General features: G+C 45.5%; 2 protein-coding genes and 1 long non-coding RNA gene across 3 annotated transcripts; all 3 read right to left on the bottom strand.

Moving 5' to 3' along the window:
- Positions 1 to 12,200: 12,200 nt before the first annotated feature.
- Positions 12,201 to 27,878, bottom strand: LOC142923068 (exosome complex exonuclease RRP44-like). Its single transcript, XM_076064005.1, has 4 exons — positions 27,704 to 27,878; positions 25,786 to 26,003; positions 24,640 to 24,808; positions 12,201 to 12,251 (listed from the first exon to the last, which is right to left on the bottom strand). The coding sequence occupies exons 1-4, from the start codon at positions 27,845 to 27,847 to the stop codon at positions 12,201 to 12,203; spliced, it is 582 nt and encodes a 193-aa protein (XP_075920120.1). The 5' UTR covers positions 27,848 to 27,878.
- Positions 27,879 to 30,381: 2,503 nt separating this feature from the next.
- Positions 30,382 to 31,959, bottom strand: LOC142923077 (uncharacterized). The gene is made up of 3 exons (XR_012940500.1): positions 31,851 to 31,959; positions 31,119 to 31,183; positions 30,382 to 30,467 (listed from the first exon to the last, which is right to left on the bottom strand). It is a non-coding gene; the product is annotated as an uncharacterized LOC142923077 (long non-coding RNA).
- A 3,146-nt stretch (positions 31,960 to 35,105) lies between these two features.
- Positions 35,106 to 40,985, bottom strand: LOC142923067 (exosome complex exonuclease RRP44-like). The gene is made up of 4 exons (XM_076064004.1): positions 40,826 to 40,985; positions 36,660 to 36,770; positions 36,141 to 36,308; positions 35,106 to 35,117 (listed from the first exon to the last, which is right to left on the bottom strand). Exons 1-4 carry the CDS (start codon positions 40,946 to 40,948, stop codon positions 35,106 to 35,108), a joined length of 414 nt encoding a protein of 137 aa, XP_075920119.1. The 5' UTR covers positions 40,949 to 40,985.
- Between the last annotated feature and the right edge of the window lie 15,269 nt (positions 40,986 to 56,254).

The following is a 56,254-nucleotide window of genomic DNA, read 5'->3' as shown; positions in this document are numbered from 1 at the left end:
CTGAGTGGTTACTCAGCGTTTCAGCCATTCTCGTGCAAGGAATGACTTCTGTTGAGAGCAACCTCACATGCACGGGAGCACATGCTATCCAGCCAACATAAACATGAGGGTTGCCCCTGGCTCTCTGGCCCCTCTGGGCACTCTCTGGGCTCCGGGCACCCCGGCCCTCCTCTTCTCCTCTCCTCCCTTTATCTTCTCTAACGTAGCCCACTAATATACTAATTGTATGAATGGACCAGTGTATAAGAATTAATAGTGTATTTCTTATCCAATTCATGTTCTCTCTTGTGAAACAATGGACATCTTATAAATTTAGCCAGACCTCCACAGCTTGCCCATCAATCCATCTTACTTTTTCTGAGATAACGGAAGTTTATCTATGTTTGCCGTGGAGTTTCCAGACCTCGTAAACTTAATATGGCCTCCCCAACCAGCCCATAATCCTAATGAAGTTATTTGGAGGAGGAGGTGTCTCCGGCACATGAGTCAACCTCCAGACCTCCCTACAGTGTTATCATTGTTACATCGGTCTCAAGTTAAGTTAGATTCCTGTCAATGGTGCCAAGTTTCTTTACCAAAATAACATACAGGAAATACGCCTTTTGGCGTCCTCTGGTCTAACACCGTTTGAGACGAGGCTCAAAAGAAAGCTGTCCCTGGTGTGGACCAATCAGTTTCAAGGACAATGCATATATTATCAGAGTATGTTTTTTGTTTGCATTCTGACCAAAGCATCATGGTTAATGCAGACATGATTCCTTGTAAAAGGTTTCAGTTTGGTGTTTTAACATCTTAACACCTGTTTTGTTGCCAGTAAAAACGGGAAAAACCTATTATCATACAGGAAATACTCAAATACCCATTAACGAATCAATTGTGGTGCTGCTCTCTCCTCCCCATGTGACTCCCCAGACCGTCGCTCGAAGGGGCAGCGAAAGAGGTTCCTCGTTGACACAAGACTAGAAGCTAAGCGCCAGATTCTGGAGCTTGAGATGATCCTGCTGGATCATTGTGCACAGCAGCAGGCCAAATATCAGCGGGAGCTGCTGCAATTCCAGAACAGCACCGAGCTGAAGAGCTTCATCATCCACCACCAGCAGCAGCATCAGCAGCAGCAAAAGGCAGAAGAGCAGCAGCAGGCAGGAGTCAGCACCAATAATGAGGATGTGAAGCAGACATGTCAGAATAGCAACAAGGTTGAGAACGAGATTGAAGAGATGGAGAAAGTGGGGGAGCGAAATGGTATGAAGAGAAAACGTGGGAATAGGAAGAAACATAAGAACAAGAAGAAAGTTCTGGAGGAGACAGTGAAAGAAGAGGTGGCTAAGAGAGAGGGGAGTGAGGGAAAGCCCATGCAGGAAGTGGTGGAGGTTGGGACGATTGAGGTAGAGATGATTGAGGCAGTGGCTTTGGAGGATGTGATGAATGAGGTAGAGTTGAATAAGGTAGAGGTGTTAGAAGGAGATGGCAAGCGGGAATTAGCGAATGAGGCAGAAGTAGCGGTGATTGAGGTAGAAGCAGTGGCCAAGCAGGAAGTGGTGAAAGATATAGTGGCCAATGTCATAGAGGGGATTGAGAGAGATGCAAAACAGGTATTAGCAGAAGAGGTAGAGCCAAATGAGGTCGATGGGAATGAGGGAATGGTCAAACAGGAAGTGGCGGAGAAAGTTGAGAATGTTGTGGAGACAAAGAAAGAGGGACAGGATTGTGTTAAGAGGAAACATAGGAATGGGAAGCTACGAAGGACTGAGATGAAAGTTCGGGACGTAGAAGAGATGAAGGTAAACGAGATTGAGGGAGAGGGGAATGATGGAGAGCCCAAGAAGGAAGTGGCGAGTGAGGTAGAGGTAGCGGTGATTGAGGTAGATGCAGTGGCCACACAGGAATTTGTGAAAGAGGTAGTGGCCAATGTCGTAGAAGGGATTGAGAGAGATGCCAAGGAGAACTTAGGGAAAGAGGTAGAGGCAAGTGAGGTAAATGGGAATGAGGGAATAGCCAAACAGGAAGTGGCTAAGAAAGTTGATAATGTTGTGGAGACAAAGAAAGAGGGAGAGGATGGTGTTCAGAGGAAACGTAGGAATAGGAAGAAACACAAGAACAAGAAGAAAGTTCTGGAGACAGTGAAAGAAGAGGTGGCTGAGAGAGAGGGGAGTGAGGGAGAGCCCATGCAGGAAGTGGTGGAGGTTGAGACGATTGAGGTAGAGATGATTGAGGCAGTGGCTTTGGAGGATGTGATGAATGAGGTAGAGTTGAATAAGGTAGAGGTATTAGAAGGAGATGGCAAGCGGGAATTAGCGAATGAGGCAGAGGTAGCGGTGATTGAGGTAGAAGCAGTGGCCAAGCAGGAAGTGGTAAAAGATATAGCAGACAATGTCATAGAGGGGATTGAGAGAGATGCAAAACAGGTATTAGCAGAAGAGGTAGAGCCAAATGAGGTCGATCGGAATGAGGGAATGGCCAAACAGGAAGTGGCGGAGAAAGTTGAGAATATTGTGGAGACAAAGAAAGAGGGAGAGGATTGTGTTCAGAGGAAACGTAGGAATAGGAAGCTACGAAGGATTGAGATGAAAGTTCGGGAAGTAGAAGAGATGAAGGAAAACGAGATTGAGAGAGAGGGGAATGATGGAGAACCCAAGAAGGAAGTGGCGAGTGAGGTAGAGGCAAATGAGGTAGAGGTAGCGGTGATTGAGGTAGATGCAGTGGCCACACAGGAATTTGTGAAAGAGGTAGTGGCCAATGTCATAGAAGGGATTGAGAGAGATGCCAAGGAGGACTTAGGGAAAGAGGTAGAGGCAAGTGAGGTAGATGGGAATGAGGGAATAGCCAAACAGGAAGTGGCTAAGAAAGTTGATAATGTTGTGGAGACAAAGAAAGAGGGAGAGGATGGTGTTCAGAGGAAACGTAGGAATAGGAAGCTACGAAGGACTGAGATGAAATTTCGGGAAGTAGAAGAGATGAAGGAAAACGAGATTGAGGGAGAGGGGAATGATGGAGAGCCCAAGAAGGAAGTGGCGAGTGAGGTAGAGGTAGAGGTGATTGAGGTAGATGCAGTGGCCACACAGGAATTTGTGAAAGAGGTAGTGTCCAATGTCGTAGAAGTGATTGAGAGATATGCCAAGGAGAACTTAGGGAAAGAGGTAGAGGCAAGTGAGGTAAATGGGAATGAGGGAATAGCCAAACAGGAAGTGGCTAAGAAAGTTGATAATGTTGTGGAGACAAAGAAAGAGGGAGAGGATGGTGTTCAGAGGAAACGTAGGAATAGGAATAAACACAAGAACAAGAAGAAAGTTCTGGAGACAGTGAAAGAAGAGGTGGCTGAGAGAGAGGGGAGTGAGGGAGAGCCCATGCAGGAAGTGGTGGAGGTTGGGACGATTGAGGTAGAGATGATTGAGGCAGTGGCTTTGGAGGATGTGATGAATGAGGTAGAGTTGAATAAGGTAGAGGTATTAGAAGGAGATGACAAGCGGGAATTAGCGAATGAGGCAGAGGTAGTGATGATTGAGGTAGAAGCAGTGGCCAAGCAGGAAGTGGTGAAAGATATAGCAGCCAATGTCATAGAGGGGATTGAGAGAGATGCAAAACAGGTATTAGCAGAAGAGGGAGAGCCAAATGAGGTCGATCAGAATGAGGGAATGGCCAAACAGGAAGTGGCGGAGAAAGTTGAGAATATTGTGGAGACAAAGAAAGAGGGAGAGGATTGTGTTCAGAGGAAACGTAGGAATAGGAAGCTACGAAGGATTGAGATGAAAGTTCGGGAAGTAGAAGAGATGAAGGAAAACGAGATTGAGAGAGAGGGGAATGATGGAGAACCCAAGAAGGAAGTGGCGAGTGAGGTAGAGGCAATTGAGGTAGAGGTAGCGGTGATTGAGGTAGATGCAGTGGCCACACAGGAATTTGTGAAAGAGGTAGTGGCCAATGTCATAGAAGGGATTGACAGAGATGCCAAGGAGGACTTAGGGAAAGAGGTAGAGGCAAGTGAGGTAGATGGGAATGAGGGAATAGCCAAACAGGAAGTGGCTAAGAAAGTTGATAATGTTGTGGAGACAAAGAAAGAGGGAGAGGATGGTGTTCAGAGGAAACGTAGGAATAGGAAGAAACACAAGAACAAGAAGAAAGTCCTGGAGACAGTGAAAGAAGAGGTGGCTGAGAGAGAGGGGAGTGACGGAGAGCCCATGCAGGAAGTGGTGGAGGTTGGGACGATTGAGGTAGAGATGATTGAGGCAGTGGCTTTGGAGGATGTGATGAATGAGGTAGAGTTGAATAAGGTAGAGGTATTAGAAGGAGATGACAAGCGGGAATTAGCGAATGAGGCAGAGGTAGCGGTGATTGAGGTAGAAGCAGTGGCCAAGCTGGAAGTGGTGAAAGATATAGCAGCCAATGTCATAGAGGGGATTGAGAGAGATGCAAAACAGGTATTAGCAGAAGAGGGAGAGCCAAATGAGGTCGATCAGAATGAGGGAATGGCCAAACAGGAAGTGGCGGAGAAAGTTGAGAATATTGTGGAGACAAAGAAAGAGGGAGAGGATTGTGTTCAGAGTAAACGTAGGAATAGGAAGCTACGAAGGATTGAGATGAAAGTTCGGGAAGTAGAAGAGATGAAGGAAAACGAGATTGAGAGAGAGGGGAATGATGGAGAACCCAAGAAGGAAGTGGCGAGTGAGGTAGAGGCAAATGAGGTAGAGGTAGAGGTGATTGAGGTAGATGCAGTGACCACACAGGAATTTGTGAAAGAGGTAGTGGCCAATGTCATAGAAGGGATTGAGAGAGATGCCAAGGAGGACTTAGGGAAAGAGGTAGAGGCAAGTGAGGTAGATGGGAATGAGGGAATAGCCAAACAGGAAGTGGCTAAGAAAGTTGATAATGTTGTGGAGACAAAGAAAGAGGGAGAGGATGGTGTTCAGAGGAAACGTAGGAATAGGAATAAACACAAGAACAAGGAGAAAGTTCTGGAGACAGTGAAAGAAGAGGTGGCTGAGAGAGAGGGGAGTGAGGGAGAGCCCATGCAGGAAGTGGTGGAGGTTGGGACGATTGAGGTAGAGATGATTGAGGCAGTGGCTTTGGAGGATGTGATGAATGAGGTAGAGTTGAATAAGGTAGAGGTATTAGAAGGAGATGACAAGCGGGAATTAGCGAATGAGGCAGAGGTAGCGGTGATTGAGGTAGAAGCAGTGGCCAAGCAGGAAGTGGTGAAAGATATAGCAGCCAATGTCATAGAGGGGATTGAGAGAGATGCAAAACAGGTATTAGCAGAAGAGGTAGAGCCAAATGAGGTCGATCGGAATGAGAGAATGGCCAAACAGGAAGTGGCGGAAAAAGTTGAGAATATTGTGGAGACAAAGAAAGAGGGAGAGGATTGTGTTCAGAGGAAACGTAGGAATAGGAAGCTACGAAGGATTGAGATGAAAGTTCGGGAAGTAGAAGAGATGAAGGAAAACGAGATTGAGAGAGAGGGGAATGATGGAGAACCCAAGAAGGAAGTGGCGAGTGAGGTAGAGGCAAATGAGGTAGAGGTAGCGGTGATTGAGGTAGATGCAGTGGCCACACAGGAATTTGTGAAAGAGGTAGTGGCCATTGTCGTAGAAGGGATTGAGAGAGATGCCAAGGAGGACTTAGGGAAAGAGGTAGAGGCAAGTGAGGTAGATGGGAATGAGGGAATAGCCAAACAGGAAGTGGCTAAGAAAGTTGATAATGTTGTGGAGACAAAGAAAGAAGGAGAGGATGGTGTTCAGAGGAAACGTAGGAATAGGAAGCTACGAAGGACTGAGATGAAATTTCGGGAAGTAGAAGAGATGAAGGAAAACGAGATTGAGGGAGAGGGGAATGATGTAGAGCCCAAGAAGGAAGTGGCGAGTGAGGTAGAGGTAGCGGTGATTGAGGTAGATGCAGTGGCCAAGCAGGAAGTGGTGAAAGAGGTTGTTGCCAATGTCGTAGAAGGGATTGAGAGAGATACAAAGCGGGAATTGGTGAAACAGGTCGAGGCAATTCAGGTCGACACGATCGAAGAAAAGGCCATGCAGGTCTTGATCAATGAGGTAGACACGAATGAGCTAAAGGCCAAACAGGAAATGGCAAAAAAAGTTGAGAACATGGTGGAGGAAATAAAGCAGGAAGGGGCAAATGAGGTCGAGGCATATGAAGTAGATGCCATCCTGGAAGTGGCAAAAGAGGTAGAGGAGATTGAGGGAGAGGCCAAGCAGGAGGTGGTTATGGAGGTAGAGCCGAATGAGTTAGAGGCGAATGACATAGAGGTGATTGAGGTAGAAGTGGAGGTAGGGGATTTTGAGGTGGAGGAGAGTGAGGCGATTTTGGTAGAGGCGAATGATGTAGAGGCAATAGAGGTAGACGCAAAAGAAGTAGGAGCTATTGAGTTAGAGGCAAATGAGGTAGAGCTGAAGGAGGTCGACACGATTGAAGACGATACAAAGCAGGAAGTGGTGAATGAGGAAGGAAGATGTGAGCAATCTTGGAGGGCAGAGAGTGTTCAGGAAGAGAAGAAAGAGATTAAGCACATCCCATCTACTAAGGGAGAGAGAAAGAACAGTTTATGGCGTTGGGCAATTTGGAGCTTCATGTGCTGCACACGGCAGCTGGAGAAAGATGAAGAGGAGAATGAACGAGGAGAAGACAGAGGGAAGGAGCACCAAGACGAGGAGCTGGGAAACAAGAAGAAAGAGAAGTGGTGGAGACTCCACAGAGGGAGAAACTAGCATGTTCTCCCAGACATAGACATTGAGACGTGGTTGTATGGACATGTATATTTATATATGTATATATACATTTCAGTTGAAATAAAAACGTACTTATGTTTCTTGAACTCGACTTCTGGTATAAAATATGTATTACCTAAGCTATCAACAGAAGGTTTGTACAGGATTAACTGCACTTGTGGCAAATGTTATGTTGGGCAAACAGGACGAATGATCAGCACGAGACTAAAAGAACATCAGAGAAATATTAAATTCACACGTTTCAACAAGAACACTCAATCCACTGCTGGATGAAGCCCTCTCCATGCTGCGATTCCTCACATCCCTGTGATGTGGCAATCCATTCAACTCCTGTAAGCAACCTATTTTTATTTGACCAGGTAAGGCCCACTGAGATATATAGCTCTTTTCCAGAAGCAGCCTGGCCACATATGATTGCTCAACGAGGTGGCTTATGTGAAAATTCATAGTCATTATCTCAACGTGACCATGGGGAGAACATGCAAATTCCAAATACGGGAGACCCTTGAATATCACGAGTTCATAGTTCGTGGTTTAGACCTATCGCTGGCAAGCTCTATGTATATCAATTTACCTATCATGGGGATTAGATTTGGTCTTTATTGGGTATACTGTACAAGGAAGTACTATATCATTGTGTGATATCGTGGTGGGGAGCGGGCGAGGGGATTATTTGTTTACTAGCCTTTTGCCCGTCCAAGCATGGGTGTATTGCAGTAAATCTGAAACTTGCAAGCGCAAAGCAGACCGCAAAGTGATATTCATTGCATCCATTTGTGTGCAATTTGTAAGGCCGCGGTGACAGACCTATTTCCTTTAAAGGTTATAATCCCTTGTTCATCATGACGTTCTTTTTACTTAGATGTCTCAATAGCGTTATGGAGATCGCGTTACGTGAGGGTTCTGCCTTTGTAGTGAGTTGATAAGTTGATGCTTAGGAGGGGAGAGGAGGCACCTCGCCCCCCCCCCCCCCCCCATGTGGAGTGATGTCACCCGCTAATTATTATCAATGGAGGGGGGTGTCCATTTGGAGGACGTCACCTGCTCATGATTAATAATGAGGGGGGGGGGGTCCATGTAGAGGACGTAACCTGTTTATGATTATATTCTATGGGTCCTTTGGTAAAGCCACGTAGATAAAAAATAATAAAAATATCACGACGTTTCGATCGCAACACAAGCAATCGTCTTCAGGTCAGGTGAGAGAGAAAGTTGCTGAGACAAGGTCTTATATAGGCCTGAGATAGGTGCATCAAGGTAGGTGGGTGGAGCTAGAGATGGTCCAACCACAGAGGCTGGGACAGTGGCCTTTGTATTGTGAGTTTAGCAAACTCCTCCGCCATCTCAGTTGAGTACTCTCTATTAACTTATTAAATATTTAAACTTGTTATATACAATAGAACCCCTCTTAACGACCACCCCATGTTCACGGGTAATCCCTTAACGATAGGCCTCCATAGAGCCCAATGTTTACTGTATAGTAGTGGTGTATAATAGTGGAGTGCCTCTGTAGAGACCAATGTGTTCCCTTACCGATCATTCCCATTGCTAACGACGGGCTGCTGGTTTATTCTCCTTGACACGAGATCAGCAAGGTATCATGGTTCATGTGTGGCAGTTTCACCACCTGTACGCGATCACGACAGTCGACGCGGCTGACCGGGCCCCACGTTTGTGGTGAGGCACCACGGGGGCCAACGTTTTCATGGAGAAATTTGAAACTGATGCCATCCAGACTGCCACTCTACGCCCGACGTTATGGAAGAGGTACGTGGATGACACTTTTATCATCTGGCCACATGGCCGGCCTGCTCTAGACCAATTCCTCGACCACATCAATTCCATACACCCAGCCATCAGATTTACCATGGAAGTCGAAAAAATGGCAAGCTACCCTTTGTGTATGTCCTTATTAAAAGGAGACCTGATGGTTCAATGAGCCACTCTGTCTACAGGAAAGCTACCCATACGGATGCTTACTTAAAACCGGATTCCCACCACCATCCATCCCAGAAGAACTCCCTCATCAAGACTCTATACCATTGTGCCCAATGCATTTCCGACCAGGAACACATTGCCAGTGAACTCAAGCACGTACACCAAGCTCTCAAGGCTAATGGTTACTCCGACTACACAATCCGCAAAGCCATCACTCCAGCCATGAAGAAGAATCCTCTTGAGGAGCCATTCAAAACCATCACCTTACCCTACATTGCGGGGGTCACAAAAAAGATCTCCAAAATCCTGAATAAACACTAGATCCAGGTCCGATTCAACACAGTACATAAAATCCGTGATCTGGTTCCGTCTGTAAAAGATGTGGTTCCAGCCATACAGTACCCGGGCGTCTACAAACTAAGTTGCCTCTGTGGTAGCAGTTACATTGGAGAAAACAAACGACATATCTCGGACCGCATCCGTGAACATAAAGCAGACTTGAAACATGGTAGGACGAACACCTCAGCCGTGGCAGATCACTGTTATAATTCAGTGGGCTCACATGACATTGACTTCTCTAAGACGGACGTTCTCTGCAAGCCATCCGGCTACCATGAGAGATTCGTTCATGAGGCCATCCACATATACAAACACAGAGACAATTTCAACCGAGAAGATGGATTCTGGCTTAGTAATCATTGGAAAGATGTTATAAACCATTTCGGTTCTTAATTGATTGTATTTTATGGTGACTTTCAGACCGCAGTCCATTCACTGGCACTGCCTCTTAATACCTTTCACACGACGGTCAATGGTATGGTTTATAGCATGTTATATAATAATAAATAGTATAACATTGTAATGTTTAACATAATTCATAAGGCAATATATAGTATCGTAATTGTATAGTGAATATACAGCAGTGTGGTATACAGTAGGGTTGGTAGAATAATACATAGTGTAATATTACAAGTCTAACATTTTACAGTCTAAAGTATAGGGTAGTGTAAAGTAACGCATTTTATAATTCAAGGGTGGGTTTGTCTATGGTAGTGTATATTATGGTGAATAGTCGTGTAATGTTGGAAAATTTTAGTTGGAGGCATATCAATATACTGCATAATGTTAGAGCTTACATTGGGCTGTGTATACGATATAATACAATGTAGTTTAGATTGGAAGGTATAACATTACAATGTATAGTAGTCTAGTTTATGGCATGGTTGTAACGCAACACAGGACAGAGCAGCGCATCGTGGCTGTTTCTCCCCCCTCCTCCATTCCGAGCATGGATGGACTCGTCCGTCTGAACGAGGCTCGTCGCTCTCCGTGGTGCTAACGTTGGAAAGAAGGAAAAAACCGCCACCCATTTTTTTCGCCATAGGGCATTGTAATGTATAATGACTTATGGTTAGTAGCTCAGCTGATTGGAGAGTATATGGAGTTTATTGATAACATTGATGTAGTTTATATTTTAGTTTTGTTAATTCGTTTACTATATGGTATTCATTATATAGTGTAGTGTATACCCAGTTACTTTATGTTTATAGCTCAACTTATTGAAAAATATATTGAGTACATTTATTATATTGATGTAGTTTATACTTTGTTTTTTTTTACATCGGTTTCATTGTATAATAGTTGGGTTGTTGCAGTCCTTTAGCGTCCATATACTAAATGCCTCTGTTGATATGTAAACTTTGACTTTAACATAGCTATTTCCGTGACCAGTCGCATGCTAATCCCTCACATTAACATCATGCTAATCTCCCAGTTACATGCTAATTTCTGACTTTAACATCCTGCTGATCCAACACTTTAACACAGCTATTTCAATGCTAAATTATCCTGTTTGATATGTAAACTCCTTTGTCAAGGCGCTTTACCTCTCCCACCTAACTTAAAAGACCCTGCGAATTTTAGCAGCAGTTATTGAAGCGCTGTCGTCCCGACAGTTCTGTTCCTTCACTTGAAGAAGGCTACTTGTGTTGTGGCCGAAACGTCGTGAGAATTTTATTTTTTATTATGTTTTATTTTTATTATTTTATTTCCATTCTACGTGACTTTACCGAAAGAACCAAGAAGTTGCATAAAGTTGTTGCATGCTTGGGCTCCAGATGCCGAAATTACCTTTTAAAAAACGGCTACCAGTCTCATCAGATCTCAGAAGCTAAGCTTGCAGCGCCCAGCCCTGATGGTAACCCGGGGATACAAATTAATGTGGAGAAACAAATGTTCGCTTGTGACGACCAAGACTACGCCTGTCCTCCGAAGGACAGGCCTCACTGATTCCGAAGACTTTTATTTTCAGGAAGGTCCTGCCGAGTTTTTTGCAGTAGGCAGGCGATGTTGTGCTGTGCAGTGCCAAAGAGTAAGCTCATGCAGCCGGTCCACCCTGTCCCCTCTCCTCCCTTCGGGACGGGTCGGTAACAATCGCGTTCAGAAACACCCTCCAAGTCATAACACAGTTCAATTTCTCAATCTGGAGGTCAGCTCAAATCTGTACTGTGGGCGTTCCCTTGTACTCTACTGTGTACGTGGGGCTCTGGGTCCAATCCCCTGATCACCATTGCATTCACTTGAATAATAATAAATTCTCCTGGCCACCCATAGAAAATAAGAGTGCACAATTATACGTGTGATTCATCACAGGCGAGCTCACACCGGCTACACTTACAGCTTAGGGCCTCGCATTAAGAGAAGGGGGGGGGGGGCTCTAAATACGAAACAAGAAATGGACTCAAGGTTTCGAGTTTTAACATAATTGTTTAAAAAAATTAAGATCGGTGATAAAAAAAGACTCTCCAAAGCAGTGATTTTCATTCTGCTTACAAAAATATACAGGCATTCATAGAAGGGGCCTCTTAAGCTTGACAATGGCATAGGGCCCCAGCAAGCCATCATCCGGCTCTGCTGCCGAGTGTCATCCCATTGAAGTAATTTGCAGGTAACTTTAGCATTGGGATGCTTGGCCAATACCCAGTTACATTGTGATAGTGTGTTTTCTAGCTACGTGAGCAAACTGGATAACCCATACAGAACAAAGGGGAGAACGTAGAAAACTCCGCAAAGTGCCAGTCGGATAATTAACCAAGGCCCTTCTTGTTGCGAGGGTCAAAGATCACCGCTGCACCACCCTGCCACCTGAAACGATAATAGTTCGCTTATAATTTTTTAAGTGTGCACAGTTACACCCGATAATCACATATCATCTCAAGCATTTGAAAAGGGCACCCTCAGTGGCAACTGTTCTCTGTGTGACACACGGTTATTCAGCACCTAACCTGCAAGCAGGTCAAGTGCTGTTTGCTGCGAGCAATCCCAATTGAGTGATTCCCATTGAAGTTTTTTTACATGCCAATTTTCGCCTGTGATGCTGACACACGATGGCCATCCTTTATTTTAAATAATGTCTTGGGATCGTTTTTATTTTTTTACATTGAATTTTAGTGAGTAAATCACGAGCCCGTTACAGTGCGCCACGGGACTGCACGTCATTCGAGTGGTGCATTCACAATGCAACCGGACCACTTATTAGTAGGGGCTGACGCGAAGGAGGGAGTGAGGCTCGCGCCACCCCATAAACTGGGGAGGGGGGGAAAGGGGGGCATTGTGACAGGCGTAGAAGAGTTGTAGTTGTAATCTGCTCCACGTTTGTCTTGATAAAGGAGACCTGTGCAACCTGCTCGGTGTGTGACGTGCGTGCTCCTCGGTGTGACGTGCGTGCCGCTGGATGTGTGATGTGTGTGGGTGTAGGAGAGGCCCATTACCCTGGCGCATGGCAGTCGATGACAAGTACTACCGCTTGATCTGCGATGGCTACTGCATCCAGACACCCCCCTGCTGTCCACCGCAAGTGTAAGCCGCCCCCCCATACCTCCCACGCCAGGTTTTATCCACTGCTGGACTGATGCGTTTTTATTGTCGATGCAGGTGGCTGACGGAGGAGAGTGCGAAGTGTTTGTTCTGGGAGATTCTTTGGTTTTAATTGTAGTGATTAAATTAATTGATTGAACAATTGCTTAAGAGTGAATTATGTGATATGTGTTATTGGCAGTGAGTTGTGCTTGCTGGTTCAGTGTCGTTGACATTGCCATCATGAACCCTCTTAGTCTGGAATGTCCTACTTCCAGCCGTACGTGATGTTGCGACCCACAGACTCCTCACATACAGTGAGGGAAAAAAGTATTTGATCCCCTGCTGATTTTGTACGTTTGCCCACTGACGAAGAAATGATCAGTCTATAATTTGAATGGTAGGTTTATTTGAACAGTGAGAGACAGAATAACAAAAAAATCCAGAAAAACGCATGTTAAAAATGTTATAAATTGAGTTGCATTTTAATCAGGGAAATAAGTATTTGACCCCTCTGCAAAACATGACTTAGTACTTGGTGGCAAAAGCCTTGTTGGCAATCACAGAGGTCAGACGTTTTTTGTAGTTGGACCACCAGGTTTGCACACATCTCAGGAGGGATTTTGTCCCACTCTTCTTTGCAGATCTTCTCCAAGTCATTAAGGTTTCGAGGCTGACGTTTGGCAACTCGAACCTTCAGCTCCCTCCACAGATTTTCTATGGGATTAAGGTCTGGAGACTGGCTAGGCCACTCCAGGACCTTAATGTGCTTCTTCTTGAGCCACTCCCTTGTTGCCTTGGCCGTGTGTTTTGGGTCATTGTCATGCTGGAATAACCATCCACGACCCATTTTCAATGCCCTGGCTGAGGGAAGGAGGTTCTCACCCAAGATTTGATGGTACATGGCCCCGTCCATCGTCCTTTTGATGCGGTGAAGTTGTCCTGTCCCCTTGGCAGAAAAACACCCCCAAAGCATAATGTTTCCACCTCCATGTTTGACGGTGGGGATGCTGTTCTTGGGGTCATAGGCAGCATTCCTCCTCCTCCAAACACGGTGAGTTGAGTTGATGTCAAAGAGCTCCATTTTGGTCTCATCTGACCACAACACTTTCACCCAGTTGTCCTCTGAATCATTCAGATGTTCATTGGCAAACTTCAGGCGGGCATGTATATGACCTTTCTTGAGCAGGGGGACCTTGCAGGCGCTGCAGGATTTCAGTCCTTCACGGCGTAGTGTGTTGCCAATTGTTTTCTTGGAGACTATGGTCCTAGCTGCCTTGAGATCATTGACAAGATCCTCCCGTGTAGTTCTGGGCTGATTCCTCACCGTTCGCATGACAATACGAAGCCGTAATTTTCACAGCCCCGATGTGTTATATGTAATTTTTGTTGTGACTGAAATTATGTACATTATATAAGCGATATAGTTTGAAGAGTTGCGATGATTAGAAGGCTCGTGTAGGGGCTAATGTTGACCAAACTGTCGATGATTTCCCTGCACTCAAGTATACAAACGGGAGAATGTGGAGCGCCATCTGCAGTTGGAAATGATGCGTCGATAGCTCAAGGAGCTGGAGAAAGCCACGGCCACGGTCTCCACCAACACCACCACTGCCTCCAACGCCATCCTGGCAGCCACATGCAGTTCCGCCGCCACCACCAGGGATGCTGTTGGGAGATGCATCGCCACCCCCACCCCGACTGCTTCTGGCATATTATTCACCCCCACCGCCATGGCGCTTGATGTTGGCAGATTCAGCGCTGCCACCCCGGCTGCTGCTGGCATCTCCAACACCGCCACCACCACCCCGGCTGCTGCCGGGAGATCCAACGCTGTCATCCCAACCCAGCTCATGCTGGCAGATGCACCACTGCCTCCCCAGCTTTTGCTGGGAGATCCACCACCACCACCGCCTGTGCCAAAGCCACCAGGTTCGGCAAATTGCGTAAATTTATTCGAGAACTTCACTGGTCGGCTACTGCTGGAAGATCCACCGCCGCTACCCCTACATCTGCAGGCCGATCCACCACCGACACCCCTGCGTCTGCAGGCCGATCTACCGCCGCCACCCCAGCGTCTGCATGCCAATCCACCACCACCCCAACGTCTGCAGGCCAATCCACCACCACCCCAACGTCTGCAAGCCAATCCACCACTACCACCTGTGGGTCTGCAGGCTGATGCACCTTCACCACTCCTGGGACTTCATATTCAATACCCGTTGAGAAATACAATTGAGATTCTTGCATTATGTGTAGTCATTACACTTTCGGTGTTTTGCTTTCACTGGTGTTTGTCACGCCAAAACAAAGGTCACATGTTGCTTTCGGGAAGTTATAGCTGGGAGGGAGAGGACAAGTTTGGCAGAAAAGAACCAGAGCTTTGTATGAAGTGATAGGCCATGTAACTTTTATACGGCGCTAAACAGCTGAAAAAAAGGATATGCCACTGAACTAATTCAGAGTAAGACCTCCGCTCTGAAATCGGAGCTGGTCATAAACAACTGCCCAGATATGGGAATACCTCCACTCTTTCCACAACTACCTATCATGCGGAGTTGAGGGGGTGGAGTCCTTGAAGACATACAAAATATCAAGGCAGGTACTGCTTTGATTTATTTGGTAGGGCAAATGGTAAGGCCCTACCTCTTATTGGCACGATCCAGGTTCACCATCAGACTCTCCCACTCCTCGAAGTGAACAGCCATTACGAGATCATCACCAACATCATCAGCACACAGATCATCCATTGTTCTCTCCTTCCAGATTAAGAAAAACGTGGGGCATGTTACACGTTAACATTATTGATACATTACGATTCGTAGATCAAAGTAGATTTTAATACAATCAGTCCTCGCTTAGAATGCCCCCGTAGAACACTGATTCGTTACAGTGATAGGTGTGGGGCCAAATGTTCTGGATTGACTTCTACCACCAAGCCAGCTTCACAACATTTGCGCGTTTCTCCGGTTTCCTCCTACGTGCCGAACCCTGATGCTTGAAATTGTCCAAACATCTCAATGCAGCACGGAGCTAATAATGAGTCTCGAGACTCAATGTGGCTCTCCTGGGTACAGAAAGGATATTTCTAGATTTGATTATATTTATTCATATGATTCAGCGTAGCAGCTGCACTGCGATGTGCCAGCCTTGCCACTGTGTCATGGTGGTAGTGGTGGTAAAACCGATTCGGAATAATATGTTCAGTACGCGTCGTGATTTTTTATTTTAAAAGTGTTAATCAAACGAGTTGCAGTGACGTCATGGCCGAGTAAGCAGCAATGACCGCTCCAACCCCTACATTATTAGAACATTACCTTTTTCGACCCAACATAACCACTCGCTTTCCTGTTTGATAGTTTTCCTATTTTTCTACCTGGACTCAGGCACTTTATAGGGGGCCTTGGAAAGCTGGTTTTCTACTTTGGAGCTTCCTAGGACGATCCACAGCCTCCTTAGGTGTAGGGTCCTCAGTAAGCAACTCGAGCCTGACCTCATGGCTAGGCCAACGGGACCTTCCGCCTGTATCTTTGTGCTCCATGGAAGACAGATCCCCTGGGAAAAAAGCCATAGATTTGTCTCCCCTCCCCCCCCCCCGTTCAAGTTGACACCAGAGATTGCGGTGGGAGGAACGAGAGCTCTTACAAGCCCTTTTGTAAAAAACAAAACAAAGAGAATACTGCCCTTCTTCGGGTCCTCAACGAGATGTCGAGTAAGGTTTGCAGGACGGTGAAGATTCAGGAGGCAGCCACATATGACCCTTCAGACTATGCTAGACGAGCAGAGCGGTGCAATGAAGACCTACGAAGCCAGGCTGCTGGAACCTGAGGAGGCCTACATCAGACTGGACTCTAAGGGACGGGAGTGCCAAGTAAACCATACGGCCTCCCGGAGGGGGTCGAGGGCAACGCTCCTCAAGATGCTCTATCCTACATTCGGCTACATCTGCTCCAAGCTCCAGCATTCCTCTCTACAACTGGGCCATCACCACCTACACGAGTCGGCGCTGCGCTGTGACCACGGCGTGCCTCCACACGTGCCTGTCGACGGTCGTCCTCAAGACTGCCCGCATCAAACGCGAGCTCATCTCATTCGTATGGCAATGCTTGCTTCCCGCAGAGCAGACTTTTGTCCACAAACTCTCTCGCATATATGTAGCGTCATAAATGCACATCCTATACCGTCGGTATACTTACCTGCATTTGCGGGCACAAGCCCATAGGGGGTGCCACCCTGAGCCAGGCCCCAGGTGAGGGGTTGGGGGGTTCTTCCAGAGCCCCCTGGAAGGTTCTAGAGAGGGGGCGGTACCGGGGGCGGAGAGCCCCCGAGAGGTGTATTAAAGGGGCACCTCTGGGACAGCTCGGGGCAGTGCTCCGAAGACGAAGAACAGAAGACCAGCCTAGCTAGGACACTGGGACCCGACATCCTTATAAGGGTCGGGGCCGAGCGGGGACCAGTGGTCAGGACCCGCACCTTGGCTGGGTCGGGTCAGAGTAGCCTCCCTAGCTAGGACCCTGGGACCTCGAGTCCGACGTCCTTGTAAGGGCTGGGCCGAGCTCGGACCAGTGGTCAGGACCCGTACCTTGGCTGGGTCGGGTCAGTTAGCCTCCCCTAGGGCACAGATAGCCAGAGGGCTGAGAGCCAGGTTTGATCAGTGCGAGGGCACGCTAGCCCGGAGGCTGTACCTCCCTAGATAGTGGGAGTTAAGGGGAGTTCTGTTCAAAGTTACAAATAAACCGTGTTGCCTCTAAAGACGTCTCCAGTGTCCGTGGAACCCACTACATATATATGCATTTTTATATTTTGACCACTGTGTAATAAACACGTTGCCTGCGTGCGGCGACACTGGATGCTTTTCCCTCTTCCTTTTCCTCATCCCTTCACCACAGAATGAACACGGTAACGCGGTCATGCACCTCGGGGGGGGGGGGGGGGGTTCAGACATTTGTGACGAGGGGGAGGGGGGGGTTTGAGAAATGTGACGTCACATCAAAATGCGCAACTTTAAGTATAGAATTGTTATAACACTAATTGTTATAACACTCCTACAACATCAGTGCAGCGCCACGCACTACAATGACAATAGTTGAAGCATGTTTTATTTTCAAAATGGAAATATGGTTTTGGGGGGGGGGGCAGAGCTTTGTGACGTCATATTTGAGGGGGGGGGTCTGACTTTTTGTGACGCCGAGTGACGAGAGGTCAAAAATTGCGTGACGTCATTTATGGACGGCCCCTCAAGTGAATGGCAAAATTGGTTTCGATTTACGTTGTTTCACTTACCGTCGTGTTTTTCAATGTACTAAATCGAGAACTTCAGTGCTTGGGGGATTTTGGAGCTGGCTCACCGCCTGGGCTGCTGCTGCCTTCCCACTCGGCTGTGGTTGCTCGAACCTCCGAGTCGTTCATAGCTCGTGGCTTCTAATATCGGAAGGAAGCGGTGATCGTCTTTGTTCGATGGCCAAGAGCTGCTGCTGCGAGGATGACCGGAGTTTGCGTGATGATCGTTCATGCTCCTGGACACGAGATCAGCAAGGTGTGATGTTTCATTTGTGGGCGTTGCACCGCCTGTACGCGATCAACCGTCGACGCGCCCACCCGGGCCCCACGTTTGCCGTGAGGCACCATGAGGGCCTCCCCGACGGCCAGGGCCTGCGCACGGTCGGAGTGGGCAGAGGCCGGCGTTCGACTGGTGGTTTGAAAAGAACACGGACAAACATTCGAGCTCACGCTTTTGCTTTGGCAACAATTTTCGTTAATTGGGCTCCGAGCGGCTCAACAAGCCTGGAAGCCGGCGCATTTAATCACCTCCGAGATCGAAATGTGGCAAATCGCATGCTAATCAGGAGCAAGTTGGCCCAGGGATTGAGAATCAAATTTGCATGTGAAACGGCGGTGCAGGACTCGATTCGAAGGCGAGTGAATACTGCGCGGTGGTGCATTGCAAGTGGACATTATTATCATCCAACAGTGACCAGCATGGTGAAGTATGGTCAAACTAAACCTGACATCCAACATACTCTGTTCTATGCAGCTGACCGCTGCCCCTTCATACAGTAAATGGCATCCTCACAAGAATAAGTAACCTAACATCCCTTGCAGGGAATCCTCTCGCGATAAAAAAATATCTTCCATTTGCCATCCATCACGAGACCCCTGCGGGTGTCACCGTGCACAATCATACTTCGAAGCTCTTGCTCGGATTCCCCAGAGCTTTGCACTCTGAGTGGCCACCCTAATGGCCCACTCCGACAGGCCAAACCTGGCACAATTGTAGGTTTTCAACTATAATACGCGTTTTATGGGTTAGATCGTTTAAATATATAAATGTGTTGTTAAACCCACCACCACCCGACATCCAATTAGTAAGGTTTGTCACGTAAACAGAACATGTCAATTCGTTACTAGTACAGTCCACCAGTGTGTTGGAGAGCAAAGCCACACCATTTACAATCTAAGTACAACATTTCGCCAGCACTAACTAGCTTCATCAGGCGACAGCCATCACTTGTGAGCACTTCTTTCGCGAATTGGGAGGGGAATCAATGAATGCATATGACTACGGGTATCCATTGCCGATTGGGTTATTTATATGTTAATCAACACACATTATGCATGCGCATTAAGGAACGAGGATTCGCCACGAATCTGGCTGTCGCCTGATGAAGCTGGTTGTAATTACTGGTGAAACATTGTACTCAGATTGTAAATGTTGGGGCTTTGCTCTCCAAGACACCGGTGTGATGTTACTAGTAACGAATTGGCACGTTCTGTTAATGTGACAAACCTTTCGAATTGGCTGTGTCGGGTGGTGGCGGGTTTACCGACACATTTAAATATTTATTACGCGATCTAACCCAAAAAACCTGTGTTATGGATATTGGTCGTGAAAGCCTACGTGTTAAACTGGTTTTCAACTGTTAAATCAGTGGTAGCCGATGTGTTAATCGCGATCCATGGGTGGATGATCGCAAAAGATTTGATTGTGGATCTCTGGACAAATAGGAATTAACACCTCTAATATAAAGCAATTCTTGTTATAGCAGATGGCAAAACAAAATCCCCGACTAAGAATTAATGGATTAATAATATATATCTTAAACCAATAGATCGCACTAGCACTTGGCATGTCTACAGTGTTCTATTAGTCGGTTAAATCCATCCGGGTAACTGTTGGTCATATATTGCTGGTAGATCACGGAACATGTTGAGATATACCAGAATGGATCACAGTGCTTTGTGGGTTGGACACTGCTGCGTTAGTCAATAAACACCACCGATTCAGTAACCAATATTTTTGTGAAATCACCTTCATCACAAGGGGGTCAGTGTCTTGGCTGGCAAAGAAGTGGGGCATAAGATATCCTAAACCTTTCATACATCTTGACGCGTATACACCTTCATTGGCTGATTGTACTACCATTTGAACCGCTGCGACAGGAGAACGAAGAACCGGTGACCTCTGGATTGCAAGTTCAGAGTGCAAACCGTCTGTTACTTCAGGGTAACATTTCTCATAACCGCCACTGCTTTTTTTTCAATTGTTCACCTCTGCTTGCGAGCACAATGTACACTTAATTAACTCTGCAGATGTAAAACCCAGAGTGTGTGCCCACTCATGCACCTCCTCCGACATCTTGTTGACACCGCATCCACGATACACTAGTGCTGTCTGGGTTTCTTAGGCCGGGGAGAAGGCGAGCCCCATGGGGTGGACTCCGCAGGGTTGTAGCCTGGAATCTGTGACAGCGGACACACAAATGGCACAAACGTACAACGAAGATAGTCACCCAAATAAGCCTTTAACAGACTGTGCTGCTGTTAGGCGGCATGGCCCACGAGGGGGTAAGTGGCCAACACCTCTCCCCAGTGCTGATGTTTACACACTGCACCAGGTACTCATTTAAGAAAGAGTTGACCTTGGGTAGGCAAAACAGCAGTTCAGATAATCCTCACTGGTGTTGGCGGTGAGTGGGAATTGGGTTGCCGGGTTCATAGCGCAGCGTGCTAACCACTACACCAATGCTCTCACACACACACATGCGAGTATTTCCAACACAAGTGATACGTTATTTTTACACTTATTAACACTGAAAAACTTCGCCAAGTCTGAAGACTTTTGAGGAACAGGGGGAGAGAAGATGACAACTCCACACAGTAACACTCTAGTTGGGAATCAAACCCAGTTTTCTTGCTGCAAGACGCAAGGGTTTACCAATGTGCCACCCTGCCGCCCATGGCGATATGTAAACTACCTTAATACCAGTTTCAACGCATGATTCTTTTTAGATATGGGAGGAAACCAGAGAACCCGGAGGAAACCCATGCAGAACAGACTCATGGAGTTTTGTTAAGACATCTGATATCTACCAAGGCTCCCACACCCTGACTTAGCTTGGTATTTTGAGAACTCGCATTCATCAACAACAGCCCCAAACGATCATTTAAATAGGTCACGTTTCAGATAATGGCCCTTCTTGTGCAATGAACTAGGGCCATAATAAAAATCTAATTTATACAGCACCTTGGATATCGAAATATCTCAAAAAAGCACTGGACATTAAAAAACTACTCAAGTATAGATACAAGCCAATAGAAATAAAGTAAAAGCCGATAATAACAATAATGACAGTGATACTGACACTTTACACAGCATGCAAAATGTAATAAAAGCTAATCATAATGATTCCGCTCACAGTAATAACCAATCAGAATCCAGGAAAAGCCAATTAATAACGATGTTTTCAAGCTGGATTTAAACACACGGACAGTCACAACTGATATAGGTAGGGATAGTGTCCCATAGTCTTTGGATATACAGTCTGTTCTATAATACGGTAGTTGCGTACCTCAAGAACACCGCGTTTTGGAAAAATCGTGTTATAATAAATAATATATTATATGGGGTAAAGCGCAGTCCGCAATAACGCGTGAGATGCCTAACACAGGCTGAACAAAGACTAAGGAACGTGGGTAGCATCTAGAAGCATCCAGCAGCATCCCGCCTTGTGTGATGCTACGCCGAGGCAGCCGTTACGACCGCTTATTCCTACTCGCGCGACGTAGTTCCATTCATTCAACCGAGTTATATCCAGTTTGGATCCGCGTTATACAAAAAATGCGTTCCTTCATACATTCATCATCGCGTTATATCCAATTTGCCAGTTACAGGAGGTATAGGACAACAGACTGCGGCTCAAAATGCTAGCTATACATATATTTTTTCCATCCAAGACCGGAGTTTATATTTTATTCCCGTGTTATAAGGGTATTACGTTCAGGGGCTAAATGCCAATGTATGGGTCTGATAGCTACGGGAGAGCCTCAGGAGAGAGTTTGTGTCATCTTGCCACCCCCTCCATTCAAGGAGCGCAGACTACAGTGGTGTAAAATGTAGTCCATAGTTTGGGTTGCATGGCCACAATCGTACAGGAGCTTGTTTTTAATGCACTGCTATGTATCTGTATGAGTCTCTATGAATCTCTAGGAATCATAATGGGTCTCTCTGTATCTCCTATGTATCTCTGTGTCTCTATGGGTTTACTATACGGTCCCACAGTTTGGGTTGCATGGCAACAAGCGCTATGCTGTGGCTTGTGCCATTAATTTTCGGCCCGCTGACGTTCCGATGCGGCGAGCGTTTGTTTTTTGTGCACTACTGCTGGTGCAGCAAGCAGCAACAGCAGCATGGTCACAATACAAATCGGTGGTATTCCGAGGTTGCGCGTCGCGCCGCACGGTGAGTACCTCCGGGCGGACGAGGTGCATGCGGATCCGCTGGTGCTGCAGGTTGGACGAATCCAGCGACACGCGCACGCACACGCGGTCGAACATGTTCAGCGCGATGCCCTCCACGCACAGCGTGGGGCCCTACACAAAACACAAAGACATATTTCCAATGTAGCCTTAACAGACTGTTGGGGCAAGTGCTGTTGGCGAGGAGCACAGATGAAGGCCGGCACGGCACACAAGGGGGTGGGTCGCCAGCGCCATGCCCGGCCGCCTTTGTCTCCCCAGTGGCGATGTTTACACACCGCACCAGGCATTCAATTGAGTTCTGAGTCAACCTAGGGGAGGCCCAGGACCGGTTCAGATAATCATCACTGGTGTTGACCGTGCGAAGGAATCGAACCCAAGTCGCCGGGATCGTAGCGCAGAGCGCTAACCGCTACACTACCGCTGACTGCTCTCTGCCAAGTGCCCTGCACACAAGCACGGATTGACGTAAACCCAACGTTATTATTCATACTATTACATGGGTCACTCAGAAAAGCCTCACTGATTCTCAAAACGTTTGCATTCAAGGTCACTGCTACGTCTTTGTAAAAGGAGGCGAACGATTGATATGTGCTCCCCAAATAAGTAATTTGCATATAATTTGCCAACCTTGGACCATGATGCTGGCACACAAATAACGTAACAGGATCTTTTAACGTCCACTGTTAAAGCGGATAGCCTGTAAATATTTCACGCTTAATACACACCATAGTATTAACCGGAGTGGCCACCGAGTTTGAAACGAAAACCTCCACAACACACAGCGAATGCAATACCGCTTGGGCCACCTCACCGCGAGCTGAAAACCAGGCATGAGAAGCCGATGGCTGCAATGACCAAACCAACCGAGGGATCGTGATGTGCGGGCCAGCCAAGGAATTTTAAAGCCTTATTTGGCCATTATTAAGGAGTAGATGCAACCCCCCTTAGGTTATATGGAGTGTACAATTGCAGTTAAGAACATACCTAAAATATGGCTGCAAATGTTGACCCTTTTGAGCTTCTGGTCCAAATTAGGCTGTGTGCATTATCCACGCAGAGTGACAATGTAATGCGGCATGCAAGGCATGCTGGAAAGGACCGGATCCACTAGTCACAAATGTGCCTTTTGCCATCTAGAGATCACTTTTTGCATCAACTACTATTTCCCTCATTTGTTTTTATTCTACAAGTACTTTTCTGCCCTTCGAGTTTCTCATTGTTTACAGAGAGCATTAGATTTTCTCTATAATTCTTCCGGATCTGAGGGATTTTACTGTATTTTTAATGTGATGTCCTCTCCGTGACAATACGGGCTCCATCATGGCAGTTATTTCCAAAGCATATTTAATTGTGACCGTTTTATATTTGAAACGCATTTACATAATTTAATTTAGTTTAAGTTTATTTTGGTATAGCCCTGTGAGCCATCCGGCTCTAATGTATCCACCGGTGTAACTTCCTCTGTAATAGTCCACACTGCCAAATGGCAAAAAAACGGAGCTTCGTATCTCACTGCGTTCTTCCACCTTAAACCAAGTGTCTGTGTGTCTGATAGAAACCTAATCGTAGAGAGATGGTCAGGGGGCTTGGGTCCCAGTGCATTAAGCCAGTCCTGGGTTTAAATGCAGAATTCAGCCGTTCGGGAAATGCCAATGCCTCCCGGTTAAGTGAACACATGCCCTACCTCCTCGTCGAAGGTAACGTTGAGCTTGAGATCTTTGGAGTCAAAGAAAACCGTCCCCTCCAAGCCGTACTTGGGAATGAGCACCACCACGGCGTTCTTGCGCACAAACAGCACGAAGCCCTCTTCGCTCACCACTCTCTTAGTCTTGAAGAACAACTGAGACCACAACAACAGCCGTTAATCACCGCTACGTGGCCAAGAGCAGACACACGCGCATCACTTACCAAGCCCATAATTACTTAACAAAATTTAAGGTATTTTTCTGCATCCCCCCGCTAATTTATTCCAGTTGTGCTATTGGCATCATGTCATGGGGATTATTTTTAGTTCAATCGTGAAGGTACAATGTCAATTGTATTGACTATAATCCTCCATCACCTGACAGAGCCAATCAAATAAAGTTGTCACATCATGGGCAAATGTGCCAAGTGACCAGGTTTTTCAGCAAACACAGAAGAATGCTGAAAAGCAATGTCAAGTGTAGCCAACCAGTACAGCCACGGCACCACCACACGTAAGCGTGCGAATAGAAAACAATTGATTCTTACTACACGCACAATACGATGCCTGCTTTCGTGACCTTAAAAATGGTTTTCAAGAGACGAATGGACGCATTATCAGGTGCATAAGCACACGCCGTGCAAGCTCCACGTGGCCCACACTTCCGCCTCCCACCTGCGTGTGGAAAGCTACAGACGAGCGTTGGGCGTACTGCGCCATCTTGTGGCGGTAGTTGAGGTTGTTGCAGAGCTGCTGCTGCTTCTGCTTGTCGGTGAGCGCCGGGTACGTGGGGTCGGCGCCCACGCACACGGCCAGCAGCCGGTGCACAATCACATCCGAGTATCTGTAACGGTACAGGGAGACAACAACAACAATATTCACATTTGTTGTAGCCTCTATTTAATATGAAGATTAAATTTACAGTAGATACAGGCTGCGGTATGGCCACGAGATGCCAACGGAGCAGCGGTATTAATCCACCAAGCACCGCGATTCATTCTGGTGGATCTCAGCGGGTTTCACGATCCACCAGAAAGCTACGCAAACAATGACTCAGATGGATTTAACGCTGTGATAGAATACTGTACTCTGGACAAACCACGTTCTACCACCATCTGCTGGTGGAAATTATCTTTGTTAATGTATGAATTTAATTCTTTGTTGAGGATTTTTTATTTGTCATCAGATGTAACGCAAATTGCTGCCTGCTCATATCTGTGTTCTTATTTAAGATCCACAACAAAATCGTTAGCGATCCATGGCAGAATTGCAATTCACTTTTGGCCGCCGCTGCAACACGGCAATGGATTCTTGATTCTGCACGTGGAACACTGTCACCCTCCTTGTAGGCGTTGGTGTTCTCAGGATCCTCTAGTTTTTCTCCAACACAAGCCAAACAACCATTTAAGGAATTGGCCAAACTTCCCGTTTATAGGACCTTTTAGAAAAATAAGTCAAAATCTGAATCTTTATCCTGGAGAAATTCGATTCGCGATAAAAGCTCTTTTTGACAGACGTCCAGTAGGTAAATGATAGGAGTGCTAAGAATAGAAAAGGTAAACAAATCACTAAAAGTAAATAATAGAAAAAAGATATACAAGTTGTATGTTGAACTTCATTTGCACCGTACGTAGCCAATCGTGCTAATCGGAGGTGTACCATAATGACATGTTAACATTGCATAAGTACATCAATTAATAAATCAATTCCTAAACTTGGGAAAGGCAGCACAGTCCCAGACCACACCAAGACAACAACATAGTCCCCTCAATAATCGCGAAGGTCGATTTCACGCGTGTGCCTGACGCCAGAGCACGTCACCGTCGAATGGGCGACGTGAAGTGGATGTAGATGGCGGTGGCGAGCCCGTAGTGGTGGGTGTCGGGTTCCATGCCGGAGCAGAAGTAGATGGCCTGCATCATGCAGCGCGTGGCCAGGATGCGCAGCAGAGTGTTGAGGTATGGTGGCGCTCCCGGCACCGCCGCCCGGTCCAGGGACTCGGCCATAGCCTTAGCCGAGTCCACCTGGATCTCGATGTTCTGCGCAAAAAAATCGGGCACACCGGCGTTTGTGAGGTGACTATCCCGCACGTGGCTTGTAGTTCAGTGCTGGGGAAGCAGCAAGGGTTGTGGTGTATTGGAAAGAAAACGTTATTCAGCGCACTTCCTGTAGGCATTCAGGTTTCCATAACCTGGCTTGCCAGGAGAAGGCAGTACAGCAAGTGAATTAATCTACATCTGGCACAGTGCCTGGCTGCCTTCCAGCGTTGTCTGTGGTTCGTCACACCTTTTGAGTTGTTCTGCCTCTAAGGGCGAGTGGAAACTATACGGCTACATCTCAAGATAAAGGTAAAAGGTGCAGCCCTGCAATTGCTCGCTCAGGCCAATACTGACATCGTTTCAAGACACCTCTGCTTCACAGTAGGGGGTAGCACATTCCCACCCATTTTGAGCATAATGTTCATCACAATAAGTCGACCTGATATTTAAACATTTCAGTGCTGGAATTTATCTAAAATTAAATACAGTACTACATTTATCGTGATGGTTTTTTGTTGTTTATTTCTGTGGAGTAGCTGGGAAACGAGCCGAGTCCTTTAACTCCCTACACTTGATAACACAGTATGTTCAATGTGGCTGCTGGATTTTGAAGCCAGGGTCCCAGCTGTAATCTCTGGGTCATAGGGTGACCCAGGTGACCCTTGCAAATTAGACTATTATGGTCTCTTGAGTTCTCACCCGGTTAAACCAAAAGACCTCAAACAAAAATTTGAGCCACCCGGCGACCTCTGAAATCCTTGCGAGGAGGATGATATTGAAGGAAGGTTAACAGCAACCTAGAGACAGTAGAACCCCTCTTAAAGACGGTAATTGGTTCCACGAACCCGAGCATTAAAGGATTTGGTCATTAAGCAAGTATAGGAAATACGTGTTAAAAGCTTAATTTGTTCCGATAGCATCGAAAGTTTCCCTTGTTCACCCAAAAAACGTACTTTATAATATTTAAACAATGGATATGAATACATAAAGATACTAGCATTATAAACACATCATATTAAAATAAACACTTAATAAATGCATTAATTCATTTTGATTTAAAGCTTTCGTGACTGCAGGGATTCATATTCTTGGTTCTTTCAGTAAATTCACGTAGGAGGGAAACAATAAAATAATAAAAATATAAAACAATAAAATTCTCACGACGTTTCGACTGCAACACAAGCAATAATCATCAGGTGTGAAAACCACAAGAAAATTTGAAAAAAGCGGAGGTTATTTTAACGTTAGCACCACGGAGAGAGATTTGATAAACCATTTCAGGTCTTAATTGATTGATCACGCTTAAGGTGGCTGTCAGAACGTATCCATTATTTTTTGTCTCCCCCCTCCTCTTTTCCGAACATATATGGACTCGTCCATCTGAACAAACTGTCAAATCTCTCTCCGTGGTGCTAACGTTAAAAATAACTGCCACTTTTTTCAAATTTTCTTATTGTGGTTTTCACACCTGATGATGATTGCTTGTGTTGCAGTCGAAACGTCGTGAGAATTTTATTGTTTTATATTTTTATTATTTATTGTTTTCCTTCTACGTGGCATTAATTCATATTTACTGTACCTACAACAGCCCGTCGTTAACAGAGAAATGGTCGGTTAAGCCTACACATTGAGCTCTATGGAGGCCCGTTGTTAAGCGATTAGTTAACAAGGGTGGTCGTTAAAAAGGGTTCTAACTCTACCTTTGATTTCGCCGCCTTCACCAAGATGTCGTAGTTGGAAGGCGGAGGCGCCGGGTGGCGTCGGAGCAGCGCACACTCGGGGAATTCGCCTACGATGCGCTCCGCCACGGAGATGTTGGCGAGCAACATGAACTCCTCCACCATCGAGTTGGTCTCCCTGTGTACACGCACCAGTTTCCACCACCACAACACATCAACCACAAGGGTCAAGAATCTTTATCTTAGATTATTTTGCTGATAATAAATTTCCCACGTGATAGCCACTTTGCTCAGCTATAATTTGTGGTCAGGGTTTTACTTGGTAAGATAAAAATAGTTTAGTTGTATTTGTATATTTGTTTAAGTTATTTGTTTACCTTTCCAATACTTTGCAATACTAACGTGTGCTTGTATTGTTTGTTGTTGTAACGTTGTGACCTGCCCCAACTGGACATCTGTGAAAAAAGAGCTTTATAGCTCATCGGATTCTTCCAGTAGAAATATATATTTTGATTCTGATAGAGAGATCTGCACAACAGTCGGATTGCAGTCATGGGAGGTGTCTTGTTGACGAGACTCACTTGAGTTCCTTGGTCTGCAGGTCGATCGGGTCGTGGGTTTCGCTGTCCATGTGGAATCGGACCTCAGGGGATGCCAGAATCAATGCCCTACGGGTGGAGAAGCGACATGAGCGATTATCATGTCCAGCCAAAACAACATAGAATCTTAATATAAGACACTTCACAAACTCAGATATTTGAGTTGAACATGCACAGCTCGTTAAGTCAATCCACTGCTGGATGAGGGCCGCCCCATGTCATGCGGGTCGTGGGGTGGTTTTACCGTACTTATCCGTGGTGGTCAGTACGCGTTGGCAAAGGTGGGGGAGCACAGACATGGGAGCATTAAGTAGAGTAAAACAATTTATGTCACTGCATTGTCCTCTATTGCCCACAATGTAGCCCCGGAGCAGCCTGTAACACTCCAATCTAGAAGGATGTTATTAACCAGGTAAAACCTTAACTTCTTTATTGTTGCCTTCATTTCCGCATCTCCAGCTTCTTCAGCCTCCCAGCCCCGCTCACTTCCCCCCCCCTGGCATTTTGCCGTGCTCGCCCCTTTAATCCCTCTAGCAGCACCCCACTTCCCCTACCCCACACCCCCCCTCTCTATCTCTCCCCCCTTGCTCCCCCCCCACACTCTTACCTATATAGCCTCTTGTTACAACAGCCCTTTTTTGCCCACTTCAGCAATTGTTTCTGGCTGTGGTTGTCCCACCTGAAGAAGGACGCTTGTGTTGCACCCGAAATGTCGTGATTTAATTTAGTTGTTATTTTATTTTATAGTTTTACCTACGTGACTTTACTGAAAAAAAAACAAAGAGTATGAATCCTGTAACACTTGTTTGTGCATGGTATTCACCCAAGCCTCATGCATCATGGGGTCAAAAAAACCTACAGGTGCAGCTTTGCAATTGCTTGCTCAAGCCACTGCTGGAAGGGGGCTCCCATAAGAGGGGGCCCCTCTAGAGATACACCCTTTTACAGTCCCTCTCAATGTATTTTAGCCTACTCTTCCACGCTGGCCGGATGTCTTAGAAGACACGGGAGTAACCACACTTTACCGCGCCACAGGCGACCTGCCGATCGACTAAATGTGGTGCACCCATTAATACTGCTCAGCGCTCCAGAGGCGGTGGAGGGGATGAGGATCTTGAAAATGAGTTACCCGTTTTGAATGCGCCTCTGCTTGAGGATCTTGGCCAGGGAGTTGAGGCCACGCAAGCTGCTGGTGACCGGGTCCTTCCGCCCGGCGTCGTCCATCATTAGCTGAGCCTCTGCGTACGTCAGAGACGCCTGCGGGGATACGATGAACACACCACGGGTGAACCATGGGGTCCTCGCAATTACACAATGCCCACGCCTGATCCAAGCCCAAGCCAGAACTCAACAGATGTCTACCTGGCTCCCGATGACCACTGAGGGTTACGCTCACCCAAAGACAGCAAAATTGATATTTTTTGAATTCTCAAAGCTGGAATTTAACCAAATTTAGTGCAATGTAATTTGGTGGTCTTTTGTGCAGTGAGTTTAACACGTAGGCTTTCGTGACCAATATCATCCATAATACAGTTTTTTTGGGTTAGATTGTGTAAATACATAAATGTGTCGTTAAATCCGCCACCACCCGACACAGCTGACTAGTAAGGGTTGTCACATAAACAGAACGTGGCCAATTCGTCACTGGTACAACACACCCGTGTGCTGTACTCGTGACGAATTGGCATGTTCTGTTTACGTGACAACCCTTATTAGTTGGCTGTGTCGGGTGGGGGTGGGTTTAATGACACATTTACATATTTACACGATCTAACCTAAAAAAAACCTGTGTTTTGTGCAGTGATTGTTGACTGGACAGAGACCATCAACTCACTACTTTGATGTCCTACCTCGCACCTCCGATTAGCACAGTTGGCTACGTACGGTGCGAAAGAAGTTCAACATACATACTACCACTTGTGAACCCGGTTCATCTCGCTACACTTGTGAACCCAGAGGTGCAAGCTCAACGCTCTGACCACTCAGCCATCCGGAAACCTCAACTGCACTAACATAGCAAGGCACCGATACAATACACGTGAAAGCAAACGAGAGTTTTACAAAAACTGAACGTCTGTGGGGGGAGGGGGGGGGGAATCACCTTGGAATTGATGATGCTCTTGGTAAAACGTGTGCTCACGATCTCAGCCTTTGGAGTCATCTCCCATATGCACGAGAACGCCAGACTGCACGCGCACAGCACATGCACCGTCGCCATTCACCGTCGAGTGGCGGAGTCCTCGACATTGGAGTGGTGCAGGGTGTTCACTCAGGAAAGCCTCGCAAAGTCTCGAGACTCTTTTTCAGGAGGGTCTTGCCAAGTTTTTGGTAGTCGAGTCATTCTTTCAGCAGCGGGATGTTTGCCCAAATACCGGTTTGGGTTGTTACAAATTACTCAACTGGAATATATATGTAGCAACCATTGTTCGACTACAAAAGCTTTGCAGTACCCTACCGAAGTTATGAGATTCAGTGAGGCTTTTCTTGGTTAAGGATCATAGTAGTAATAACACGTTTATGTTAGCGATGAGAGGAAACCTGATAACCTGGAGTCAACCCATGCTAAATAGGGGAAGAACATACAAAATCTACATGGAAAGGCAACCAAGTCGGACATCAATCCTAGGCCATTCTTGCTGTGAGACACGTGTTACCATTGTGCCATCCTGGTTTGGCTGCTTATGTATGTACACATGCTTGTGTGGATCAGTACAATGACACTTATCAGTGCCACGCATCATGGGATTACATGTGCACCTGGCAACAACGCACGTTAGCTGCTGAGTATGGGTTGCAATGTGCGCACTCGCGAGTTCACAGTTGTTGGTGCATCTCACCGGTCGACGTTGGATCTCAAGGAACACAGGTTTGAGCTCAATAACTCTGGCACCATATCAATCCTCTGCAGGCACACAAACACATAAACGCAACCACTTCTCTGTCAATAAACACCATCTGGCAAATACATATGCACCAACTCAACGAGTGTTTTGCAAGCAAACCCACACATGATTAAGTCACCTGCAGGTAACTGTTCAGCAAGGAGATGTTTTCGCGAATGCCAGTTAAGATTGTATGGGTTTTATTTAGAGGAAATCTGATTAATCCAGAGGAAACCCATTCACTAACAGGGGGGAGAACAAACAAAACTGCAAGCAAAAAGGCACAAGAGTTGAGTAATCAAACCCAGCGTCTCCTTGCTGCAAGGCACGAGTGTTACCACTGCGCCGATAGCCTGCCGCTCATGATGTCACGGTACATCATATGATAAGAAATCCGCAAAAATCACCTCGTTTAAAACATCATGAGAGATATTTAGCATTGTTGTTGCACATTTTTTTAATTCTAATTCATTTTTAAGTTATCGTTATTCATACGGGAAGTACTGAAAAGCACGCAAAAAAATGTGGTGAAAATGTCAAATACAATTACAGTTGTGGGGAAACTGGTACCGTGATGATCGTTACATCGTAATATTTTACATCATGTCGTAAAGTTAAGAATGAAAAGATGAAATCGGCGGGTCGTAAAACACTTGATATTGTGGCAAGAAGAAATCCACATCTCACCTTCTCACACAGGTAAACTGTGGTACCACGCAGAGATGCCTCCTCATCCAAGGCATTCCCCGGCCGGATAAAGTAGCTCACATCGGCGATGTGTACCCCAACCTAGAACACACATTAACACACCGTCACCACCCTCAAATGCATGGATGTTTAATGACAGGGTGATACCTGCCGGCCTGTAAGGATAATTACGGTTATAGCTGCATTACATAATGCCTCATTATGAAGGGGCGTATCTGGGGTAAAGGTCAACGGCGGAGTCAGTCGAGAAGCTCCGGGAACCATCCCGAAGGGCCTAGAAGGTTCTAGAAAGGGGGCGTGGCCAGAGGTGGAGCTTGGCCACTCCAGGCAGATATAAAGAGCACCGAATCAGAGCTTCGGGGCTGTTAGCGTGGGGTCTGGGTCCTGGTTGCGTCGCTACCGTCGTCATCTCTTCGTCTTCGACCACGTGGCTGGTTCTTCTGCAAGAGCAGCTCTGTCTCCGCCGCTATGCTCGTCAACCAGCCAGCGTAGCTACGCAGGACGCAGATGGGCTGCGTGTTTGTACAGCCTAGGTGTAGCCGCGTTACGAAGTGTATCGCCCTGTGTGCTTTTAATAAATAAGACGCCTTCAACTAGACGTCTGTCGGAAGTCGCTCACTCCACATGCATGCATAACCTCCACCATAGCCACTCCAACCAAAGCACAATAATGTGAAATGAAATGCACACCCATTACTACTTGGTGCATTCATTGTGAACCAGGCATTCGGCCAGTGACGTGGACACTTAGGCCAGTGGGGTCTTAGCCATTGCTTGGCTCAGGCTTGGCTCTCGCGCAACATGCATTGAGATTATTTCTATTATTTTGGCTCCTATAAATGTCCAAAGGATGGGCCACTTTGTTGAGCTATTCATTTGTGGCCAGGTCACTAATCAAAAATAAATCAATACCTCAGTGGGCTTTGCCTGGTAGTATGGGGATGGTTTCGTTGTATTTGTTTGTGTTTGGGTTATTTGTTGATCTTTCTTGTACTTTGCACTACTATTGTGTTTTTGTACTGTTTGTTGGTGTAACGTTCTTACCCGCCTCTACTGGACATGTGAAAAATAGCTTTATAGCTCATCGGATTCCTCCAGTATAAATATTCTGATTCTAATTCTCAATAAGCCACATCAAAGCAACGCTTAAAACCCGAGCTGCCTCTAAGCATGGTTCCAGCCCTGAGCCTCTGTGTCCCTTGTGCCTCCTCGTATATCTCTGTATGCTCCCATCCACGCTCAGAATTTCCGTGAGCTGATCCTGAGCCAAGGCACAGCTAAGCCACTCATACGTCTTTGGAGGCAACGGAGCAGATCAAGCCAGAACCGAGCCGTGTTGAAGTCAGTCCTGAGCCGAGCAGAGACCAAGAATACGGGCACTAAGGCAACAATGTTTGGAAACTTAATAACAGGAATATTGTCCACCCCTTTGTCAATCCACTGCAGGATGAGGGCTTCTCCATGCTGTAATGAGTCGCGATTGTCATTTGACCTTGCTTTATTACGATGGTCAATGCAGGTGAAGGGGAGAACTTGGGCAGTTTTTTTAGATATCACTCTGTACCGGTGTTAGCCATGACTGGGAATCTAAACCAGCTTGACAGGATGAATGTGCAGTGCACTTATCATTGTGCCACTAAACTCCCCTTGTCACCTCCGTTAGCATTGACAAAATCATGAAAGGAATAAGCACAAATTACCGCGACCGTGACCATGATTACCACCACCAAATGAATACCTCGGTGTTCCCATTGTCGAGCGGTTTGCAGTGTAGGGCATCGTCGATGTCTGTGCAGCCTGGAGGATCCACACTGCAGATGGACAACGCACGGAGGTCCTCCCTGCCAGCCTGGTCCTTGTACGAGACACACACAGCACCAGGTTCAACAAAACACTGCCTTACAACAAACAAAACACAGGGTGAGCCATACATGGGTAAACCAACTTCATTCTAATGGCGTTCTATCTTCTCAATAGGCGACTGAATATTTTGAAAGTACAGTCCGTTCTCCTATAACTCCGCGTGTTTTCATATCGTGAATTAGATATAATGCGATGAATGCATTAGGGAACACATTTTTTTCATAACATGGATGCAAATTGGATAAAAGGCGATCGAGTGAACAGAACTGCGTTGTGCGAGGCAGAATAAGCGGTTGTACGGTTGCCTCGGTGTAGCATCACACAAGGCGGGATGATGCTGGATGCTTCTAGAATCTAGATGCTACTCACGTACCCGAAGTCTTTGTTAAGCCTGCGTACGCATCTCACATGTCCTTGCGGACTGTGCTTTACCCTATATTATTAATTATGCGATTTTTCCACAATTCGGTGTTCTTCAGGTATGCAAGTACAGCGTTACAGGAGAAAAGTCTGTAGTCCCCTTGCTCCATTCATTTCTGTACTGGACCATCTCCACGGCCACTGCAGAGTCCTCCACATCCTGGCTCACCACTTTGATCCGCATCTCTCGAGGCCTGCCTCTTGGGTCTCCGCCCTGGTGCTTCCATAAGTCCGTCGCCTTCCTTCCTCCGATGTGAATTTCCTTTCTTCTTATGATGATATGGCCGAGCCATCGACTTTCTTTCAGGTCGACGGCTTTTCTATATACGGTCTGCGGTAAAGTTGTAGAGCCCCGTGGCTTCCCGTTCATGACAGTGCAGCGGAAGGACCTCGACTGGAGGGAGAGCTCCAGAGAGGTCCTCTAGAAGGTATTCTACGCAGGCCAAACATCTTGAAACTATTGAGGTTTGACAGCACGATGATGATGATGGGGGGTGTTTTCGCATTTGTCTATTGTTGGGGGCCTATACGTCGGGGGCCACACGTCATGGGCCACACCAAAGGCCACCCAGGGGCCACCAGTGGCCCGTGGGCCTTATAATAAAGAACATTGAGTAAAGGATTCTCACATGCACGACCAAGCACACCAACACACCGCAGGCATAAGAATTGAACTCAATCGATGAATTGACATATCGTCACACGTCTCATGCGTACCTCTGCTGTGATGCTGAACGTGGGAGGGGGCAGGCATGCAAGTACGGCCTGGCTGAAGGGCTGGTGTGGCACGTCGTGCTCCAGCAGCAGCACCTCTGTCTCTGTCTCCTTATCCCCACATTCGCCCAGAGAGCGCACAAAATGGCCCTGCACAAGCACACCGACGATTAGCACGGTTGTCTACGTATGGTACAGAAGAAGTTCAACATGCATATGCACATACGTGGCCAATCGTCACCGGTATCCCTGTTCCACCGGTACATTGGAACCCAGACAGCGCAGAGCTCTCGAGGTGTCTGTGGTCACCCACTGGCTTTTTGCCGTGTCGAACCAGAACCAAACCGTGATATGCTGGCCCCACAAGGCATCCAAATCTATCCGGAGGCCGAGGAGGGCCAGGGGCGGGGCTATCGACATGTTAATTGTGTGACGGCAGTCGGTACACCACTGGGACGTGGCACCACAGCGTCATCTGCGTGTGCCTAGACTTGTTCAAAGCATTGACCGTCCATGGCATGGATCCGCTTTTGCAGTGGATAAACAACCTGCAGCCTACTAAACCGTGCGAGCCATGGTGCCGCTCGGTTGTGCAGTGGCAAATAGGTATGAAAAGCACAACCACAATGCCAACCTTGTACCTAACGTTCATGATGTAGAATATTAACCAGCATCTGTTTAAACAAAGATACAACCCAAATAATACATCTTAACAATATATTTAGCTTTTCACCAATTTTTTTTCTCATTGTGTTAATGGTATCACACAAGACAAGCAATCTATACCACCCTTCGTGGTCAAGGACGACCCACAGGAGCAGACATAACAGAGCTACTTCTAAGATCCAATGAAGTGAAATGCGGTCCAAATTGTAGGGGGGCAGTGCTTTTCCAACCACTCTGCCAATCAAAGTAATGTTCATCACATGGCAGTCAAAAGCAGTAGTTTTCTCAGAGATGGAAATTAAACAATCGAAGTGCACGACCAAATTTAATATCGTTTTTGGTGCAGTTATTGGTGACTGGGCTGAGACTATCAACTTACAACACCTTAATAACCTAGGTTGAATCACAGGTGAGTTTGCCATGCTTTCAAACAAAAAAATATCACAGTGGTGCCACTTCATCCACCCTGACTTCCAATTCACCGTGTCACCGTTCGTGTTTTGGGTTCGACGGCTGTATTGCATACAGAGCCGCGTGGCCGCGCGTCAAGTGACAGAAGGATGAGCCCGACGATGCCGACCACGGGACAGACGGGTGAGGTGTCACGGCGTCCGGGGCGTCACGGTGCAGTCGTACGTTCGGGTAGCGGGAGTGTCGCAGCCAGCCACCGATGGCCACCACGATGCGGTGGGCCTGCAGGGACGCTGCTTGTCTTGTCTCCACCCGCACTCGTGGCATGCGGCGGTCCGCGGGCGTGAACAGGTGGCGGGTGGCCTGCAACACGCCCAATGAGCCCCCAGTAAGGCATTCAACAAACTGTTTGGGCAAGTGCCGTCAGCACACACCTATTCAAGCTGGTACGGCAAACGACGGGGTGGGTACGGCCAGCACCATGCCCGACCGCCTTTGTCTCCACAGCGCTGATGTTTACATGCCACATCAGAGACTCATTTATGGCCGAGTCGACCTAGGGAAGGGCCCAAGACAGGTTCAGACATTTGCCGCTGTTTATTGGTTATGAGCGATAAATATAATCCAACTCGGGTCCCAGGATTCGTAGCGCAGCGCGCTAACCGCTACATTACCGCTCCCCACACGTACACACACACATGCAGATCAGCCCACCTCCTTGATTGGGCTGGGCATGAGCATGCCGCACAGCGGCCTCGAGTTCCGCTTGATGATGCCGACCACTTTGCCAGTGGGCCGACGCATCTTCCCACTTTCGGCTTTCAGCTGGAGACCAAAACAAAGGACAAACATCGTGTTGCGTAATCTAAGCAAGAGCGACGACAGCAGCAGCAGCTGGGATAGCACCGGGAGATGACAACGCAAACTCAAATGAGCACTCACCACAGTAGCGTCTCTCTCACACACTGAAATAATGAAATAACTATTTTTTTAACCAACTCACTGCATAACACAATACAATTTGGCTTGAAGGGGAAGGAGCAATCCAAAACAATAGCGCTTAACCTGCGGATGTGGTTTCATGCTGTGTCTCATCAATGTCAATAATGAGACTGACGCTTTGTTAAAATGACAAAAGATCACAGTGAGGAGTCCTCCGTAAATATTTATAAGTTAAAACAGTTCTGGCGATTGATAGAATCAACCGGAACACGCCCATCAGATACCACACGTTTAAAAAAAAACGCGTAAGCTTTTGCGACCAATATTATCTACAACAAAGGTTACCCTCCCATCTAATTCACAATTTGATGCTTAATCTCTCGATTCTTTATGATTTCACTGATTGACATTTTCTCTTACCTGCTTAGCACATCAGTCACCCTATATGTGTTTAATGTTTACGTAACGTTTTAATAAGTATAACTGTGCAATGATCAGCCTATAAATAATCTGCCCAAGCCAACTTGCACTACATGCGATTTAATATCTAACACTTGTTTATGTTTGTGCAATATTGTCGACTTTTCATAAACCACAGTTGTTTGCGTGCCAATTTCAATTAACTTCATTGCTGTACTTTATTATGTTTTGCATTTTGTCACTGTGGTATGTATGCATGTAGAACTTATTTCGCACCGTACACAGCCAACCATGCTAATCGGAGGTGCGCGGAAAGGACAACAATCTAAATACAAAAAGCAGTTCTAAAGAAATTAGTTTTCAATATAGAGGCCACCCTGTGACCCAGGTCACTCTCGCAAATGATACGTGTCCTGATCTCTTGAGTTCTAATTAAGTTAATTAAAATAAACATTAAAAAGGAGCTCAGACCGTGGAAGCGCCACCGTGTTGAGCCTGGATATGCATAACAGGTGGTATAGGCTCTGCGCCAAAATGGCAGGCAGCAGAGCGCAGTACAGCAAAATGAACTGTTGTCCTGTCCTTCTATGCTCCTGATCTATGCCCCCCCCCCCGTTCAGCAACCCGCATCGAAGTATGGTCAAATAACCCCTACGTACATACAAAAATAGTATGAAATGATTAGCACTCCTGACTTGATTTTGAAGTAATGTAATGTAAAGTCATTTAATAAACGCAAAATCAAGCTAACAGCATCTCTAATGTGGATTGTTGTCTGGTCACACGGTGTTCATTATGTTTAAGGTCTCTCTTGAAGTGGTTGAGTTTTTGTTGTTATTCTTTGTTTAAACTATGTTAAAACTATAATCTTAGTTTTTTTTTTTTGGTAAAGTCACGTTGAAGGGAAACAACAAAATAATAAAATATATATAAAACAATAAAAAATTCTCACGACATTTCGAACATAACTCAAACGGTCGTCTTCAGGTGTGTTGGTTTGCATAAATTTATTTTTAAACGGTGCATTTATAGTTAGACGTTAACAAAGTCGTAATTAATCTCAGTAACAGTTCTATTTCCGATAGTCTGAAATCCGTTTTAGCTAAAGGTCTAAACTTTGCAGTCACACCTAAACACATACCAGTTAATGATATAATTGCCCAAGTAGACGTTGCTCTCAGGGGCCTGGGTCACATCGCTGCAGACGTAGCAAGATCTGAAATCGCTGCAACCCTCAAAAACGCTAAGATGCCAGCTAGCAACCTCAGCAAAGATGAGCGTTTTGAATTATATAAATTAAAAAAGAGGAATGATATTGTAGTCCTCTCAGCTGACAAAGGCAATGCTACTGTCATCATGGATAAAATAGAATACAACAACAAAATTAAAGAATTACTCGACGATGGTAGTTATACAAAAATAAAAAGAGATCCCACCAACAGCCTCGTCACACAAACCAACAAAATAATTTCTGATTCAACCGCATTAATTGATCAATCTAAACAGTTTTCGTTGAAACCTTCTGCTGCCAGGCCACCAAGATTATACGGCTTACCAAAAATACATAAAGTAGATACACCCCTTCGTCCCATAGTCTCTACTATCGGCTCCCCCACCTACAAACTAGCTCGTTTTTTGTCTGAAATCCTGCGTCCTTTCACTGGAAAGACCACCTCTGTGGTACAAAATTCGACTCACCTGGTATCGACAATCAAGGGTATTTCCCTGTCCCCAGACGACCTGCTTATCAGTTTTGATGTAGTTTCCTTATTCACCAAGGTTCCTGTACCTGACACCATTGCAATCATTGAAGACTTGGTTCATCAAGGACTAAACACTGAGGTACCCCCCCTGGTGAGACACTGTTTAACCAATACATACTTCACTTGGAATGGAACTTTCTACAAACAAACTGAGGGCACCCCAATGGGCTCCCCCCTTTCTCCAGTTATAGCTAACATTTTCATGGATAAATTTGAGACTGACGCCATCCAGACTGCCACTCTGCGCCCAACCTTATGGAAGAGGTACGTGGATGACACTTTTGTCATCTGGCCACATGGCCGGCTTGCTCTAGACCAATTCTTCGACCACATCAATTCCATACACCCAGCCATCAGATTTACCATGGAAGTCGAAATAGATGGCAAGATACCTTTTTTGGATGTCCTAATTAAAAAGAGACCTGATGGTTCAATGAGCCACTCTGTCTACAGGAAAGCTACCCATACGGATGCTTATCTGAAACCGGATTCCCACCACCATCCATCACAGAAGAATTATCTCATCAAGACTCTGTATCATAGAGCCCAATGCATATCCGACCAGGAACACATAAGCAGTGAACTCAAGCACGTAGACCAAGCTCTTAGGGCTAATGAAGAACCCTCTTGAGGAGCCTTTCAAAACCATCACTTTACCCTACATTGCGGGGGTCACAAAAAAGATCTCCAAAATCCTGAATAAACACAAGATCCAGGTCCGTTTCAACACATTACATAAAATCCGTGATCTGGTTCCGTCTGTAAAAGATGTGATTCCGGACATACAATACCCTGGTGTCTACAAACTAAGTTGCCTCTGTGGTAGTAGTTACATTGGAGAAACCAAACGCCATGTCTCGGACCGCATTCGTGAACACAAAGCAGACCTTAAACACGGTAGGACCAACACCTCGGCCGTGGCAGATCATTGTTCTAATTCAGTAGGCTCACATGCCATTGACTTTTCCAAGACAGAGGTTCTTTGTAAGCCATCTGGCTTCCATGAGAGATTCGTTCATGAGGCTATCCACATATACAAGCACAGAGACAATTTCAACGGAGAAGATGGATTCTATCTTAGCAATCATTGGAAAGATTTGATAAACCATTTCAGGTCTTAATTGATTGTTCACGCTTACAGTGGCTTTCAGACAGCATACATTATAAAAAAATTCGTCTCCCCCCTCCTCTTTTCAGAATATAGATGGGCTAGTCCTAAATAAACTGCCAAATCGTTGCGCGTGGCGCTAACGTTTTTATAAATAAATAAATGCGCCGTTTAAAAATAAATTTATGCAAACCAACACACCTGAAGACGACCGTTTGAGTTATGGTCGAAACGTCGTGAGAATGTTTTTATTGTTTTATATATTTTATTATTTTGTTGTTTCCCTTCAACGTGACTTTACCGAAAAAAAACTAAGAATATGAATTACTGCAGTCACGAAAGCTTTAAATCAAAATTTATATTAAAACTATTTAAAAACTATAAACTAAATAACTTTACCAGGTAAGGACCCTGAGAGCTCTATAGCTCTTTTTAAGTGACCTGGCCACAAATGATCGTTCAGTGAAGTATCTTATCACATTTGAAATTGATAGCAGCCACATACTCTAAGTGCATGTCAGATTGTAACTGTGGAGGGAAAAGCCGGAGGACCTGGAGAAAAATCCATGCGACCACGGGGAGAGAGACACGCACACTGCAGGTGTCTGGGTTTGATTTTGGTTCAGCAGTGTTGACGCTCCACTCACCACATCCTCTTCATTCTCTTCTGCAACGTCCCCTGCGACGCCCTCATCGTGCAGGACCAGCGAGGAGGGGGCAACCCAGCGCTCCTCGGGGAACATCTCCACGCACACGATGTCGTCGTGCATCGCGCGGTTTAAATGCTGCAGCCCCTGGATCAACACCTGCACGCAGACAAAAAAGATCCCCCGTATAGTCTTAACAGACCGCTGGGCCAAGTGCTGTTAGAGAGCAGCATATACAGTAAAACCTTGGATTGCGAGTAACTTGGTCTGCGAGTGTTTTACAAGACAAGCAAAATTTTTAATAAATATTAATTTGATAAACGAGCGAGGGTCTTGCAATACGAGCAGCTTTGTACTGCCGAGCGTCACGTGATCACAACGGATATACGAGTGCTTTGATATACGAGTGCTTTGGATTACAAATACGTTTCCGGAACGAATTATGCTCGCAATCCAAGGTTTTACTGTACAAGAGTTTTAATACCACGAATAAACAATTTAAAATGTAGGACTATGAGCCCATGAATCTTCTGAAACCAATGTTTTTCAGTAACATATGTTCAAGTAGGGCAATTTCTAGACTGGGTTTTTTTTTTCCAACAAAGGGCCAATGTACCTAATTGTTATTTAACGTTACATTTTGGAGGTGGAAATAGACCATTCATTTTGTTAACAAAGTAGTCACAACCATCATTAGACCTCCTTTGCCAGTACCAAAATATAATAGGGTTTTTCCCCTTTTTTCTGACAACAAAACTGAAACCTCTTACAAGGAATCAGGTGTGCATTAACCACAATACTTGTGGTCAAAATGCAAACAAAAACACACTGATAATATTTGCAATATATGCGTACGCCTTTTGGCGTCCTCTGGTCTCGCACCAATTGGGTCGAGGCTCAAAAGAAAGCCGTCCCTGGTGTGAACCAATCAGTCTCAAGGACAATGCATATATTATCATAGTGTGTTTTTTGTTTGCATTTTGACCACAAGTATTGTGGTGCGCACACCTTGCTGCAGCTGGGACAGCGGGAGATGTTCGGGGAAGATTACCCGGGACTCCACCACATCCTGCACACGTACACAGCACACGCACGGCACATGCACGCGTCAACAACAATTTTGCAACCGCCATCACGTAACGAGACGAAGGATCCAGTCTGATTTATCTCAGTACGGCCATCCGTGTTAGAGAACGTTCCACAAAAGCGGATATCATAGAGCTACCTCTAGAGTTTCACCCTTCCGTCTCTGCTTTTTGGTAAATATACCACGTTATAAATCTAGGATTTATTTGATTGATTGACCATTGATGGTGAGGATGAGACGTTCTAAACGGGAGCTGTTTAACACGTGTTCTTTTGCGACCAATATTATCCATAATAAAGGTTTTTTGGGTAAGAGCGCGTAAATGTGCGTAGTTAACCCGGCACAGACAATTAGTAAGGTTTGTTACGTAAAACAAAACGTGTCAATTAGTTACTACTGCAGCACGCCAGTGTATTGGAGAGTAAACCCACAACACTTACAAATCGAGTATATCGTTTCCCTGGCGATTACAACCAGCGAAACGTCGTACTCAGCGCAAGGCAAGTGTCCCTTTCTTCAGTGAGGCAGCTGGATGCAACGCGGAAGTGAGGGGTCGGACAAGGGTACAGGCCCACACCATAAATATGAGGGGGGGGCAGAGCTGATGCACGCATACGGAGTCTCACCTGCTCCGAGGCCAGTGCCAGACGGTCAATCAACTCAGGGTTGTCCAGCAAGCTGCGCACGTATTCCTCCACTGGGGGTACACAGACACGCGCAGATAAACGCAGAAATTATAATTGGCGACACGATTTACCGGACGATTTAGAGTGCCACCCAAAATGTAAATGTGTTACTTTTCAAGTCATGCCTGCTGGATTTATTAATTTTCCTGTTTAACTGAAGCACTGTTTAACAAGAGGCACTACAGACTTGATTCAAAGCTTTCGTGACTGCAGGAATTACTCTTTGTTTTTTTTCGGTAAAGTCACGTATAAATAAGAAATAATAAAATAACATAATAGCGTACGACGTTTCGGTTGCAACACAAGCAGCCATCATCAGGTACAGAAGAGCTAAATTTACGAGAGAGAGGAAACACATAACCCCATATGTATATACAGACACACAAGTAGGGAGAAACTAACACAGATACAACAGGGGACACAGAGAGAGAAGCATACCAAACAAACAGTATTTAGCAAAATTTGGAAACCATATAAAGCAACACAGACGGTCGGTCAAAACACAATTAACGCATAGTCTGGTTGATTACGCTATTACAAAGATTGATGAACTGCAAGTTAAGTATGAAATTTTGTGGTGGGTCCACACACTAATCATAATAATAGGTAACAGTAGAAATGAGTAACACTCGTCAGGTATAGTGGCTGCTGTTATAGATGTGACCTTGGTAAATAAATAAAAAATACATTTTGATTTAAAGCTTTCGTGACTGCAGGCATTCATATTCTTGGTTCTTTCGGTAAAGTCACGTAGAAGGAATGATGATTGCTTGTGTTACAGTCGAAACGTCGTGAGAATTGTATTGTTTTATATTTTTATTATTTATCTTCTACGAGACTTTACCGAAAGAACCAAAAAAATAAAAAATAGTTTAGTATTTTTTTTATCATTGGTGTGGTCCCCTTATGCACCACGGGTCACACCTGATTGGGCTCTCACCTAGTTCAGGAGCAATGATTTTCCTACCTTACCAGTTGAGGTGAGGAAGGTGAAGTGAGAAGTAAAATTGCCTGACCTCACCTGGTAGAGGAGGACAAATCTGTCTCTCACCTGAGTCAGGAACCCCTCATCCATATGATGAAGTGGTGCTGGACACCTGTGAAAAAGAGCTTTATAGCTCATCGGATTGATCCAGGAAAAATATTCAGATTATGATGCTGCCATAATGTGACGGTTATCACACTGGGCTTGGCAACCCAAATGCCGCCGGTTCATCCTCCAAGCGCGGCAGGTGATTGAACCGTTTCTTAAATCCCCCCTCACTGGCCCTGCCGTTGTCCACTCAGCACTGTCAATGGGTAGTCCATCGGCAGGTCGTGTGTGGTGGGGTAAAATGTGGGTTACTCCCACCTCTTCCAAACGTCTGGCTCAACAACATATCCTCCAGAAGGGAGCTTGCAGTGGCGCGAGCCAATATATTTTCAGGGCTGCCTGCACCTTAACCTTCAACCTTTTAGAGTGAGATGGTGGTTTGAGTGAGATGGTGGTTTGAGTGAGATGGTGGTTTGAGTGAGTTGGTGGTTTGTGTGAGATGGTGGTGGTTTGAGTGAGTTGGTGGTTTGAGTGAGATGGTGGTTTGAGTGAGTTGGTGGTTTGTGTGAGATGGTGGTGGTTTGAGTGAGATGGTGGTTTGAGTGAGATGGTGGTGGTTTGAGTGAGTTGGTGGTTTGAGTGAGTTGGTGGTTTCAGTGAGATGGTGGTTTGAGTGAGATGGTGGTTTGAGTGAGATGGTGGTTTGAGTGAGATGGTGGTTTGAGTGAGATGGTGGTGGTTTGAGTGAGTTGGTGGTTTGAGTGAGTTGGTGGTTTCAGTGAGATGGTGGTTTGAGTGAGATGGTGGTTTGAGTGAGATGGTGGTTTGAGTGAGTTGGTGGTTTGAGATGGTGGTTTGAGATAGTGGTTTGAGTGAGTTGGTGGTTTGAGTGAGATGGTGGTGGTTTGAGTGAGTTGGTGGTTTGAGTGAGATGGTGGGTTGAGTGAGTTGATGGTTGAGTGAGTTGGTGGTTTGAGTGAGATGGTGGGTTGAGTGAGTTGATGGTTGAGTGAGTTGGTGGTTTGAGTGAGAGTGAGTTGGTGATTTGAGTGAGATTGAGTTGGTGGTTGAGTGCGTGAACGGGTGAGTTTGTGAGCATAAGATGTCCTAAACTATTCATATATAGTGACGCTTATACACCTCACCTGGCTGTTTGTACTGGTTGGCAAGGTAAAAATTGTAAATTTAAGAAAATTGCGCCACTGTTTCAAACGCTGCGATGGGAAAACGAACCAGTAACTTCTGGATTGCAAGTTCAGAGTGCAAACCGCCCGTTACTTCAGGGTAGCGTTTCTCATAACCGCCACTGATTTTTTTATTGTTCACCTCTGCTTGCGAGCACACTGTACACTTAACTAACTCTGCAGATGTAAAACCCAGAGTGTGTGCCCACTCATGCACCTCTTACCTCTTGCTGACACCGCATGCATGATGCACGAGTACTGTCTGGGTTTTTTGGGCCGGGGAGAAGGGGAGCCCCATGGGGTGGACTCCGGAGGGTTGTAGCCTGGAATCTGTGACAGCGGACACACAAGATGGCACAAGCGTACAACAAAGATGAAGATCACCCAAATAAGCCTTAACAGACTGTGCTGCTGTTAGGCGGCGTGGCCCACGAGGAGGTGGGTGGCCAGCACTACGCGCATGCAGCCACCTCTGTCTCCCCAGTGCTCATGTTTACACACTGCACCAGGTACTCATTTAAGACAGAGTTTACTTAGGATAGGGACAACACCGGTTGAGATAAGGCAGACTGTCTGCCTCAGCAGCTGTCCCCCTCTCTTTTTTTCTTCCTGATGACAAAAGCTTGTGTTGTGATCGAAACGTCGTAGTTTTTTGTTATTTTTGGTTATTTCATTTGAACCTATTTACGTGACGTTACCGAAAGACCCAAAGAATGTCTTCCTGCAGTTACAAAAGCTTTAAGTCAAGATTTATTATTACATTTGTTTACTGTGCAAAAACTCAAGACTTCTTCATGAGGGTCCTGCGAAGTTTTTGCTGTCACTGTGTAGTCCCAATTGAGTAATTTGCAGGTGATTTTTCAGTATTGGGATGTTTTGCCCAATGCCAGACTCGTTGTATTGGGTATTTTTTTTACTATGGGAGGAAACTCGAGAACACGGAGGAGACCCAGAAGAGGGGGAGAACATACAATCTTCACACACTCACACATTCACGCTAACTCACTCGCTCACACACTCACTCAAACACTTCATTGCACTTACACACTCTGACGAACAGGGGGAGAGAAGATGACAACTCCACGCCGAAACGCGCCCGAGTCGGGAATCAAACCCAGCTTTCTTGCTGCAAGGCGCAAGGGTTACTTACCAATGTGCCACCATGCCGCCCATGGCGATTCGTAAACTACATCAGTACCAGTTTCCATGGACTGGGGGCAGCTGCCCCTGTGCAGCCACAGCCTTGCAAGCGGGCTTTACCCTGCCAAGTGGGTTTGTGATGTTATTAGGCAGCTTCCCCGATAGTATAATTTGCGAGTAAATTTCTCAAATTTGGGTAATTACACCACACAACACTTGGCCGACTCTCTTTTTCTAATCATGTACGTGTTCGCTCTAACTGTGTCTACTGCGAAGTAGACCGCGTTATTAACCAGAGCGGCCACCGACTTCATTTCAGTGTTAAATATTACGGACGGTACATTATACACTAAATACAACTTTAAAAAATGACAATACTGCACGTATATACATCACTCCATTCAGAGTCTTCGAGATTGGATTGGTAAGTACGGTACAGTAAATAGGTTACATTTTACAGTAGGATATTTATTTCTGTGTATTTGTATGTTTATTCACACCAATTTCATATAGTAAACTAATTTAAAAGACAACAAAACATTCACAACATTTAAAAACAATGCTATGCAAGAATGTGCAAAAAATTAGCTTTTTAAAATTATTATGTAGTGAATATCCGGCGTTGTTAAAAAATTTGGCGTCCCCTTCCCCCCCGTAGCCGCCGAATAATCGATGATCTACTATAGATACTCTATAGTTAGGGCATTTCTGAATCGTCCGGGCTTCCTTGTGCGCCGCAGGCTGGGACGCGTCGTCGTCGGAGAGAGAAGCGATCGTGAGCGACTCTACTCCATCCGGGGTGGACAACCTCCCGAGCTTCTCGGAGCAGGTCGCGAGCGGTATGGCCTTCCTCGCTCACAAGAACGTGAGTCGCGAGAGGAGTGAATCAGCAGTGAGCCTCTCTCCTCGGTTAAAAGAGTGGTGGAACATAATGATGAAAATACGTGATGATTTTAACCTGTCTCTGTGTCTCTCTGTATGTATCTCCGTGCCTGTCTGTCTCTATCCCTACAGGGCCATGACCATCTGTGTGACTGCGCGTGTTTAACTGTCTTGATTTGAAGCCCTCGTCGAGGAGGCTGCTCTCCGATCTTACATTTACATGCTAATTTCTCACATTAACATCACTAGCCCCGCCCACTTCTTTATGACCCTTGGGCTACACCTATTTCAAACCTTTTAAAACAGTCTGCCTCAGCAGCAGATCATGCTTTCCCACCTGATGAGGGACACTTGTGTTGCGCCCGAAACGTCGTGATTTGTTTAATTTTATACCTATGTTACTTTACCGAAAGAACCAAAGAGTATGTTTAACTGTATCCCTGTGACTGTGCGTGTTTAACTGTGTCTTTGTATGTGACTGTGTCTGTGGTGCACGTCTTTGTTGCCCTTAATATGTCTGTCTGGGTGGCGAGTGGTCGCTCAGTGGTTAGTTCACTGTGCTACGAACCCAACGGCCAGAGTTCGATTCCCGCTCACGGCCAACACCAGTGACAATTATCTGAACCGGTCTTGGGCCTCCCCAGATGGACTCAGTCTCAAATGAGTACCTGGTGCGGTGTGTAAACATCTACACTGGGGAGACAAAGGCAGCCGGGCGTGGTGCTGGGCACCCACCCCGTCGTGTACCGTGGCCGACCTTCACAGAAGTTGCCCCAAGTTTGTTGAAGGCCACACATGGAATTATTTTCTTTTTTTTAGTGCATCCACCGCGACCTGGCTGCGAGGAATTTGCTGGTAACGCATGGACACATCGCCAAGATTTGCGACTTTGGGCTGGCACGGAACGTCCAGACTGACCCCAACTACGTGGTGAAGGGCAAAGTGAGTCCTTCACCTTACTTAGCATCATCAGCATCATTATCAGTATCGCCAATGTCATCACCATCATCGGAATGGAAGGCCCATCACTTTAATTGTACTCAATGTTTTTATTTTATTTTGCACAGCCCCTAAGAAAAAAAGAGTGGGTGGTGCTGCCACACACGGTGGTGCAATGGCTCTCCCACCCTGGACTTGCAATCCAGAGGTCGGCAATTGGATTCAATCTCCCTGCTCTGCCGACAGTTCAAAATATGGATGCAATTTCACAAATCCCCTTCCTCCTCCCCCCCCCCGTGTGGTACACGGGGTAACTGGCCCAGAATAACAACCTGTGGTGGTGACCACCAGGCTAACTACACTAATTACAACATGACTAGCTACGACAGAACGGGACCACAGCTCGGGTCCCAGTCCATGTGTTGGAGACTCGGTAGAACGTAGACGTAGACAAAGGTTCTTCAGAATGAACAACAACGCCGGTCCCTCTGGGGGACCCAGCTTATATTCTCTGGGGCGTGGCTGGCTCCGCCCTTGGCCACGACCACCTTCTAGAATCATCGAGCAGCAGGATCTGGACCCCGACCACGTGACCACCCCTAGCCCCCACTTGGGGCCCCTTTGTAGACTTAACCGGTCACGTGTCCTCTCGGGTCAACCAGAGTGCCATGGCATTTAGTAACCCGTTTCCTACGGCCGGCACTCCCACACCCTATCCTGTTGGGTTGGCACTGCACGCCAAGCGTGATGCCATCCAGCGGGATCAATCAGCGCTGACCGAGCCCCTCTAGGGCCGGTACTACACCCACACCAGAGTGGTATCCGCGATGTCAATAGGGCCGGCACTACACAGTGACATCCCGTGATGTCACTACACATTTAACCCTTCAGGGTAGTGGAGGGCTAGATGACGCTAATTTGGTCAGATGAATGTGGCCTGACGCAAAAAAACGTATGACGAATCGCGATGCATCGGCCTGAACTGAATTTACTGAACGTATTGTTGTTGTGCTTGTGGCCATGCGGTCATGTCCATTAGGTGCCTCTGCCTGTAAAGTGGATGTCTTCAGAAAGCATGTTCCATGGGCTCTACAAGGTGCAGAGCGACGTGTGGTCATACGGTATGCTACTGTGAGAAATCTTAAATTTTGCTGAGACAAACTTTCACTTGCCACAAACATTCGGGGCCCTGAGTACAGAAGATCCTCACAGCAGACAACGATTTTAGTCTTATCTTACACTATGATTTTTAATTGCGTAAAGTTCAGATTTAAAGCTTTCGTGACTGCAGGGATTCATCTTCTTGGTTCTTTCGATAAAGTAACGTAGAATGGAAAAAAAATAAAAAAAATAAAACGTAATAAAAAATAAAATTTTCACGACGTTTTGGCCACAACACAAGTAGCCTTCTTCAGGTGAAGGAACAGAACTGTCGGGACGACAGCACTTCAATGACTGCTGCTAAGATTCGCAGTGTCGTTTAAACTAGGTGGGAGAGGTAAAGCGCCTTGACAAAGGAGTTTACATATCAAACAGGATAATTTAGCATTGAAATAGCTGCGTTAAAGTGTTGGATCAGCAGGGTGTTAAAGTCAGAAATTAGCATGTAACTGGGAGATTAGCATGATGTTAATGTGAGGGATTAGCATGTGACTGGTCATGGAAATAGCTATGTTAAAGTCAAAGTTTACATCTCAACAGAGGCGTTTAGTATATGGACGCTGAAGGACTGCAACTACCCAACTATCATACAATAAACCGATGTGAAAAAAACTAAGTAGAAACTTCATCAATATAATAAATGTACTCAATATATTCTTCAATAAATTGAGCTATAAATATAAAGTAACTGGGTATACACTACACTATCTAATGAATACCATATAGTAAACTAATAAAAAACTAAAATACAAACTACATCAATGTTATCAATAAACTCTATATACTCTCCATCAGCTGAGCTACTAACAATAAGTCGTTATACATTACAATGCCATATGGCGAAAAAAATGGGTGGCGGTTTTTTCCTTCTTTCCAACGTTAGCACCACGGAGAGCGACGAGCCTCATTCAGACGGACGAGTCCATCCATGCTCGGAACGGAGGAGGGGGGAGAAACAGCCACGATGTGCTGCTCTGTCCTGTGTTGCGTTACAACCATGCCATAAACTAGACTACTATACATTGTAATGTTATACCTTCCAATCTAAACTACATTGTATAATATCGTATACACAGCCCAATGTAAGCTCTAACATTATGCATTATATTGATATGTCTCCAAATAAACTTTTTCCTACATTACACAACTATACACCGTAATATACACTACCATAGACAAACCCACCCTTGAATTATACAATGCGTTACTTTACACTACCCTATACTTTAGACTGTAAAATATTAGACTTGTAATATTACACTATGTATTATTCTACCAACCCTACTGTATACCACACAGCTGTATATTCACTATAAAATTACAATACTATATATTGCCTTATGAATTATGTTAAACATTACAATGTTATACTATTTATTATTATATAACATGCTATACACCAGGGGTGTCCAAACTACGGCCCGCGGGCCAACTGCGGCCCGCCATCCATTTTTAATTGGCCCGTCTCAAAGTTTAAAAATATAATGGACTATGGCCCACTGTATTGCATTTTTTAATTTAAACACTAGATGGCGCTATTGTCTTGAACAAGGCAGCGTCTCCACAAAGCAAGCAATCGAAGAAAACATTTGCTCAGGGTCACCAGAAATGCCGGAACCGAAGAGACGCAAGATTGCAAGCGAGTGCAGAAAATTTCAGACTCGGTGGAAAAATGATTTTTTTTTCATAGAAACCAAGGGGAAGTGTGTTTGTTTGATTTGTAATGAGAGTGTTGCCGTGATGAAAGAGTACAATGTACGACGGCATTATGAAACGAAACATCAGACCTTCACGTCCTACACTGGCGCCGAGCGGAGAGAGAAGGTAAAGCAAATGGCAAGCTAGCCTGCTAACGCAGCAGCAGGGTTTTTTTTTCCGTGCTAATAAAGCTCAAGAAAATGCAACAATAGCCAGCAATGAAGTAGCTCAACTCATTGCCCTACACGGGAAACCTTTCTCAGACGGTGACTTCATCAAACAGTGCCTCACTAAAGTCGTGGGAATGTGCCTGGAGAAAATGCAGGATTTTAACGATGTTAGTATGTCCAGAAATAAGGTTGTGCGGCGAATTGAAGACTTGTCGGCTAACTTAAAACAGCAAGTGTCAGATAAAGCTTGTGCTTTCGATTTTTACTCGATTGCATGTGATGAGAGCACAGATGCCACGGACACTGCACGACTGTTAATTTTTTTGCGGGGAGTTGATGAGAATTTTTGCATTACGGAGGAACTGCTTGATCTTCGGAGTCTAAAGGGGACAACAACTGGGAAGGATATGTTTTGAAGATGTGTCAGATTCAATTAACCAGGCTGGACTTAAATGGGACAAGCTGTGTGGAATTACAACGGATGGGGCTCCAGCAATGACAGGCGAGCGCAAAGGAATGGCTTCTATGGTGAGTGCCAAGGTGCAGGAGAGCGGAGGTGAGACTGTTAAAATGCACTGTATCATCTACCAAGAAGCCCTCTGTGCCAAGATAATCCAGCTTGGCGATGTGATGAACACAGTTGTGAAAAATGTCAAAAAAATTATGGCCCGAGGGCATTACCACAGAGAATTGCAAGCGTTCCTCTCTGATGTCGATGCTGAATACGGGGACCTACTCTACCATTCTCAAGTGCGCTGGCTCAGTCGCGGCTCCGTGCTGCAGCGGTTTTATTCCCTGAGATCAAATATCGACAAGTTTTTGAAAGAAAAGGGCAGACCTCTCCATGAAATCAGTGACCCTTTATGGTTGGCAGGCCTGGCTTTTTTAGTTGATCTCACTGATCATCTCAACACCCCGAACAAGAGACTACAAGGCAAAGAGCAGCTGGTACCACAGCTGTATGTGCACATGAAAGCATTCCGTGCGAAGCTCCGTCTCTTCGAGTCACAACTGCGCAACTTCAATGTAGCGCACTTCCCCACGCTGACCGAAATCAATGCGCATTTCCAAATGCCAAGCTCTCTGCAAAAATGGGAGAATATGTGTCTGTGATCACATCTCTCATGACAGAATTCAGTCAGCGCTTCCAAGATTTTTCTGTCATTGAGAAGGAAATCACACTGTTTGCGGCTCCGTTTTCAATGGATGCAAAAGAAGTGGAGGAGAGTCTGCAATTAGAACTGATCGAAATTCAGTGTGATGATTCTCTGAAGAATCAGCATCAGCTTCTCTCCCTACCTGACTTCTACCGGAGTTTGGAAAAGGCCAAGTTTCCTCTGACGAGACGCCATGCAAGACGAATGATGAGTCTGTTCGGCTCAACATACATATGTGAGCAGACATTCTCTCTGTTAACGCTGAACAAAAGCAGGCTGAGAACCAGAACGACCGACAGCCATCTACGTGACGTCCTTCGCATCTCAACCACCAAACTTACTCCTGACCTGCCAGCTATCCTTCAGACCAAAGCGCAGCATCACTGCTCCCACTGAGCGTAACATTATTCCCATTACAGGTGAGTTAAAAATATACACACCGTTTTCATTTGTTAATAAGCCCAATTACTTCATAAATTCAGTCAATTAAAGTTGATGACAATTTTTTTAACAAACGTTAGTTGATGTGTTAACAAGCCCAATAATGTATTTGTGTAATAAGCTTGAAATATCCACATCCCCTATTTGTCTTCTTGGCTCTCCCTTCATGTGGACAATGAAGGGGGATCAGCACCCTAAGAACGAATCTGAGGCTGTCACTGAGAGAATTACCTGCCAACCTTTTTGTAAAAAATAAAATTAAAATCTACTAATGAAGAGCTATGATGGAGGCTTTTTTTCTTCAAACATGTTCAATAATCAAACGTAATTTACCTGCATTTGATTGATTTTGACAATATTAGTGCATGAGAAGTGAGGCAGTATACCTCACGTCTAGTGAGTGGCCCAATCCTTCGTATATTTTTCTGTATGTGGCCCTCGGGAAACAAAAGTTTGGACACCCCTGCTATAAACCATACCATTGACCGTCGTGTGAAAGGTATTAAGAGGCAGTGGCAGCGAATGGGCTACGATCTGAAAGTCACCATAAAATACAATCAATTAAGTACCAAAATGGTTTATAACATCTTTCCAATGGTTACTAAGCCAGAATCCATCTTCTCGGTTGAAATTGTTTCTGTGTTTGTATATGTGGATGGCCTCATGAACGAATCTCTCATGGTAGCCGGATGGCTTGCAGAGAACGTCCGTCTTGGAGAAGTCAATGTCATGTGAGCCCACTGAATTATAACAGTGATCTGCCACGGCTGAGGTGCTCGTCCTACCGTGTTTCAAGTCTGCTTTATGTTCACGGTTGCGGTCCCAGATATGTCGTTTGGTTTCTCCAATGTAACTGCTACCACAGAGGCAACTTAGTTTGTAGACGCCCGGGTACTGTATATCTGGAACCACATCTTTTACAGACGGAACCAGATCACGGATTTTATGTACTGTGTTGAATCGGACCTGGATCTTGTGTTTATTCAGGATTTTGGAGATCTTTTTTTGTGACCCCCGCAATGTAGGGTAAGGTGATGGTAATGGCTCCTCAAGAGGATCCTTCTTCATGGCTGGAGTGATGGCTTTGCGGATTGTGTAGTCGGAGTAACCATTAGCCTTGAGAGCTTGGTGTACGTGCTTAAGTTCACTGGCAATGTGTTCCTGGTCGGAAATGCATTGGGCTCTATGCTATAGAGTCTTGATGAGGGAGTTCTTCTGACATGGATGGTGGTGGGAATCCAGTTTTAAGTAAGCATTCGTATGCGTAGCTTTCCTGTGGACAGAGTGGCTCATTGAACCATCGGGACTCCTTTTAATTAGGACATCCAAAAAGGGTAGCTTGCCATCTTTTTCGACCTCCATGGTGAATCTGATGGCTGGGTGTATGGAATTGATGTGGTTGAGGAATTGGTTTGTGTTATGGTCGAAACGTCGTGAGAATTTTTATTGTTTTATATATATTTTATTATTTTGTTGTTTCCTTCAACGTGACTTTACCGAAAGAACTAAGCATATTAATTACTGCAGTCACGAAAGCTTTAAATCAAAATTTCATTGGAAAGACGTTATAAACAATTTCAGTTCTTAATTGATTGTATTTTATGGTGACATTCAGACTGCAGTCCATTCGCTGGCACTGCCTCTTCACACGACGGTCAATGGTATGGTTTATAGCATGTTACATAATAATAAATAGTATAACATTGTAATGTTTAACATAATTCATAAGGCAATATATAGTATCGTAATTGTATTGTGAATATACAGCAGTGTGGTATACAGTAGGGTTGGTAGAATAATACATAGTGTAATATTACAAGTCTAACATTTTACAGTCTAAAGTATAGGGTAGTGTAAAGTAACGCATTTTATAATTCAAGGGTGGGTTTGTCTATGGTAGTGTATATTACGGTGTATAGTCGTGTAATGTAGGAAAAAGTTTAGTTGAAGACATATAAATATACTGCATAATGTTCGAGCTTACATTGGGCTGTGTATACGATATTATACAATGTAGTTTAGATTGGAAGGTATAACGTTACAATGTATAGTAGTCTAGTTTATGGCATGGTTGTAACGCAACACAGGACAGAGCAGCACATCGTGGCTGTTTCTCCCCCCTCCTCCATTCCGAGCATGGATGGACTCGTCCGTCTGAACGAGGCTCGTCGCTCTCCGTGGTGCTAACGTTGGAAAGAAGGAAAAAACCGCCACCCTTTTTTTCGCCATATGGCATTGTAATGTATAATGACTTATTGTTAGTAACTCAGCTGATTGGAGAGTATATAGAGTTTATTAATAACATTGATGTAGTTTATATTTTAGTTTTATTAATTCGTTTACTATATGGTATTCATTATATAGTGTAGTGTATACTCAGTTACTTGATGTTTATAGCTCAACGTATTGAAGAACATATTGAGTACATTTATTATATTGATGTTGTTTATACTTATTTTTTTCACATCGGTTTATTGTATGATAGTTGGGTAGTTGCAGTCCATTAGCGTCCATATACTAAACGCCTCTGTTGAGATGTAAACTTTGACTTTAACATAGCTATTTCCGTGACCAGTCACATGCTAATCCCTCACATTAACATCATGCTAATCTCCCAGTTACATGCTTATTTCTGACTTTAACACCCTGATGATCCAACACTTTAACACAGCTATTTCAATGCTAAATTCTCCTGTTTGATATGTAAACTCCTTTGTCAAGGCGCTTTACCTCTCCCACCTAGCTTAAAAGACGCTGGGAATCTTAGCAGCAGTTATTGAAGCGCTGTTGTCCCGACAGTTCTGTTCCTTCACCTGAAGAAGGCTACTTGTGTTTTGGCAGAAACGTCGTGAGAATTTTATTTTTTATTATGTTTTATTTTTATTATTTTATTTCCATTCTACGTGACTTTATCAAAATAACCAAGAAGTTGCATAAAGTTGTTGCATGCTTGGGCTCCAGATGCCGAAATGACCTTTTAAAAAACGGCCAGTCTCATCAGATCTCAGAAGCTAAGCTTGCAGCGCCCAGCCCTGATGGTAACCCGGGGATAGAAATTCATGTGGAGAAACAAATGTTCGCTTGTGACGACCAAGACTACGCCTGTCCTCCCAAGGACAGGCCTCACTGATTCCGAAGACTTTCATTTTCAGGAGGGTCCTGCCGAGTATTTTTGCAGTAGGGAGGCGATGTTGTGCTGTGCAGTGCCGAAGAGTAAGCTCATGCAGCCGGTCCACCCTGTCCTCTCTCCTCCCGTCGGGACGGGTCGGTCATAATAGCGGTCAGAAACACCCTCCACGTCACAAAACAGTTCAATTTCTCAATCCGCAGGTCAGCTCAAATCTGTATTGTGGGCGTTCCCTTGTACTCTACTGTGTACGTGGGGCTCTGGATCCAATCCCCTGATCACCATTGCATTCACTTAAATAATAATAAATTCTCCTGGCCACCCATAGAAAATTAGAGTGCACAATTATACGTGTGATTCATCACAGGCGAGCTCAGACCGGCCACACTTGCAGCTTAGGGCCTCGCATTAAGGGAGGGGGGGGATCTCTAAATACGAAACAAGAAATGGACACGAGGTTTCGAGTTTTAACATAATTGCTTAATAAATAAATATCGGTGAGAAAAAAAGACTCTCCAAAGCAGTTATTTTCATTCTGCTGACAAAAATATACAGGCATTCATAGAAGGGGCCTCTTAAACTTGACAATGGCATAGGGCCCCAGCAATGCCATCATCCGGCTCTGCTGCCGAGTGTCATCCCAATGAAGTAATTTGCAGGTAACTTTAGCATTGGGATGCTTGGCCAATACCCAGTTACATTGTGATTGTGTGTTTTCTAGCTA

Source organism: Petromyzon marinus, unplaced genomic scaffold (assembly GCF_048934315.1).
Source record: "Petromyzon marinus isolate PM22_M1 ecotype Great Lakes invasive population unplaced genomic scaffold, UKy_Petmar_22M1.pri1.0 PM_Scaffold_26, whole genome shotgun sequence".
NCBI lineage: Eukaryota > Metazoa > Chordata > Hyperoartia > Petromyzontiformes > Petromyzontidae > Petromyzon > Petromyzon marinus.
Note: the sequence above shows the minus strand (reverse complement) of the source record. Positions and strands in the feature narration are given on the sequence as shown.

What these genes read in the sequence shown, in the direction of transcription:
- LOC142923068 (XM_076064005.1), bottom strand. Translation starts at nt 27,847, where the DNA reads ATGGTGGAGGAGTTCATGTTGCTCGCCAACATCTCCGTGGCGGAGCGC. An exon ending in TTCACGTCGCCCATTCGACG is followed by an intron (nt 24,809 to 25,785) that starts GTGACGTGCTCT and finishes GTACCGTTACAG; the next exon opens with ATACTCGGATGTGATTGTGC. An exon ending in CTGTAGCTTTCCACACGCAG is followed by an intron (nt 12,252 to 24,639) that starts GTGGGAGGCGGA and finishes CCCCCTCCCCAG; the next exon opens with TTTATGGGGTGGCGCGAGCC.
- LOC142923067 (XM_076064004.1), bottom strand. Translation starts at nt 40,948, where the DNA reads ATGCACGACGACATCGTGTGCGTGGAGATGTTCCCCGAGGAGCGCTGG. An exon ending in AAGAGAATGAAGAGGATGTG is followed by an intron (nt 36,771 to 40,825) that starts GTGAGTGGAGCG and finishes TTTGGTCTCCAG; the next exon opens with CTGAAAGCCGAAAGTGGGAA. An exon ending in TGCCCAGCCCAATCAAGGAG is followed by an intron (nt 36,309 to 36,659) that starts GTGGGCTGATCT and finishes GGCGTGTTGCAG; the next exon opens with GCCACCCGCCACCTGTTCAC.